Source organism: Gigantopelta aegis, chromosome 3, assembly GCF_016097555.1.
Source record: "Gigantopelta aegis isolate Gae_Host chromosome 3, Gae_host_genome, whole genome shotgun sequence".
Classification (NCBI taxonomy): Eukaryota; Metazoa; Mollusca; class Gastropoda; order Neomphalida; family Peltospiridae; genus Gigantopelta; species Gigantopelta aegis.
Window position 1 is genome coordinate 837,573 of NC_054701.1, and position 72,089 is coordinate 909,661.

General features: G+C 35.8%; 1 protein-coding gene across 1 annotated transcript; it reads left to right on the forward strand.

Annotated features, from left to right (window-relative positions):
* The first annotated feature begins 13,274 nt into the window (after positions 1–13,274).
* Positions 13,275–57,944, forward strand: LOC121367341. The gene is made up of 9 exons (XM_041491446.1): positions 13,275–14,607; positions 18,834–18,968; positions 28,044–28,088; positions 33,357–33,495; positions 34,152–34,252; positions 37,110–37,159; positions 55,147–55,288; positions 56,591–56,688; positions 57,200–57,944. The coding sequence occupies exons 1-9, from the start codon at positions 13,278–13,280 to the stop codon at positions 57,395–57,397; spliced, it is 2,238 nt and encodes a 745-aa protein (XP_041347380.1). The 5' UTR covers positions 13,275–13,277; the 3' UTR covers positions 57,398–57,944.
* The last annotated feature ends 14,145 nt before the right edge of the window (positions 57,945–72,089 follow it).

Consider the following 72,089-nt stretch of genomic DNA (forward strand, 5'->3'; position numbering starts at 1 on the left):
TTGCACACCACCACTAATTACTCCATGCAGTTCATTACCTTTGAATAGTATATTTGTAACTAGACTCCAGTTAGTTGCACACCACCACTAATTACTCCATGCAGTTCATTACCTTTGAACAGTATATTTGTAACTAGACCTCAGTTAGTTGCACACCACCACTAATCAATTTCTCTGTGAGAATATATTCTGTGAAAAATACATCATTTTCATTTCAACTTATGTTCGTACTTATGAGTCGTTAAAACTCGCTTTGGGTGGGAGCCGGTACCGGGCTGAGAACCCTATATCTACCAGTCTTATGTCCGATGGTTTAACCACGATACCACCGAGACTGGTACAAAATACTTCAATATTGAATCAACATCATGTCGTAGGGTTTTACATGCACATACAGAACAACATATTGTAGCGCACGCTTGTCCTGGGCGCAGATGCCGGCCTTGGCTGATTCTTCCGTCCAGGACAGGAAAAGGGTTGAGGTGGGTGGAAGAGGGGACCGAGGGAGTGCAAGGGAACGCCAGCAGCTCGACCAGAATCGGTAGCGGGCGGGATCATGTGACAGAGTAATCAATATAGGTCGACGACAAACATTTTCAGTTAGCCATCCTCGTGCCCGATTCGCCTGGCATATGACAGCCAGCGACCTTAATCGCTTAGTCAGCAGATCTTCCACAAACGTGAATGCTCAATTAACCGTTGTTAAGAATGTGTGCTGTCAAACACTCGGTTCAAAACTAATGTAAGTTTTGTATTAATATACAGCAACGTATTTTGACTAGTCTAATGTATATTATCTTTGAAACGAGACATAAGTTAATAATTTGGTGAGTCTAATGTAGGCCCTATATTATCTTTGTAACGAGACACAAGTTGATAATTTGACGAGTCTAATGTAGGCCCTATAGTATCTTTGTAACGAGACATAAGTTGATAATTTGACGAGTGTATTGTAGGCCCTATAGTATCTTTGTAACGAGACATAAGTTAATAATTTGGCGAGTGTATTGTAGGCCCTATAGTATCTTTGTAACGAGACATAAGTTAATAATTTGACGAGTGTAATGTAGGCCCTATATTATTTTTGTAAAGAGACATAAGTTGATAATTTGACGAGTGTAATGTAGGCCCTATGGTATCTTTGTAACGAGAAATAAGTTGATAATTTGACGAGTCTAATGTGGGCCCTATATTATCTTTGTAACGAGACACAAGTTGATAATTTGACGAATCTAATGTGGGCCCTATATTATCTTTGTAACGAGACATAAGTTGATAATTTGACGAGTCTAATGTAGACCCTATAGTATCTTTGTAACGAGACATAATTTGATAATTTGACGAGTCTAAAGCACATGTATCGACACACCTCACCTGGATCTAAATCATTGCAGCCATTAGATTTCCTTGCAAACAGAATACTGTTGGAACGTTTGCGGCTACTGTTCGACTTCCCGCGCCACGTGTGGCACCGGCTCTTACTATGCATCCACTCGACACCACAGCAGTCGTTGCACAACCTGCACACAAAGAGGTGGGGGGGGGGGGGGGGGGGGAGTGTAAATGCATTTTTCGTCTTTTAACTTCCTGGATGTAACCTATTCTGCGTTTTGACGAAACTGAACACTGCACAAAACCATACACCATAATATGTAGGCCGAACACTGTCGAGACAAAAAAAAGTATCCCAAAGTCGAAATGTTACCAATAACTAATAAACATTGAATAAGTATTACATGAGTTATGTTTTAAAATCTACTTTTTAAAAACAAAAAACAATCCATTTCTTTATGTGCCGAAAAATCAGCATGTTTTTCAGTTCACTTAAAGCCGAAAACATCTTCAAATATATCGGCAACAAGGTAATTAAATCAGGTAAACTTGTACCACTGGTCTGATGGTGACGTTCACAGACGAAGAAGAGTGAACTAATGTAGCCTACTCAAAAGTATTCGTTTCCCCAAAAGAAACACAACAAGGCTGGGAAGGGTTTGAGGGTTTATTCAAATGGTGACGCTCTATCACACCATACGCGTGGTTCTTCGTTGTGGGCGATGAACCGTATAGGATGATAACACTACTACCTGGACTTCGTCCTGTAAGTGCCAAAAGAAAGTGAAGATAACAAAAGGCTCAGGAAAAGGAAAAGGCAAGTTTTACCTTGTGTAAGTATGTAACGTGTACTGTGACTGTCTACACTCAGCGCTACACGGACCTGACTCACGATCACGTGACACTAAATACGCACAGCCATTGGATAGAACCAACCAATGGCTCGTCCCTAGCCAGTATGGCGGCAAACAACCATAAAAGGCTTTGTCTAATGCACCAATATGACATTTTCAACGCAGATTGAGAATATCCTATACTAAAATAAATAGAATCCTAAAATAAATATTAATAGTAATAGATAAAATATGTTATTTATATACAAACGGACAATATTTATTCCCCGTTACATACTCGCCCTAGTTGTAAAATGACGTCCTCGTCATTTAATGTCATATGACCCCAGTGAACTTGTAACAATCTGCAGTATTGCATTCACTGCTTCTATCGGCATCTGATCAAATAAGTTCATTGAAGCCATATCCGTGAGAATTGTTACTCTGTCCTTCCAGTCACATCCCAAAGACTTGATCATGGCAAAATCCCCATGTGTCATCCACTTTGGAGGCCGTGTCTCCCTAATGGATCGTCTTGGAATAGGAACAGGACTCCTAATATCTTCAGATTCAGAAAAAAATCTGCAACAGGCTCAACCTCTGCTATCTCATCCGCAACTGTCTCATGGTCTGAACTAGCTACTTCACCTACAAGTGATGTCTCATGAACATCCATTGACGAAGTGCTGTCTATTCCCATAACAGTCAGCAGCAGGTGCGGTGCTGGCATCTGTTGGTTCTGTGAGACATTAGGTTGCCTCTGTAACCAGCACAACAGAATCGACTTGAAGATCGTCTTCATCATCCGACGGGGTTGCTCCGTCGTCCATTTCCATTGGTGGTATCCTTTCAGCAATAATTTCAGTTGGCTTTTGTCGCTGTCGTTGGGTTGGTCGTCTTGGTTTTGGTGTTGGCACATCTGGAACATTGATAGCTGTGGGAAGAGATCCCATTGGTAACAGAAGGTTTCTGTGAAGTGTTCTACTTTTACCGTGTCCATTTTCCTTCTGCACCACAAAAACAGGGATATCCTTGTTTGGCTGATCTTGGATAAGGTAAGGTTCTTCTTCCCATCTGTCGGCAATCTTATGCTTACCATCGAATGCCAATATTCTAACCAAAACCAAATCCATAGTGTACAATAAAGTTATTAAATAACACTTCTGCAGTTGTTCTAGCAGTCTGATTCCTCGTAGGTATGGCTTGAGCGTATCGAGTGAAATGGTCTGTTATAACAAGGATATTTTGGAAGCCGCCCTTTGAAGTCTCCAATATAAGAAAGTCCAGGCAAACTATCTCAAGAGGCTGACTAGTTGTGATGTTGATAAGTGGTGCCCTGCTGTTGGTTGGACCTTTCCGGCGAAGACATCTGTCACAGCTCTTAATCCACTCATCGACTCTTGGACATGGCTGGCCAGTAAAATCTATCCTTTAACAGAGCAAGTGTCCTCTCACGGCCCAATGTCGTTGTGGAGCCCTTGCAATGCCATGGGTACTAACTGTATCTTCTCATCTCCATTAACCAGTGTAGATCAATATAAAACTCCCCTATACACTTTTAGATGATCAAACTTCCGGTACAACGCTAGTGCTTCTGCTGAGTGAGGCAGCCCTTGTAGAGATGGTTTTGTTCCTTGTGTCAAGCTTCTCAGGAATGGTTCTATGGTTATATATCCAGTTTGGTGATGTCTCCAACGTCTCAAAGTCATGTTATTGATTGAATGTCCATCTTCATCCTTGTCATCAATTACATCCGATGACATACAGAGACTTTCAATATAACTGGGAGTGTGACATGCTGCTGCGATCGCCTTGATGGATTCAGAGGTAGTACCTAGCCGCTCTTCTCCGCTGTAGTTATTACCTGTGAGGCGCGAGAGCGCGTCAGCATCTGTATTGCTTTTCCCTGTCCGGTACTGAATTGAAAAATCGTAAGACACTAGGGAGGCTAACCATCTATGGCCTGTGGCATCTAGTTTAGCCGTGGTTATCCGTAAACACAACAAACTTGTGGCCGTATAAATTATCACCGAATTTCTCAGTATTTGCCCATTTCAGTGCCAAAAATTCTAGTTAATGACACCTGCAAGAGAAACAAAATGTTTTCTTTTTCTACAACAATGCAAAGGTATCAGTGCTGAAATACAATCCAAACAATATGAAAATTATGAGCAAATAAATCACATTTAGGTAATATCAATACACATCACAGTACATACAACAAGAAACACAACATACATACAACAATGGGTTTATGCGAGTATCTATTCACTCTGCGCCACTTTCTGATAAAGAAAGTGTCGGCTCCAAACAGGAACAAGGTGTATCACTGGTGATCACCTCTTGGTCAATTACACAAACATCAAATATTCACACGTCAAACACCTTGAGTCAGGCAACACACCCTGGGTGCACTGACTACTATAAAACAGAACGCCTTAAAACTAGCACCTAGATCAAATGCCTTAAAAGTAAACAACACACAAACTATTTGGGCAACTAGAACTCTAAGGCCGGGGTGTCACTAACACAAACCTGAAATAACACATTCACATCTGCGCTGATGTGTATCAGTGTGTATGTATGTATGTATGTGCGTCAAGAAAGAAAAGCTGAAAAGAAACAGTATTCAGCAAGTCAGCAAAAGAAAACAAAAGTTAGAATTGTGCAATGCAATGTGTATTAAATGCAAAACAATTACTAAAATTAATATCAGGTGCAACCTAACAATAATATAGTTATAATTAAACTATTTTAGTTCCTAACTATTATTGCATTACATTATTTCCAGTTATGGAGTCCTATCTAATTTAATTTCTAGATTTGAACTACCTATTCAGTACGACAGGATTTAAAATGACACTAACCTAACATTCAAATAACCCACAGCAAGGATGAAGATCACAGAATGCTAAATTAAATAGCATGTCATCACATCAAGAAAGGGGAATAATATATATATATATATATATATATATATATATATATATATATATATATATATATATATATATATATATATATATATATATATATATATACACACACACAAAAACAAAAAAACTAAACAAATCAAGTTCAAAAATAATAAAAATTTCTCAAATAAACAAACATTACACCAAGTAAAGATGAAGAAGAAAAAAATCAGGAACAAACCACAAATTATATAAAAACAAAATTAAATTCAAAAACAAAATTCAAAACAAAAAAAACAAATAAACAAACAAGTCACATAAGAATATAAATAAATTCAAATTAAAGCAAACAATTATTCAGTGAAAAGGAGAAAAAATCAATATTAAACAATTGATATATTTACTTATTTACTAAACTTAGTATTATATAAATAAACCAGGTCACAGAAACCGATAAAAAAAAATATTCAACAAGGTTAAACTATGTCACAAGGTCGTTGAAATTATTCAACAACTTTGTAGCCAAAAAAATTTAAATAATAATAAATAAAATATAACGGTACAAAAGTATACCTAGAGTTACATTAGAATATTAAAAAAACAAATCCAAAAACAAACTAAATACAATTAAGAAACAAAAACTACTTGCAGGTTTGTTTACATACGAGTACACATATGCAATAATAATGGGCATGTACTCACATATACATCAAGAAAAGAATATATGAAGTTCAGCAAACACAAACTGAAACTTTCAAACACTTGTTACGAAGTCATTGTTCACACCGCTGCCACAAATACACAAAATTACTTCCGTTCCTCCACTGTCCGTGTGTCTGTGGAAACAGGATGTGACGTCCGATGGTCGGGCGATGTGTCCCATTCATTATTGTCTGAGAGACTCGGGTCCCTACGTCGGCTCCATTGTAGCCTACTCAAAAGTATTCGTTTCCCCAAAAGAAACACAACAGGGCTGGGAAGGGTTCGAAGGTTTATTCAAATGGTGACGCTCTATCACACCATACGCGTGGTTCTTCGCTGTGGGCGATGATCCGTATAGGATGATAACACTACTACCTGGACTTCGTCCTGTAAGTCACATCCCAAAGACTTGATCATGGCAAAATCCCCATGTGTCATCCACTTTGGAGGCCGTGTCTCCCTAATGGATCGTCTTGGAATAGGAACAGGACTCCTAATATCTTCAGATTCAGAAAAAAATCTGCAACAGGCTCAACCTCTGCTATCTCATCCGCAACTGTCTCATGGTCTGAACTAGCTACTTCACCTACAAGTGATGTCTCATGAACATCCATTGACGAAGTGCTGTCTATTCCCATAACAGTCAGCAGCAGGTGCGGTGCTGGCATCTGTTGGTTCTGTGAGACATTAGGTTGCCTCTGTAACCAGCACAACAGAATCGACTTGAAGATCGTCTTCATCATCCGACGGGGTTGCTCCGTCGTCCATTTCCATTGGTGGTATCCTTTCAGCAATAATTTCAGTTGGCTTTTGTCGCTGTCGTTGGGTTGGTCGTCTTGGTTTTGGTGTTGGCACATCTGGAACATTGATAGCTGTGGGAAGAGATCCCATTGGTAACAGAAGGTTTCTGTGAAGTGTTCTACTTTTACCGTGTCCATTTTCCTTCTGCACCACAAAAACAGGGATATCCTTGTTTGGCTGATCTTGGATAAGGTAAGGTTCTTCTTCCCATCTGTCGGCAATCTTATGCTTACCATCGAATGCCAATATTCTAACCAAAACCAAATCCATAGTGTACAATAAAGTTATTAAATAACACTTCTGCAGTTGTTCTAGCAGTCTGATTCCTCGTAGGTATGGCTTGAGCGTATCGAGTGAAATGGTCTGTTATAACAAGGATATTTTGGAAGCCGCCCTTTGAAGTCTCCAATATAAGAAAGTCCAGGCAAACTATCTCAAGAGGCTGACTAGTTGTGATGTTGATAAGTGGTGCCCTGCTGTTGGTTGGACCTTTCCGGCGAAGACATCTGTCACAGCTCTTAATCCACTCATCGACTCTTGGACATGGCTGGCCAGTAAAATCTATCCTTTAACAGAGCAAGTGTCCTCTCACGGCCCAATGTCGTTGTGGAGCCCTTGCAATGCCATGGGTACTAACTGTATCTTCTCATCTCCATTAACCAGTGTAGATCAATATAAAACTCCCCTATACACTTTTAGATGATCAAACTTCCGGTACAACGCTAGTGCTTCTGCTGAGTGAGGCAGCCCTTGTAGAGATGGTTTTGTTCCTTGTGTCAAGCTTCTCAGGAATGGTTCTATGGTTATATATCCAGTTTGGTGATGTCTCCAACGTCTCAAAGTCATGTTATTGATTGAATGTCCATCTTCATCCTTGTCATCAATTACATCCGATGACATACAGAGACTTTCAATATAACTGGGAGTGTGACATGCTGCTGCGATCGCCTTGATGGATTCAGAGGTAGTACCTAGCCGCTCTTCTCCGCTGTAGTTATTACCTGTGAGGCGCGAGAGCGCGTCAGCATCTGTATTGCTTTTCCCTGTCCGGTACTGAATTGAAAAATCGTAAGACACTAGGGAGGCTAACCATCTATGGCCTGTGGCATCTAGTTTAGCCGTGGTTATCCGTAAACACAACAAACTTGTGGCCGTATAAATTATCACCGAATTTCTCAGTATTTGCCCATTTCAGTGCCAAAAATTCTAGTTAATGACACCTGCAAGAGAAACAAAATGTTTTCTTTTTCTACAACAATGCAAAGGTATCAGTGCTGAAATACAATCCAAACAATATGAAAATTATGAGCAAATAAATCACATTTAGGTAATATCAATACACATCACAGTACATACAACAAGAAACACAACATACATACAACAATGGGTTTATGCGAGTATCTATTCACTCTGCGCCACTTTCTGATAAAGAAAGTGTCGGCTCCAAACAGGAACAAGGTGTATCACTGGTGATCACCTCTTGGTCAATTACACAAACATCAAATATTCACACGTCAAACACCTTGAGTCAGGCAACACACCCTGGGTGCACTGACTACTATAAAACAGAACGCCTTAAAACTAGCACCTAGATCAAATGCCTTAAAAGTAAACAACACACAAACTATTTGGGCAACTAGAACTCTAAGGCCGGGGTGTCACTAACACAAACCTGAAATAACACATTCACATCTGCGCTGATGTGTATCAGTGTGTATGTATGTATGTATGTGCGTCAAGAAAGAAAAGCTGAAAAGAAACAGTATTCAGCAAGTCAGCAAAAGAAAACAAAAGTTAGAATTGTGCAATGCAATGTGTATTAAATGCAAAACAATTACTAAAATTAATATCAGGTGCAACCTAACAATAATATAGTTATAATTAAACTATTTTAGTTCCTAACTATTATTGCATTACATTATTTCCAGTTATGGAGTCCTATCTAATTTAATTTCTAGATTTGAACTACCTATTCAGTACGACAGGATTTAAAATGACACTAACCTAACATTCAAATAACCCACAGCAAGGATGAAGATCACAGAATGCTAAATTAAATAGCATGTCATCACATCAAGAAAGGGGAATAATATATATATATATATATATATATATATATATATATATATATATATATATATATATACACACACACAAAAACAAAAAAACTAAACAAATCAAGTTCAAAAATAATAAAAATTCTCAAATAAACAAACATTACACCAAGTAAAGATGAAGAAGAAAAAAATCAGGAACAAACCACAAATTATATAAAAACAAAATTAAATTCAAAAACAAAATTCAAAACAAAAAAAACAAATAAACAAACAAGTCACATAAGAATATAAATAAATTCAAATTAAAGCAAACAATTATTCAGTGAAAAGGAGAAAAAATCAATATTAAACAATTGATATATTTACTTATTTACTAAACTTAGTATTATATAAATAAACCAGGTCACAGAAACCGATAAAAAAAAATATTCAACACGGTTAAACTATGTCACAAGGTCGTTGAAATTATTCAACAACTTTGTAGCCAAAAAAATTTAAATAATAATAAATAAAATATAACGGTACAAAAGTATACCTAGAGTTACATTAGAATATTAAAAAAACAAATCCAAAAACAAACTAAATACAATTAAGAAACAAAAACTACTTGCAGGTTTGTTTACATACGAGTACACATATGCAATAATAATGGGCATGTACTCACATATACATCAAGAAAAGAATATATGAAGTTCAGCAAACACAAACTGAAACTTTCAAACACTTGTTACGAAGTCATTGTTCACACCGCTGCCACAAATACACAAAATTACTTCCGTTCCTCCACTGTCCGTGTGTCTGTGGAAACAGGATGTGACGTCCGATGGTCGGGCGATGTGTCCCATTCATTATTGTCTGAGAGACTCGGGTCCCTACGTCGGCTCCATTGTAGCCTACTCAAAAGTATTCGTTTCCCCAAAAGAAACACAACAGGGCTGGGAAGGGTTCGAAGGTTTATTCAAATGGTGACGCTCTATCACACCATACGCGTGGTTCTTCGCTGTGGGCGATGATCCGTATAGGATGATAACACTACTACCTGGACTTCGTCCTGTAAGTGCCAAAAGAAAGTCTGAAGATAATGAAAGGCTCAGGAAAAGGAAAAGGCAAGTCGTTGTACCCTGTGTACGTATGTGACGTGTATTGTGACTGTCTACACTCAGCGCTGCACGAACCTAACTCACGATCACGTGACACCAAATACACATAGCCATTGGATAGAACCAACCAATGGCTCGTCCCTAGCCAGTATGGCGGGAAACAACCATAAAAGGTTTTGTCTAATGCACCAATATGATATTTTCAACGCAGATTGAGAATATCCTATAATAAAATAAATAGAATCCTAAAATAAATAGTAATAGTAATAGATAAAATATGTTATTTATATACAAACGGCCAAATATTTATTCCCCGTTACAATAACGCCTTTAATAATGACATTCATTCATTCTTTCTTTATTGACTTTAAGCTATAAAGCTCATAAGTTACAATCAAGAACATATATAAATACACAAATACACAGGTGAACAATAGTGACACATAATGAGGGTCATTCTCCATTAAGTGCACTTTTTTATTTTCTCAATAGTATCATTTCAAAAATTATTTTGATATAGACATTATAAGTATATTTTTAATATAAAAATGCTTAAATGTTTTATCTTAATTAGAAAAAGATATCTCAACTACTTGCATGTCAGAACATTTTGTCATTGGTGTTACGGACGATAGAACAAGTATGCAAGTATGACAAATGCATCAGATTTAAAAAGAAACTTACATATACTGAAGTTCAGATGTCACATACATATGCCCAAGGGTTTTCATCCAATATGAAAGCTGAATATGTGCAATTAAATGACTCAAAAGATGATCATATATTTATATTGATATTTATGACATGGCATTTTTATTGTAGTTTATGTTTCTGTGGTATTTATATTATTTTTAACACAATGTGGGTGTTTTGGGGTTTTTTTTGCAATATATATATGCATATTACACATTGCTTTTAACACAAATTCAACACGAGGTTCCAGTCTTGAAATTAGAGTAACTAGATGCATATTGTTTATTGTTTTATTGTTTGTATTTCATTCAATACCAGTTTCTCCACAATGGCATTAAAACTAATGATTCAAACATTATTTAAAGAACTTTCATGTAAAAGTTTATATTGTGCATTGACCATAACTGTAAATTTGCATGTGTTTTGCATTGACAAGTTTCTCTATCTGGTTCAGTAGGTGACCGGACCCAAAACGGCCTCATCTTGCAGAAGAATGAATATGATATCGCTATTGGTGATTCTGCCAGGAACTTGATGTGTAGGTTTTGCAAACTCTCACACAATAGTCGACGTTGTTTCTTAACTTTATGAAGAGTAACAGTATTCGTTTTACCTGTAATGATCCTGCTGACATCATCACGAAGATAAAGTTACATATTTTCTTCTGCAGGTCAACCTTTGCTCTAATGCTTCTGATACCATCTACATATCCTTTCTTGTGTCTTCCATTTGAAAATCCTATTGCCCGTCTTGCTAATGTCATTACTCTGTACTTTCTCAGAATCCTTCCTGAAAATATTTGTCGAAAGTTTTGCTTTGCTCGATCAGTTTTGGTATGAGAATACTTGCTTCTTAGCTGCTGCAGTAAAGCATAGTGGAATGTATTCCGTACTTTTGAAGGTTTCATATGCCATATGCGCATGAGGTGTTTGGTTTTTGATCTTGGTGTACGTTGCCGATATGTATTTGATGCCATTTTTCTTTTAAGGCGATGGTACCTCGTTTTGTATTTGTTAAGATTTCGCTTTTCCTTTTCTAACTGTTGTCTTAACTTCACATTCTCTGTGTGTACTTTAGCTCTCTCTCTCTCTCTCTCTCTCTCTCTCTCTCTCTCTCTCTCTCTCTCTCTCTCTCTCTCTCTCTCTCTCTCTCTCTCTCTCTCTCTCTCTGTGTGTGTGTGTGTGTGTTAACTAATCGTCTACCTTGCCTACGTTGTCTGGGATAAATTATCACAGACCCAAATGGAGATGCAGGTGGAGTTATGAACGCTGCTTGATTCCTATGATGCCTGCTTCTTTGTTGTTGGTGTCGCCAGATCTTTCTCTGATGCCTATGTTCTTTTGGTGTAAGATCAGAAACCAAGCGCTTCTGTCCTGATGCTAGATCTGCCTGATATTTCTCTCTGTTCTTCTGAAGGTATTGTGCACGACATTCTGATATTTCTCTCTGTTCTTCTGAAGGTATTGTGCACGACATTCTGATATTTCTCTCTGTTCTTCTGAAGGTATTGTGCACGACATTCTGATATTTCTCTCTGTTCTTCTGAAGGTATTGTGCACGACATTCTGATATTTCTCTCTGTTCTTCTGAAGGTATTGTGCACGACATTCTGATATTTCTCTGTTCTTCTGAAGGTATTGTGCACGACATTCTGGGTTGGCATAACGCTTAGCTCTGTAGCGTCTTTGTTTCTCAGCATTAGTGCCATAACTGCAATAATAAGAAACAAGAAATCAACAGAATGATAAATAAGTTTGAAAAAAAGTCCATATAACACCAAATAATTAAAATGGACAAAATAATGGATAGGTCTATTTGTTAACGGTAACTCAGCACATTTGAAACTTCAGTTGTTTGGTGTCTGACTTGGTCTAGTGTGAGGCAATATGCTACTGTCATAAAGGCTACTCGTACCATAAAGCAGCAAGGAATCTGTCATATGCACTTTCACAAATACAGGACAGTACATACCATGTCCTTTGCTGCACCTGGTTATGATAGGACAAAAAAGCTAGAGTCCTGTATCGGTCGTACAAACCATTACTTTTCAGTTGAGCACTACGCTTGATCTACATACTACCCCTGGATAGAACAACTGTGTGTGTGTGTGTGTGTGTGTTTTCTCTGTGTGTGGGGGGCGTGGGTATGTGTAGGTGGGTGGGTGGGTGTGACAGGTGTGTTTGTCTTTGTGTGCATGGGGGGGGGGGGGTATTGTGTGTATGTGCTATGTGTGTGTGTGTGTGTGTGTGTGTGTGTGTGTGTGTGTGTTTAAGTACGGATATTAATTTAATAACACCCATTCATCCACAGAGAAAACCCTCAGACAGCCAGTGAGACTGACAGGCAACATTCATACACACAATCAAGCAGACAAAAAGAGGGAGAAAATTGTATATATTGGTGCTAAATGTACATATAATAGTTGTCAGTAGTGTTACTTGGTTGTCAGTGGTGTAACCAATTGCTTGGTTACACCACTGACAGTTACACCACTGACAAAATAAGACTAAACAACGAATTATCCCCAAACCATGAGATTAACCAAAACGTTTCCATGTGCTCAGGATTTGAAATCACATGTTTCACATCCTACAGTGTGTTTTTCTTATTAAATTTTGTTTATTTTTATTTATTTATTTCTAAACCAATTTTTTGTTAATAGCACTAAAAAAATTGTCATTTGTTGTTATTTGCAAAACACTTTTACTTTTCTTCTAACATCAAACCAAAACGAATATATTTACATTTTTATAGGAGGATGGGACGAACTATATTCTGATACTAAGAATGGATCTCAGAAATATAAAAGGAATTAACCAAAAAAGAAGAAGAATGGCTGCGTCCATGAATTGTTTGAGTGGACGAACACTGAAACTGTTCCTGCAAATTTATGACACATCTGCATGGTGTAATTGGTTGAGACTGGTAAAGCGTATGAGCGATCATTCAGTATCGCAGAAACTGCCATTAAGCCCAACAGAGAAACTACGTGAAAACGAGAACACTGATGACTTCCTGGGAATAGGGCGCGATCACGATCTTGACGATGACCGAGCACACTCGCGGTTGACCGACTCGTCTGACGTAACGTCCAACACCCGGTTTGCTAATGCCGCCTCCTATGTCGAGTCTACCGATCGTTCACTTAGTAGGAGGTCAAGTGTCAAACAAACGAAACCTAAACAATTTCAAAACCTAAAGAAAACAAAGTTTGGTTTTGTTCGTTTTGACGAAAATAATAGAGGATTGGAAAACAGTGTTGTAAATGAAAACGAGAAACTTGGTCGTATTAAAATTTCGGAAAATAAAATGAAATCCAAATGTGATAGAATATCATCTTCATTTCCGACATTTGACAAAACTGTTGCTGCCCCATTTGAAAGATCAAGTGATAATTCTAGCATATTTGACAGCCAGTACTTTAACTATGAAAAGAAAGCTTTTGCAGATTTGAATTCTGAAGAGGAACATTTGAATATGGCGAATCTGTGGCAAGAGCAAAACTCTGATGAACAATTATTAGATCAGAAAGATATTTGGAGACAAAGTATGTCTGAAAATGATGCATCCACAGCATTCAATTTCATTGATGGACAGTATTTTGAGAACACTAGCACACCAAATGATGACATGGAGAATTATAAAAACAATGGTGTGCATATAGATACTAGTACACGTAATGTACAGACATCGCGTGACATGAATTATGTCGACGACCAGTATTTCGGTAACCCAGGGTTACCAGACATGAGTACCGTTCTCTCTCAGTTGCCAAGTACTAGCTCACTTTCAGACAAGCACACAGATAGTTTTTTCAATTCTCAGGTGATTTCTACAGATGTTGACAAAGACACTGCTAGTTCTAGTGAACAGACATTTTTACAGTATGGCACTTTGTCTCAAAAGAATCTTAAGAAATTGAAGCATAAAGATCCACTACCAGTAGGTGATTCAGAAACACATGTACAGAACAGTAAGAAAAGACAAACTAAAGAGAGCTTGAGAGTACATGTTTCGGAAACCAAGTCTAATAACTCAAAACATGCCACTGATGGTCGTACACAGGAAACCGATCCCGAGTCAGCGTATTATTTAGCTATGAAGATCAGGAGAGAGATGAAATCGAAGGGTCAACATGTCAGCAAGGAAAACGTGGTCGAGACGAATGAGTTGGGTATGATGATTTCTCTGTTGTCAAACTATACAAACTTCAGTGTGTTATTACGGACGAATGCGTTGGATATGATATATCTGTTGTCAAACTTTACAAACTTCAGTGTGTGTTATCAGGGACAATGAGTTGGGTATGATGATGTGTCTGTTGTTAAACTATACAAACTTCAGTGTGTGTTATCAGGGACAATGAGTTGGGTATGATGATGTGTCTGTTGTTAAACTATACAAACTTCAGTGTGTGTTATCAGGCACAATGAGTTGGGTATGATGATGTGTCTGTTGTTAAACTATACAAACTTCAGTGTGTGTTATCAGGGACAATGAGTTGGGTATGATGATGTCTGTTGTCAAACTATAGATACAAACTTCAGTGTGTGTTATCAGGGACAATGAGTTGGGTATGATAATGTGTCTGTTGTTAAACTATACAAACTTCAGTGTGTGTTATCAGGGACAATGAGTTGGGTATGATGATGTCTGTTGTCAAACTATACAAACTTCAGTGTGTGTTATCAGGGACAATGAGTTGGGGTATGATAATGTGTCTGTTGTCAAACTATACAAACTTCAGTGTGTGTTATCAGGGACAATGAGTTTGGTATGATGATGTGTCTGTTGTTAAACTATACAAACTTCAGTGTGTGTTATCAGGGACAATTAGTTGGGTATGATGATGTGTCTGTTGTTAAACTATACAAACTTCAGTGTGTGTTATCAGGCACAATGAGTTGGGTATGATGATGTGTCTGTTGTTAAACTATACAAACTTCAGTGTGTGTTATCAGGGACAATGAGTTGGGTATGATGATGTCTGTTGTCAAACTATAGATACAAACTTCAGTGTGTGTTATCAGGGACAATGAGTTGGGTATGATAATGTGTCTGTTGTTAAACTATACAAACTTCAGTGTGTGTTATCAGGGACAATGAGTTGGGTATGATGATGTCTGTTGTCAAACTATACAAACTTCAGTGTGTGTTATCAGGGACAATGAGTTGGGGTATGATAATGTGTCTGTTGTCAAACTATACAAACTTCAGTGTGTGTTATCAGGGACAATGAGTTTGGTATGATGATGTGTCTGTTGTTAAACTATACAAACTTCAGTGTGTGTTATCAGGGACAATTAGTTGGGTATGATGATGTCTGTTGTTAAACTATACAAACTTCAGTGTGTGTTATCAGGGACAATGAGTTGGGGTATGATAATGTGTCTGTTGTCAAACTATACAAACTTCAGTGTGTGTTATCAGGGACAATGAGTTGGGTATGATGATGTGTCTGTTGTTAAACTATACAAACTTCAGTGTGTGTTATCAGGGACAATGAGTTGGGTATGATGATGTGTCTGTTGTTAAACTATACAAACTTCAGTGTGTGTTATCAGGCACAATGAGTTGGGTATGATGATGTGTCTGTTGTTAAACTATACAAACTTCAGTGTGTGTTATCAGGGACAATGAGTTGGGTATGATGATGTCTGTTGTCAAACTATAGATACAAACTTCAGTGTGTGTTATCAGGGACAATGAGTTGTGTATGATAATGTGTCTGTTGTTAAACTATACAAACTTCAGTGTGTGTTATCAGGGACAATGAGTTGGGTATGGTGATGTCTGTTGTCAAACTATAGATACAAACTTCAGTGTGTGTTATCAGGGACAATGAGTTGGGTATGATAATGTGTCTGTTGTTAAACTATACAAACTTCAGTGTGTGTTATCAGGGACAATGAGTTGGGTATGATGATGTCTGTTGTCAAACTATAGATACAAACTTCAGTGTGTGTTATCAGGGACAATGAGTTGGGTATGATGATGTGTCTGTTGTTAAACTATACAAACTTCAGTGTGTGTTATCAGGGACAATTAGTTGGGTATGATGATGTCTGTCTGCTAATGGTTTCTTTGTTCTTGCTGATTGTTAAAATGATAGGTAGTACAGTCAAAGAGTAATCATATTAGTTTAATCTGTGGAGCATTAAAAGGATACATGTACTTTTAGTATCCAGAATACATTGTCACCTAGTTAATATTAATAAGCGAGGTAAGGCGCTGATTGGTTGTTTTCATACTGCAATCAGTCAAGTGACCCACAAGCCTGTATACATTCCAATTGCAGTGTCATGCTAATTAAATACATTTATAAAGAAATACACTGACTATACAAATTATGTAACATCTTAAGAAGAACATCACTGTAAATGCTTTTAATGCCCGGCCCAGAACGTTGATTACTCTGAAGTTGCCTCCACACGTGTATATTATTGTTTAGTTGAAGATACACATTCGCCGACATTCCAACGAGACAGGGTGGACCCGGCCCAGAACGTTGATTACTCTGAAGTTGCCTCCACACGTGTATATTATTGTTTAGTTGAAGATACACATTCGCCGACATTCCAACGAGACAGGGTGGACCCGGCCCAGAACGTTGATTACTCTGAAGTTGCCTCCACACGTGTATATTATTGTTTAGTTGAAGATACACATTCGCCAACATTCCAACGAGACAGGGTGGACCCGGCCCAGAACCTCCACACGTGTGATTGAAGATACACATTCGCCAACATTCCACTCTGAAGTTGCCTCCACACGTGTATATTATTGTTTAGTTGAAGATACACATTCGCTGACATTCCAACGAGACAGGGTGGACCCGGCCCAGAACGTTGATTACTCTGAAGTTGCCTCCACACGTGTATATTATTGTTTAGTTGAAGATACACATTCGCCGACATTCCAACGAGATAGGGTGGACCCGGCCCAGAACGTTGATTACTCTGAAGTTGCCTCCACACGTGTATATTATTGTTTAGTTGAAGATACACATTCGCCGACATTCCAATGAGACAGGGTGGACCCAGGGCAGATCCAATTGTTAAGTGGAATATCACCCCATCAAGGTGACCGACTAATCCAATAGGTAACAAAACAAGTTACTTAGACAGCCCACATTGACAAAGTGAGCTTGTGTATTTTGAGCGAGTTGTGTCAAAACGCTGAAAATAAAACATGAATTTGTAGTCGTACTATCACTATTTCGATATACTTTGTTATTCATATAATTCGACTAATATTCAGTATTTATAAATTCCTATTAACATTAGTTCTTAATTCTATTTTAGTGATCACTGTAAATAATTCAAATAAATGATATTTGCAATCTATTTCTTATATAATTTGGAGTAAACTTAAAAATATAGTAACTCACTAATAAGACCAGCCCACTGATAAGGCCATATTTATTAAGTCCCATGGGTGCGGGTTTCTCTGTGTTATCATCTGCTGTAAATATCATGTATTCTACACTTAAGATAATTGTCGTAATTGCTTTGGTTTATTTTAAATAGCATCATACATCTTAAAGTGGCTACATCATTAGCCAATACAGTTTGTTAAATAAATCATTTTTGAATAGTTTTAAAGGAAATACTGTACATGTGAAAATTGGGTAAAACAACTTTCCCGTTTGAGGCCTGAACATCAACAAATTATGTTCAATAAATTAATTACGTTAAATTTGTAGAACTTTACTGTCTGGGCTATCTCTTTCATTTGCCAATTGGACATTTTAAAAACAATTAAAAAAATTATTTTAATTTGGCAATATATTTTCATGTGGTAATTGATTTTTTTGCTAGAAAATAACTGGATTTCTGCTATTTTTGTCTTGTGTTTTTGAATATCACCGACAGCATTAACTTTTGCTTTTAGTTCAATGTTAAAATTTTACTTTTAACTCCATGTCTTACAACTAGAAGTCCTAAATCAATAAAACTTGGTTTATAAAACTTTGTACCTATGGATTTTCATCACAATACAATCATGTCAAACAAAATTTATAACTTCATTTAATTGAAATTTTAATATATTTGTTTTTAAACCTGCATTGAGATGAACATCTTGTGGTACTGAATACACTGATGGTAGGTGAGACCTTTCATTCTGCAGAATTCTTGTTGAAGTGTCATACATCATTTGGCACATTTTTCTCGCTTTGACGAGTCTGAGTTAACCCTGTAACTTGAATTGAACATATAAACTGTTGTTGTTGGGGTTTTTTTTTAATTTCAAAAGTATTTGAACTTCAGAATTATTTGGTATGCTGTTATAATATGATATATGATATCATATTTAAACTGAAATTGACTGCGATTTTGTTGTGGGTTTTTCAGTCTATATTTATAATATTTCTGTTTTAATTTTATTTATTTATTTCAGACCATGAAAGACGTTATGCAGGTCCTGTTGACAGTAAAGGTTTTCGTATTCTGAAGAACCAGGTTCCTGATTTCGGAAACACGCCATCGGTTATGATAGCTAACGAACTGAAGAAAAGCATCATCTACAATAAAGGTTTTAAAACTACACTTGTACATTCTGACAACCACTGCTAATCATTTATCAGTACTAGTTTTAGTAGTATGTACTAATATCACATGTACACTGACAACCACTGCTAATCATTTATCAGTACTAGTTTTAGTATTATGTACTAATATCACATATACACACTGACAACCACTGCTAATCATTTATCAGTACTAGTTTTAGTATTATGTACTAATATCACATGTACACATGTACAACCAACCACTGCTAATCATTTATCAGTACTAGTTTTAGTATTATGTACTAATATCACATGTACACTCTGACAACCACTGCTAATCATTTATCAGTACTAGTTTTAGTAGTATGTACTAATATCACATGTACACTCTGACAACCACTGCTAATCATTTATCAGTACTAGTTTTAGTAGTATGTACTAATATCACATGTACACTCTGACAACCACTGCTAATCATTTATCAGTACTAGTTTTAGTAGTATGTACTAATATCACATATATACATGTACACTCTGACAACCACTGCTAATCATTTATCAGTACTAGTTTTAGTAGTATGTACTAATATCACATGTACACTCTGACAACCACTGCTAATCATTTATCAGTACTAGTTTTAGTAGTATGTACTAATATCACATGTACACTCTGACAACCACTGCTAATCATTTATCAGTACTAGTTTTAGTAGTATGTACTAATATCACATGTACACTCTGACAACCACTGCTAATCATTTATCAGTACTAGTTTTAGTAGTATGTACTAATATCACATGTACACTCTGACAACCACTGCTAATCATTTATCAGTACTAGTTTTAGTAGTATGTACTAATATCACATATATACATGTACACTCTGACAACCACTGCTAATCATTTATCAGTACTAGTTTTAGTAGTATGTACTAATATCACATATATACATGTACACTCTGACAACCACTGCTAATCATTTATCAGTACTAGTTTTAGTAGTATGTACTAATATCACATGTACACTCTGACAACCACTGCTAATCATTTATCAGTACTAGTTTTAGTAGTATGTACTAATATCACATGTACACTCTGACAACCACTGCTAATCATTTATCAGTACTAGTTTTAGTAGTATGTACTAATATCACATGTACACTCTGACAACCACTGCTAATCATTTATCAGTACTAGTTTTAGTAGTATGTACTAATATCACATATATACATGTACACTCTGACAACCACTGCTAATCATTTATCAGTACTAGTTTTAGTAGTATGTACTAATATCACATGTACACTGACAACCACTGCTAATCATTTATCAGTACTAGTTTTAGTAGTATGTACTAATATCACATGTACACTCTGACAACCACTGCTAATCATTTATCAGTACTAGTTTTAGTAGTATGTACTAATATCACATGTACACTCTGACAACCACTGCTAATCATTTATCAGTACTAGTTTTAGTAGTATGTACTAATATCACATGTACACTGACAACCACTGCTAATCATTTATCAGTACTAGTTTTAGTAGTATGTACTAATATCACATATATACATGTACACTCTGACAACCACTGTTAATCATTTATCAGTACTAGTTTTAGTAGTATGTACTAATATCACATGTACACTCTGACAACCACTGTTAATCATTTATCAGTACTAGTTTTAGTAGTATGTACTAATATCACATGTACACTGACAACCACTGTTAATCATTTATCAGTACTAGTTTTAGTAGTATGTACTAATATCACATGTACACTGACAACCACTGCTAATCATTTATCAGTACTAGTTTTAGTAGTATGTACTAATATCACATATATACATGTACACTCTGACAACCACTGTTAATCATTTATCAGTACTAGTTTTAGTAGTATGTACTAATATCACATGTACACTCTGACAACCACTGCTAATCATTTATCAGTACTAGTTTTAGTAGTATGTACTAATATCACATGTACACTCTGACAACCACTGCTAATCATTTATCAGTACTAGTTTTAGTAGTATGTACTAATATCACATGTACACTCTGACAACCACTGCTAATCATTTATCAGTACTAGTTTTAGTAGTATGTACTAATATCACATGTACACTCTGACAACCACTGCTAATCATTTATCAGTACTAGTTTTAGTAGTATGTACTAATATCACATGTACACTCTGACAACCACTGCTAATCATTTATCAGTACTAGTTTTAGTAGTATGTACTAATATCACATGTACACTCTGACAACCACTGCTAATCATTTATCAGTACTAGTTTTAGTAGTATGTACTAATATCACATGTACACTCTGACAACCACTGCTAATCATTTATCAGTACTAGTTTTAGTAGTATGTACTAATATCACATGTATACATGTACACTCTGACAACCACTGCTAATCATTTATCAGTACTAGTTTTAGTAGTATGTACTAATATCACATGTACACTCTGACAACCACTGTTAATCATTTATCAGTACTAGTTTTAGTAGTATGTACTAACACTATGCTAATCATTTATCAGTACTAGTTTTAGTAGTATGTACTAATATCACATGTACACTGACAACCACTGCTAATCATTTATCAGTACTAGTTTTAGTAGTATGTACTAATATCACATTATGTACACTCTGACAACCACTGCTAATCATTTATCAGTACTAGTTTTAGTAGTATGTACTAATATCACATGTACACTCTGACAACCACTGCTAATCATTTATCAGTACTAGTTTTAGTAGTATGTACTAATATCACATATATACATGTACACTCTGACAACCACTGTTAATCATTTATCAGTACTAGTTTTAGTAGTATGTACTAATATCACATGTACACTCTGACAACCACTGCTAATCATTTATCAGTACTAGTTTTAGTAGTATGTACTAATATCACATGTACACTCTGACAACCACTGCTAATCATTTATCAGTACTAGTTTTAGTAGTATGTACTAATATCACATGTACACTCTGACAACCACTGCTAATCATTTATCAGTACTAGTTTTAGTAGTATGTACTAATATCACATGTACACTCTGACAACCACTGCTAATCATTTATCAGTACTAGTTTTAGTAGTATGTACTAATATCACATGTACACTCTGACAACCACTGCTAATCATTTATCAGTACTAGTTTTAGTAGTATGTACTAATATCACATATATACATGTACACTCTGACAACCACTGCTAATCATTTATCAGTACTAGTTTTAGTAGTATGTACTAATATCACATGTACACTCTGACAACCACTGCTAATCATTTATCAGTACTAGTTTTAGTAGTATGTACTAATATCACATGTACACACTCTGACAACCACTGCTAATCATTTATCAGTACTAGTTTTAGTAGTATGTACTAATATCACATGTACACTCTGACAACCACTGCTAATCATTTATCAGTACTAGTTTTAGTAGTATGTACTAATATCACATGTACACTCTGACAACCACTGCTAATCATTTATCAGTACTAGTTTTAGTATTATGTACTAATATCACATGTACACTCTGACAACCACTGCTAATCATTTATCAGTACTAGTTTTAGTAGTATGTACTAATATCACATGTACACTCTGACAACCACTGTTAATCATTTATCAGTACTAGTTTTAGTATTATGTACTAATATCACATGTACACTCTGACAACCACTGCTAATCATTTATCAGTACTAGTTTTAGTAGTATGTACTAATATCACATGTATACATGTACACTCTGACAACTACTGCTAATCATTTATCAGTACTAGTTTTAGTAGTATGTACTAATATCACATGTACACTGACAACCACTGCTAATCATTTATCAGTACTAGTTTTAGTAGTATGTACTAATATTTATCAGTACTAGTTTTAGTAGTATGTACTAATATCACATGTACACTGACAACCACTGCTAATCATTTATCAGTACTAGTTTTAGTAGTATGTACTAATATCACATATATACATGTACACTCTGACAACCACTGCTAATCATTTATCAGTACTAGTTTTAGTAGTATGTACTAATATCACATATATACATGTACACTCTGACAACCACTGCTAATCATTTATCAGTACTAGTTTTAGTAGTATGTACTAATATCACATGTACACTCTGACAACCACTGCTAATCATTTATCAGTACTAGTTTTAGTAGTATGTACTAATATCACATGTACACTCTGACAACCACTGCTAATCATTTATCAGTACTAGTTTTAGTATTATGTACTAATATCACATGTATACATGTACACTCTGACAACCACTGCTAATCATTTATCAGTACTAGTTTTAGTAGTATGTACTAATATCACATGTACACTCTGACAACCACTGCTAATCATTTATCAGTACTAGTTTTAGTAGTATGTACTAATATCACATGTACACTCTGACAACCACTGCTAATCATTTATCAGTACTAGTTTTAGTAGTATGTACTAATATCACATGTACACTCTGACAACCACTGCTAATCATTTATCAGTACTAGTTTTAGTATTATGTACTAATATCACATGTACACTGACAACCACTGCTAATCATTTATCAGTACTAGTTTTAGTAGTATGTACTAATATCACATGTACACTCTGACAACCACTGCTAATCATTTATCAGTACTAGTTTTAGTATTATGTACTAATATCACATGTACACTGACAACCACTGTTAATCATTTATCAGTACTAGTTTTAGTAGTATGTACTAATATCACATGTACACTCTGACAACCACTGCTAATCATTTATCAGTACTAGTTTTAGTAGTATGTACTAATATCACATGTACACTCTGACAACCACTGCTAATCATTTATCAGTACTAGTTTTAGTAGTATGTACTAATATCACATGTACACTCTGACAACCACTGCTAATCATTTATCAGTACTAGTTTTAGTAGTATGTACTAATATCACATGTACACTGACAACCACTGCTAATCATTTATCAGTACTAGTTTTAGTAGTATGTACTAATATCACATGTACACTGACAACCACTGCTAATCATTTATCAGTACTAGTTTTAGTATTATGTACTAATATCACATGTACACTCTGACAACCACTGCTAATCATTTATCAGTACTAGTTTTAGTAGTATGTACTAATATCACATGTACACTCTGACAACCACTGTTAATCATTTATCAGTACTAGTTTTAGTATTATGTACTAATATCACATGTACACTCTGACAACTACTGCTAATCATTTATCAGTACTAGTTTTAGTAGTATGTACTAATATCACATGTATACATGTACACTCTGACAACCACTGCTAATCATTTATCAGTACTAGTTTTAGTAGTATGTACTAATATCACATGTACACTCTGACAACCACTGTTAATCATTTATCAGTACTAGTTTTAGTAGTATGTACTAATATCACATGTACACTCTGACAACTACTGCTAATCATTTATCAGTACTAGTTTTAGTAGTATGTACTAATATCACATGTATACATGTACACTCTGACAACCACTGCTAATCATTTATCAGTACTAGTTTTAGTAGTATGTACTAATATCACATGTACACTCTGACAACCACTGTTAATCATTTATCAGTACTAGTTTTAGTAGTATGTACTAATATCTATCAGTACTAGTTTTAGTAGTATGTACTAATATCACATGTACACTGACAACCACTGCTAATCATTTATCAGTACTAGTTTTAGTAGTATGTACTAATATTTATCAGTACTAGTTTTAGTAGTATGTACTAATATCACATGTACACTGACAACCACTGCTAATCATTTATCAGTACTAGTTTTAGTAGTATGTACTAATATCACATGTACACTCTGACAACCACTGTTAATCATTTATCAGTACTAGTTTTAGTAGTATGTACTAATATCTATCAGTACTAGTTTTAGTAGTATGTACTAATATCACATGTACACTGACAACCACTGCTAATCATTTATCAGTACTAGTTTTAGTAGTATGTACTAATATTTATCAGTACTAGTTTTAGTAGTATGTACTAATATCACATGTACACTCTGACAACCACTGCTAATCATTTATCAGTACTAGTTTTAGTAGTATGTACTAATATCACATGTACACTCTGACAACCACTGCTAATCATTTATCAGTACTAGTTTTAGTAGTATGTACTAATATCACATGTACACTCTGACAACCACTGCTAATCATTTATCAGTACTAGTTTTAGTATTATGTACTAATATCACATGTACACTGACAACCACTGCTAATCATTTATCAGTACTAGTTTTAGTAGTATGTACTAATATCACATGTACACTCTGACAACCACTGCTAATCATTTATCAGTACTAGTTTTAGTAGTATGTACTAATATCACATATATACATGTACACTCTGACAACCACTGCTAATCATTTATCAGTACTAGTTTTAGTAGTATGTACTAATATCACATGTACACTCTGACAACCACTGCTAATCATTTATCAGTACTAGTTTTAGTAGTATGTACTAATATCACATGTACACTGACAACCACTGCTAATCATTTATCAGTACTAGTTTTAGTATTATGTACTAATATCACATGTACACTCTGACAACCACTGCTAATCATTTATCAGTACTAGTTTTAGTAGTATGTACTAATATCACATGTACACTCTGACAACCACTGTTAATCATTTATCAGTACTAGTTTTAGTATTATGTACTAATATCACATGTACACTCTGACAACTACTGCTAATCATTTATCAGTACTAGTTTTAGTAGTATGTACTAATATCACATGTATACATGTACACTCTGACAACCACTGCTAATCATTTATCAGTACTAGTTTTAGTAGTATGTACTAATATCACATATATACATGTACACTCTGACAACCACTGCTAATCATTTATCAGTACTAGTTTTAGTAGTATGTACTAATATCACATGTACACTCTGACAACCACTGCTAATCATTTATCAGTACTAGTTTTAGTAGTATGTACTAATATCACATGTACACTCTGACAACCACTGCTAATCATTTATCAGTACTAGTTTTAGTATTATGTACTAATATCACATGTATACATGTACACTCTGACAACCACTGCTAATCATTTATCAGTACTAGTTTTAGTAGTATGTACTAATATCACATGTACACTCTGACAACCACTGCTAATCATTTATCAGTACTAGTTTTAGTAGTATGTACTAATATCACATGTACACTCTGACAACCACTGCTAATCATTTATCAGTACTAGTTTTAGTATTATGTACTAATATCACATGTACACTGACAACCACTGCTAATCATTTATCAGTACTAGTTTTAGTAGTATGTACTAATATCACATGTACACTCTGACAACCACTGCTAATCATTTATCAGTACTAGTTTTAGTATTATGTACTAATATCACATGTACACTGACAACCACTGTTAATCATTTATCAGTACTAGTTTTAGTAGTATGTACTAATATCACATGTACACTGACAACCACTGTTAATCATTTATCAGTACTAGTTTTAGTAGTATGTACTAATATCTATCAGTACTAGTTTTAGTAGTATGTACTAATATCACATATAGACACGTACTGCACAGGGTTCACATTTTACCACAGCAGTGACAATAACAGCCATGGTTGCCCTTCTTTCTTGTCATTCTGTCCCGAAAATTGAATGTTGTTGATGACGAGAAAAATGCTGTTTACCCTACTTGGTTTGCCACAGTGGCCTTCCCATGCACTCCATGTGTATGTAAGAAGTAGTAAAATTATCATTGGTACGATGGTAAAAGTCATCCATACAATAAACTGCATTGGCTAGAGGCCAAGGCATGATAGTGAAGTTATCATTGGTACGATGGTAAAAGGCATCCATACAATAAACTGCATTGGCTAGAGGCCAAGGCATGATAGTTAAATTATTTTTGTGAGAAAACTTGATAAAAAGTAAGTTGGCTTTGTTCTCGTCACACTTTCCTTGGTGCCTTTATTTTTGTTATTAAACTGAAGGCAACACTAGTCATGCCTCCCCCCCCCCCCCCCAACAATTAGCAGGGGGTTGCAGTATATAGAAGAATAACTTAGGGATGTGGATGCAGTATAAAAGAGTAGTTTAAAGCAAGGGGTGTACTACATGTACACAGTGGATAGAGCAATGGTAATGGAGGGCTTTTTCCAAGTAGAAAATGGTGGACCTGTCAAGACTTTTCTCCTCTCCCAGCTAGTGCAATTGGTATTATCTATAATCAAAGATCATGGTATGTGTTGTCCCGTTTATGAGAATTAGCATATAAAAAGATGTTGCTGATATTTGACAAAGAAGTCGCATGATGACGCCCTCCCTCAGTCCCACCCGCAACTCAACAGATGTGATATTTGACAAAGAAGTCGCATGATGACGCCCTCCCTCAGTCCCACCCGCAACTCAACAGATGTCATATTTGACAAAGAAGTCGCATGATGACACCCTCCCTCAGTCCCACCCACAACACAACAGATGTGATATTTGACAAAGAAGTCGCATGATGACGCCCTCCCTCAGTCCCACCCACAACTCAACAGATGTGATATTTGACAAAGAAGTCGCATGATGACGCCCTCCCTCAGTCCCACCCGCAACTCAACAGATGTGATATTTGACAAAGAAGTCGCATGATGACACCCTCCCTCAGTCCCACCCACAACACAACAGATGTGATATTTGACAAAGAAGTCGCATGATGACGCCCTCCCTCAGTCCCACCCACAACTCAACAGATGTCATATTTGACAAAGAAATCGCATGATGACGCCCATCCTCAGTCCCACCCACAACTCAACAGATGTCATATTTGACAAAGAAATCGCATGATGACGCCCATCCTCAGTCCCACCCACAACTCAACAGATGTGATATTTGACAAAGAAGTCGCATGATGACGCCCTCCCTCAGTCCCACCCACAACTCAACAGATGTGATATTTGACAAAGAAGTCGCATGATGACGCCCTCCCTCAGTCCCACCCACAACTCAACAGATGTGAGTTAAGTTTGCCTTTCATTTTATTTTAGGTGATGTAATTGCCATCTACAAACCTTATGGTCTTCCTTCTCATGGTGAGTTTAACAATTAATTATATTGTCATTACAATGCCTTTGATCTAACCGTAACAACGCAAGTTTGATGTAATTGCCATCTACAAACCTTATGGTCTTCCTTCTCATGGTGAATTTAACAATTAATAATTACATTGTCATGACAATGCCTTTGATCTAGCCATAACAACACAAGTTTGTTAATTTTTTTATGACTGTAAAAATAGCGTCATATCTGATGATGTAACTTGATCTTGGTACTTTGTCTTATTGAGCTTTATTGTTTGGAACCAAAACATTTATTAAAACTAAAATATGAACTTTTAGTGTTATTATTAGTAAGTATGTCTCAAATTTAACTATAAGGATTGTGTTATTTATGTGTTTGCAGATGATTTTCTTTGTTCATACCCAGATGAACGTCAAACAGAAATAAGAGACAGTCCTTAACTGCTTGTACAAATTAATTTGTACACCGTTAGCTAATAGCTGCTCAGAACTGATATGTTAGTGTGTGGTATGTGCTGTCCTGTCCACAGGACAGTGTATATCACAGATCCCTTGCTGCTTTATCGTTAGGAATAGTCTATGTGGCACAGCAGGTTTCCTCTCTCTTTAACTTGACCATGTGCCAAAATAACCATATGATCCCAAATAGTTTTCATTCAAATAAACATTGTTTTGCTTTCATAAAGTTTGATGCTCTCAACTGGTGTGGGTAACTACCAACACCGAAGGTTTCCCTGTGCTAAGTTTGATGCTCTCAACTGGTGTGGGTAACTACCAACACTGCAGGTTTCCCTGTGCTAAGTTTGATGCTCTCAGCTGGTGTGGGTAACTACCAACACTGCAGGTTTCCCTGTGCTAAGTTTGATGCTCTCAACTGGTGTGGGTAACTACCAACACCGAAGGTTTCCCTGTGCTAAGTTTGATGTTCTCAACTGGTGTGGGTAACTACCAACACTGCAGGTTTCCCTGTGCTAAGTTTGATGTTCTCAACTGGTGTGGGTAACTACCAACACCGAAGGTTTCCCTGTGCTAAGTTTGATGCTCTCAACTGGTGTGGGTAACTACCAACACCGAAGGTTTCCCTGTGCTAAGTTTGATGCTCTCAACTGGTATGGGTAACTACCAACACTGCAGGTTTCCCTGTGCTAAGTTTGATGCTCTCAACTGGTGTGGGTAACTACCAACACTGCAGGTTTCCCTGTGCTAAGTTTGATGCTCTCAACTGGTGTGGGTAACTACCAACACTGCAGGTTTCCCTGTGCTAAGTTTGATGTTCTCAACTGGTATGGGTAACTACCAACACCGAAGGTTTCCCTGTGCTAAGTTTCTTATTTAAAATAACATAAGAAAGGGAGTAATTCACTTTAAAATATTGTAATACTGTTAAAGATGATGATCGCAAAAAAATCCTTGATAACAAACACATATTTTAAAAAAATCGCACTCATCAAAATGCTAAGGAGAGTGAAAACCAAGCATTATTAATTTATGAAGTAATTGGTACATGTAAATGCAGAGACATTTGTTGCAAAAATGAACCAATTAACCAATAATGTTTTCTTCTAATTTTGTGTTTGGTTCATTAATGTAGTCTGACTTCTTTTCCCTTTCAAGAATGGAGTTATAATTTATTAAAAAGTTTCAGGAGTAGTACTATCAAATATAATTATGACATGTATACACTGATGCAGACAATTTGATTTTTTAATTACAATATCTCTATTCAGATAATTTGATGCACACAATTATATATATATATATATATACCTTTTCTGTGTTAGATGGTTTTGATGAGCGTGCAGCTAAACATATATATAGGAATTAACTTGTCTTGAATTTCATTATTATGTACAACGAACATGATTAGGATAGATGGGATAGCTCTGATTGGTTAATATGCCACAGAGTACTGCACATCAAATTATGTTCCAGTCACATGATCTAGCTGTGACTTTCTAACAAACGAAACACAAATTAAAGGGACATTCCTGAGTTTGCTGCAAGATGTTTCCGACTAATAAAATATTTCTGCGGTTAAACTTATGTGATAAATATATTTTCTTTTTTAGAATATCAGTGTCTACATATTCAATGTGTTTCTGGTCGTCTTAATATTTGTAAGAAGCCCAAACTGGATTTTGTCTTCAAATAACGTTGTACGTATGAAAGAAAAATATTTTTGAGGAAATAAAATGAAATTTAAAGCAGTACAAATATTAGAACGACCAGAAACACGTTTAATATACAGACACTTAATATTTTATGAAGAAAAATATATTATATATTAGATCGTCAAAAAGTGTCTGTTAGTCGATCACATCTTAAAAATTGCAGCAAACTCAGGAATGTCCCTTTAAATAGTGGGCAATGATCATTGATTACTGTTACTATAGTGTGAACATATAACATGCACATTCATTGGTAAAAAAAATACCTAGCCTTATTCCTACATACCTATTACCATTTCTTTTCCTTCTTTTTTATTATTCCGTCTAAATTTAATTTTTTATTGTTGTGTTTTTTAAAAAGAAAGTATAAAATTACACGATTGCCATTTTCAGGACCTTGCGTACGCTTTGTACTCTTAACAGTTATGAACTAATCGAGACAATTGTACCGACTTTGCTGATTTCCGTAGCGAGTTCACTTGTGTAGGCTACATAAGGCACTATTTAATTCAATCCCTTTTCTCTTTTTGTCAGAACTATATGAACAGTATAAATGAGTTATCCTTATCAGACGTTGTGATCAATTACCTTACGAAAATGGATTGTTTCTAATTAATAATAAATTAAATAGGCAAAGACGTTTTGATTGGGTTGGTATGTCTTCAAAGATGTCTATTAAACCTGTGTTTTCAGATTTGTATAGCAAAGATAAGTACCAGTCATACATTAAAATCTTGCATGGATGCTACCGTTCTTGTAACATTTTTTTCTTGTATTATTAAACGGATCTTCCTATCAGCTGCATATGGTAAATAGTGGTAATCAATATACAAAATTATTTTACGTGCGCTCTTTGTTAAGTGTAACGTGTGTTATTTTTCACACTCGCAAGATTGAAATTATGGGCGCTGTGCGAGTGCGATCGCACCCGCGCACCTTAAAAGGCAAGGTCTGATGTATTATCATAATGATTATGTGTAAATGTTTCAGAAATATTTTAATGTTGATCGTTTGTTACTCATTCAGTTTCTTTCTTTGAATATTTTGTTATTCTTCCCAGACAGTCACGTGGGTCAGCTGTGACACGTTGTGTTTTGTTCTTACAGGTGGTTCCAGGGTGTCAGTGTTTTTGCCAGAAAGACATTTTTGGGTATGTCGCTATGGAATTGAATGCAACCACAGTCATACAGTAATGATAAGAGTAATTAATTTTGTCCCCAAAAAATTAAAATCTGCCAAACATTTGGGTATGGCGCCTTACCCATTTTACCCTCTGGCAGAAACCCTGATTGTGTTTTGATTCTACAGGTGGTCTGTGACATGTTGTGTTTTGATTCTACAGGTGGTCTGTGACATGTTGTGTTTTGATTCTACAGGTGGTCTGTGACATGTTGTGTTTTGATTCTACAGGTGGTCTGTGACATGTTGTGTTTTGATTCTACAGGTGGTCTGTGACATGTTGTGTTTTGATTCTACAGGTGGTCTGTGACATGTTGTGTTTTGATTCTACAGGTGGTCTGTGACATGTTGTGTTTTGATTCTACAGGTGGTCTGTGACATGATTCTACAGGTGGTCTGTGACATGTTGTGTTTTGATTCTACAGGTGGTCTGTGACATGTTGTGTTTTGATTCTACAGGTGGTCTGTGACATGTTGTGTTTTGATTCTACAGGTGGTCTGTGACATGTGTTTTGTTCTTACAGGTGGTCCTGGGGTGTGAGTCAGTGTGGGTCAACTCTGTGACATGTTGTGTTTTGTTCTCACAGGTGGCCTGTAACATGTTGTTTTTTGTTCTTACAGGTGGTCTGTGACATGATGTGTTTGGTTCTTACAGGTGATCCCGGGGTGTGAATCAGTGTGTGTCAACTCTGTGACATGTTGTGTTTTGTTCTTACAGGTGGTCTGTGACATGTTGTGTTTTCTTCTTACAGGTGGTCTGTGACATGTTGTGTTTGGTTCTTACAGGTGGTCCCGGGGTGAGAGTCAGTGTGGGTCAACTCTGTGACATGTTGTGTTTTGTTCTTACAGGTGGTCTGTGACATGTTGTGTTTTGTTCTCACAGGTGGTCTGTAACATGTTGTGTTTTGTTCTTACAGGTGGTCTGTGACATGTTGTGTTTTGTTCTTACAGGTGGTCTGTGACGTGTGTTTTGTTTCTACATGTGTTCTGTGACATGTTGTGTTTTATTCTTACAGGTGGTCTGTGACATGTGTTTTGTTCTTACAGGTGGTCTGTGACATGTGTTTTGTTCTCACAGGTGGTCTGTAACATGTTGTGTTTTGTTCTTACAGGTGGTCTGTGACATGTTGTGTTTTCTTCTTACGGGTGGTCTGTGACATGTTGTGGTGTTTTGTTCTCACAGGTGGTCTGTAACATGTTGTGTTTTGTTCTCACAGGTGGTCTGTGACATGTGTTTTGTTCTCACAGGTGGTCTGTGACATGTGTGTTTTGTTCTCACAGGTGGTCTGTGACATGTGTTTTGTTCTCACAGGTGGTCTGTAACATGTTGTGTTTTGTTCTCACAGGTGGTCTGTGACATGTTTTGTTTTGTTCTTACAGGTGGTCCCAGGGTGTGAGTCAGTGTGGGTCAACTCTGTAACATGTTTTGTTTTGTTCTTACAGGTGGTCTGTGACATGTTGTGTTTTGTTCTTACAGGTGGTCCCAGGGTGTGAGTCAGTGTGTGTCAACTCTGTGACATGTTTTGTTTTGTTCTTACAGGTGGTCCCAGGGTGTGAGTCAGTGTGTGTCAACTCTGTGACATGTTGTGTTTTGTTCTCACAGGTGGTCAGTAACATGTTGTGTTTTGTTCTTACAGGTGGTCTGTGACATGTTGTGTTTTGTTCTTACAGGTGGTCTGTAACGTGTTTTATTCTTACAGGTGGTCTGTGACATGATGTGTTTTGTTTTTACAGGTGGTCTGTGACATGTTGTGTTTTGTTTTTACAGGTGGTCTGTGACATGTTGTGTTTTGTTCTTACCTCAGCTCTGTGACATGTTGTGTTTTGTTCTTACAGGTGGTCTGTAACGTGTTTTATTCTTACAGGTGGTCTGTGACATGATGTGTTTTATTCTTACAGGTGGTCTGTGACATGATGTGTTTTGTTTTTACAGGTGGTCCCGGGGTGCGAGTCAGTGTGGGTCAACTCTTACCTCAGCTCTGTGACATGTTGTCTGGTAAAGAAAACATCAACATGCTGCATCTTGTGCACAGACTGGACAAAGAAACCACCGGCGTGATGCTCCTAGCAAAGTGAGTCCTGGTGCTGGGGCAACTCTTACATTCTGCACATCATTAGGGCAGCTATAAAGGGTTTACCCGGCCCATTGCAAAATTAGTCAATTGATAATTTTTATCGAAAGTGTCTACAGTGTTTCTATTTGGCTAATAAAACATTGTTTAAACTGTCCACTTTTTATTAATTTTCAAACAATACTCTACATATACTGAAAATTGGCTAATATAAAATTATTTCTAGTGTGACATCTGCTAGTCCTCTTAAAACATTGTACTGTAGTTCTCTAAAAACACTGTACTGTAGTTCTCGGAAACATTGTATTGTAGTTCTCGAAAACATTGTACTGCAGTTCTCTTTAAAACATTGTACTGTAGTTCTCGAAAACATTGAACTGTAGTTCTCGAAAACATTGAACTGTAGTTCTCGAAAACATTGTACTGTAGTTCTCTCGAAAACATTGTACTGCAGTTCTCGAAAACTTTGTACTGCAGTTCTCTTTAAAACATAGTACAGTGGTTCTCTAAAAACATTGTACTGCAGTTTTCTAAAAACACTCTACTGTAGTTCTCTTAAAAACATTGTACCATAATTATATATATTTATTTGATATTATTATATTTTATTTTGTGCTATATTTGAATTGTCTTATAATAGCTGGTTTTATTTTAAGAACTCCAGAAATGGCATGGAGGTTGAAAAATGCTTTTCGAAAGCAGGAAGTAATGAAAATGTACTGGGTGATTGTAAAAGGAATTCCAAAGCCATCTGAAGGTCAGTCTGTCAAAAAGTTATTTCTTGAAATCCATATGTATAAAAAAAAAAATTGCAGAAAAGTAAAGCAATAATTGATATTCCCAAATGGGACAACTATGTGTGTGAAATAATTATATAAAGAACTTTGTAAATTAATGTTGTGTAGGGAATGCTATTTTTATAGTCACATGACACGCAGTCACATGCTTATTGTCAGGTATATTGTCACAGACCACTGACCTATTTAATGGTCTAACAAAGTATTACCTGAACACAAATAATTTCATTTGTCCCTAAATGTACTTTATTCAACCAGCTTCATAACCACCATACTCTCAAAATAATTGAATTATGGCAATGGTTCATAATTCTAAAACAAAAATTGCCAAGAGGGTTGACATGGATTTCACTCCATCATGGTTCAGTTAAGGTGATGCAGTAGCTAGATTTGGTTTCCAACAATTAATGTAATTTTTATTTATTATCCATTTTTAGAGAAACAAGGTCCTTAAAGGAAACATGTCATGAGACCATATTATAGCTCATTTTAAAAGCAAAATGATATAAAAATAATATACAAATAAGTATATAACAATAAAATACGCGTAGTTAACTTAAAATGAAGAAATTACGCCAATCAGTATCAAAGTACGATTTATGCATATTTATTCGTGAGCGTTCGGAAAAAAAGGGAAGTGACGTCAGAGCCGCTGTACTCTTCCATTGTTGTTAACTGTTTATATATGGAGTAAGGGCCTTACGATCTTTTCAGTCCAGCACTGCCGTACTGCGCGGCCTTTGGGTGTAAAAATAAACAGTTTAAACGATCGGGATTGTCTTTTTACGGTTTTCCAAAGGATTGTATCCGAAGAAAGACGCGTATATTTTATCGTAAAACAAAAGATTGGACACCAACACCGCATAGTACTTTGGTGTCAGCCTATTTTAGTATTTACAGCCCGGAACCCGAACGTTACCCAGAGACAAAAACAGTACTCTGTTGCGAATGCCGAGGTGTACATTCTACATATTTGGCACAAAGATACACCTCAGCATGATGTATTTATATATGTTAAAACAAAAATGTAGATTTTTTTGTTTTTTTAAAGAAGAGATTTTTCATGTTAGGCCTACATAACAAAATCTGTATTCACCGTCCGAAGAAGGAAATGTCAATAATTAATTAAATATGGCATATACAAACATAGGATTTGGCATGAAGATACATCTCAGTACGATGTATTTAAATATGTTTTAAAAAAAACACAAATAATTTTAAATAATGATTTTAATCTTCGGGCAGAGTACATCACAAAAACGTTCCTCATCGCCCGAAGCCCACAAGTAACACGAAGTTCAATACAAAATAAACCACTACTGTCGGTGTCGAAATAACTATTATGTTTCATCCATGGGCTGACTTGAGAATCGGAGTGTTGTTTTAGTTAATTGGTCCTTTCTTTCCGTGGCCTGCACATGTGATTCCTGACTGGCAGGTGTATGTTGCAGGGTATCGACCAGGTAAGTGATTACCACTGTCTAGACATACGTACAAAATACTTGCCAGTTTTTTAAGATCACAGGGTATTGTGGCGTAACCTGTTGCCACCCTGATTCATTACTGTAAATAATGCTGTAAAACCCTTGATTAAGTAAACTTTCCCAACTAAAATTACAAAATTATCAATTACGTAGTACCAAAGAAAAGAAAATTATCACATGGGTATCGTGAGTGGTCGTTTTTAATCTAACACACCCTACCAATAGGCCTAATAATATGCTGCTTTTTTTTAAGAGAGAAAAATACTATAACCTCATTTCATTCTATTGATGCAAATTGAAATATATTTAGTTAAAAAGTTGATTATACTCTCAAGTCATTTATGTTGTTTTACAAGTCAGTTTATAATGAAAGTGAAGCGCCTTGTAAATTAGAGCGTTTGTTTACACTGTGCATACAGATTTCATTATGTACAGCCTGAACATGAAAAATGCGATATTTTCTATAAAGAAAAAAAAAAAATGTTTGTCGTACATTTATATTTTTTACATATTTAAATACATCATATCGAGGTGTATCTTTATGCTAAATATGAACAGTATACACCTCGGCATTAGCATCCGAGTTTTGGTTTTGTTTCCGGGTTACTTTCGGGCTCCGGGCTGTAAATTGGTCGACCGGTCTGGTCTGGCACCATCGGTTTCTCCACCCTCCGACTCGCTATCCGTTTTTTCTTCAGTATCACTGTTGTAAGTAAATGTGTGTCTTTCTTCATTTACTAACAGCTCAAATTGATACGGCAAAATGTTTTGCGAACGAACACTCATTGTTTTGGTAAGCTGTGCAAGTCTTAGATTCTTTATGTGTGGTACGGACTAATGCTTTTAAGTGTAAGGCTTCAGATCAAGCGACGCGTCTCTGACGTCACGGACCTCGTGATTGCCCTGCTCATTAAAGATCGGCAATTTCTGCTAAGAGCTCGTATCTGGGGGTGTTTTTATGGAGATATTTTAAGTAATTAATTTTTTTTTTTTTTTTTAGGTGATTCAATTTATCATTAACTGTACATGGTTGGTGCCAAATATAGGTCACGTGACATGTTTCCTTTAAATCTGTGACAGTAGGCCTTTAAAAGTAGTTCCAACGATCTTCCTTGTACCACTCCCATTCCACACATATATTGATGTAATAATTTTTTAATTACATTTGTAGATAAATTATGTATGTGTTGCGTATATATAAAAAATTGAATATTTCATCAGACAATTTGTACATTTTACTTGCCTTGTGTCAGTGAAACAAAAATCATTTTAATGTTCACTTGACTGATTAATTATATTATTTTATTTTGTAATTTTTAAAATTTTGTTTTAGGTATTATTGATATTCCCATGTCAGAAGGAAAAGTGGAAGGGATACACAGGGTATGTTACTTAATAAAGATGTTCAATAATATTAACACATTTCCACCAAAGCATTGAGTGTGCAGTACAGTTACCTCCCTTTTAATTGTTATCCACCTGGGGCTGTATGCATGAGGGGCGGATAAGTCCACTATCTGGGAATAGTGCCTATCCGCCAGATAAGTGGGGTAATTTGGTATGCATGACGGCAGGATAGAGCTCACCGAATAGCCTATACGCGAATAACGCTATTCGCTACATTTTCTGCGTATAAAGGCCAATCCGCCGGATAAGTCTGAAAGGAAAATGGCCGCGCTGCTGTGTTGCGATTCACAAACAGGCAAATATGTCAACAAAATTGGTTATTTCTTGATCGAACAAAGCAATTTGTCATTTTTTATAATGTGGAAAAACATGAAGAATTTAAATTTGAACAACAAGATATTCTGAAGATCACAGATGAAATATCGGGAAACATCGAAGTGTCCAGTCGGTTGGGCATGTTAACATCGCTGTCAAAAATCTACTACAAGTTTGCAACACTTTGAATATGTCTACAGTAACTGATCGGTGAGAAACTTGTTTTTATGTAATAATTATCACATATTTATTTCAGTCTGTTTGTATTTGCCACCTCGCCATGCATTGTCTTCATTCTTTTAATGTAACCTATCGAAAACCATCCCCCATCAAAAACTTTCCCATTGGCATTGTACTTCCTATTTCTTTTTAACTTCAAATAACATAAGCACGAACTTTGATTATGTCATACATGTATGTTCACGAAAACACGTCGACAACTTATCCAAAAATGGGAAGGTTATTTGGGGAACATAATATACAAAAATTGAAATATAGAAATTAATCTGTATGTTTTTATTGGGGGTGGGTATGCTTGGGAACATAGACAACGGCTTGTCAAACAACTAGCCTAAGGTAAGCAAATAATTTTTTTAGATTTTCACAAAATTGTCAGCGTCATTAATATTAAACCACCGGATGACTGAAATGGCCATGCACAGTACTGTAGTGTAGGCTACCCTTTTAGCGGAACATAGTTTTCGTAACTGAAACAAGTAGTTTAATTTTATTTTTATTGAAAACATGTGCAAGATATATAATAATTATATAAGCTATTTTCATTGATTCGTTGACTCACTTATTTATGTATGTGTTCATTTTATGTTATAGACATCAGTCAACAATTTGGTGAGGACTGACAATGCTTTCCAGCAGGTGCCAAACCACAAAACAAATATGGATGTATCAAATGTCATTCGGTCAATGTGCAGGTACTGCAGACAGTGTGTGTGTGTGTGTGTGAGAGAGAGAGAGAGAGAGAGAGAGAGAGAGAGAGAGAGAGAGAGAGAGAGAGAGAGAGAGAGAGAGAGAGAGAGAGAGAGATAGATATATATATATGTGCTCTATAAATATATATTGTGAAATGCTGTCAAATTCTTTTATATATATATATGTATGTATGTATGTGTGTATATATATATATATATGTGTATATATATATATATATATATATATATATATATATATATATTGTGAAATGCTGTCAAATTCTTTTCTTTCTTCTTTTACCTTATTGAAGCAGATGATTTGTTCTTTTTCTTAACAAAAACAAAAACAAAACAAAACCAAAAAAACCCCACCTGTTATTACCCAGATCATCTTATTATCATAAATGTCATATTTGTAACATTTTGTTCCAGGTACATGGCACATAAGTTGCTGTTTACTCTGGTTGTGAACCCAATTACATCTAAATTGAAGATATACAGCTGAACAAAGTTCAAGCAAGTTGCATGTGTGCCTTTTGGAACCTTCTAAGACAGTTTGTGTAATGCTGTATAACTGTGCTAAAAAGCTCCATCTGATTCAGAGAAATTCAATGACAGTGATCCAGGTTTTGTTTTGTTACAAGATGATAACTTTGATAGGAAAGAGATTTCAACCCAAGTGGTTCATGATGTTGATAGCAGAGCTGTTATATACTAATATACATTTACTCTTAAAGATAGCTGTAGATGATGACAAAGTAATAAGTAAATGTGAACATTCTGATTTACATGCTCTGTTAATACAAAATGACATTCATATTTGACATTTTTCATACATCTTCATTTTGAATTTTAAAATTAAATCAATATGCAACAGGAAAATAATGTTACAGTTAGATGATTATAATTGAGAAGTACAGTGCAAAACAATTCATAAAATAACGACAAATTAACAAAATAATTATGAAAAATACATGAAATTTTTTTTTAATCTGATAAAGAATAAAAAATAATTTTAAGTAATAATGTACATTGAGTAAGTATTTAATTACATTTTCCCTCTGACATGTCATCCAATTTAATTATCAATTTAAAATGGGTTATCTTAAGTTATCTACACTTGGTTTATTTACTTCTACACTATACTTCACTCTTCACAATTTGTAAGGTGAAATAAACTATAAATATTACTTTGAATTGTTGTTTGTTGTGTATTACAGGGCGTTTGGCAATATGTACTGATTGAAAGAAATAAGGGATCACCCGAACACTTACAGGAGATAGTGACTGCAACAAAAACACTCATCTATTGTGTCAGGAAGTTAACTGTGTTACTGTCATCCAGTCTCACATTACTGTCATTCAGTGACTCCCACATTACATCTTCGTACTTTATACAGACATTAGGACGATAATAGTATTTAATACTAAGTGTTCCTTTATTTATTTCTCTGTATATTTTGTATATGTACAAAACGTCATTTATTTTTATGGTATTTTAAGTTTCAACATGGAATAGAGTATATATACGTATAACATGGAATTAAGTCCCTATGTATTAAAAGTGTAAATACTAGTAGTTAACATTACTAGTTGTTTAAGATTAGCCTTCAATGTCTTGGATATGCCTCTAAAAGTTGTTTATGTGTGTTAAATAATACTAATGACATTTTAAAACTTTTATTCCAGATTATAAATTGTATACATGTATTTGCATTTAGATTTTAAAAATATTATTTCGTTTTTTAATATTATTACTTTTATATGGCTATTAAATAATAACGAAACATTGCCCCTGTATTAAAAACAGTTCCCCTTTCTCTTTTGGGGGTTGTGCCAACATATTTTAGACTACGACTGTGTGTCCCATAATTCATTTAAGAAAACCTCAAGTGAGTTTCACTGGGTGTTTATTTCCATAAATGTTCAGTCCATTTCGTATACTGAACCAAAAGAAGACTGTTGCGGTGGTGGTAGGGTTGGGGTGTGGGTAGGTGTGGGGCTCATAATCCACATGAAAAAACAATTCTTTATTAGTATAAATTCTGACAAAAAGTACATTATCGTCGTCAAGTGCAGGTAATCGGGTTGAGTAAAGGATTTACCTGTAGCGTATTTCTTTGTTATTTCTCTCTCCCTCTACCCCTCCCCCTCCTTCCCTATCCCCCTCTAGGACTGGATCGCTGTCTCTCTCTCTCTCTCTCTCTCTCAGCCAGTACACCACAACTGGTACACATGTATATCAAAGGCTGTAATATGTGCTATCCTCTATGGAATGGTGCATATAAAATAATCTCAGCTGCTAATCGAAAAGAGTAGCCCGTGAAGTGGCGACAGCGGGTTTCCTCCCTAAATATCTTTGTGGTATTTCACCGTATGTCCGACGCCATAGAACCGTAAATAAAATGTGTTGAGTGCGTCGTTAATAAAACAGTTCCTTCCTTTTACATGGGTTACGTTAAAAATAATACTGTCAGTAGAATGATAGAAATACATAGAGAAAAGTTTTAAGGCCAGCTCATTTTGCCCGAATGTTTATTAGTTTTTACCCGAATTTGAAGATTTCCTACCCCACCCCCGGTCGCTTTATGGTTGGTGTTTGACCTATTTTCCAGTTATCTCCCTCTATATCTGCATTTCTATATTTTGTTAGCATGCTGGATGTTATATCTCGGTCCCCCATTATTTATTTATTTATTCATTTGGCAAGACTATTGGCCTCTATTTTATTAGTATTTGTTTTTAATTTGCACCTCTTCCTAAATATATACTGCACTTTTAATGACTGTTAATAACTGGATTGCTATATATATTTTTGTTTTTCTTCTTATAACTATGTATTTAATTTTATTTATTTTCATTATTATTTTTGTATTAGGCCTATTATTTTATTTTATTATAAATAAATGTATTTATATATTTTATTTATTTATAAATATTAAACGATACACTTTTCTTTTTGTTTACAAAAGTACATTGTAAGCGCAATGTTCGGTTCCAGAATGCCATGCGTGGCGAGGAGTTCCCCCAATCTAAAAATAACGCTGCCGGATAGCTATTCGTGACATCATTTACGTTTATGCATACCAAAAAGCGAATAACTTTAAACGCGATTAGCAATCCGCGTTTAGTTTTATCCACTCCTCATGCATACGGCCCCTGATGAACAGCAGTTTTTAAATAATTCAGAATGTATTTACATTTTATATTTGCTACAATAACAAAACAAAAATGCTGAAAGATAAAAACAGGGAATTTTATTAATATTTAGTAGAACAGTACACAGCAGTTATTGGGTGTTATACAAGGGAAAGTATATGAATAGGATTAGTGTTTATATAATGTGAGGTACTAGAATACATCAAGTGATGAATATGATACTTTCACAAGATAGGATAAGTGTTTATATACTGTGAGGTACTAGAATACATCAAATGGTGAATATGATACCGATCACAAATATCATTACAGTTGGCAGTACTAATCCTAAAACTCTTTTATTGACTTAAAAGGGAACTGAAGTCAAATATGAGCCTTATCTATTGCAAATATGCATTCCTGGACCACCAACATATATTAAAGGAGCTCAATCACGGATTTAGTGGGCCTTGTTTTTCTAAATATGCATTATAAATGAAACTTACATTCATTTGGAATACCAAACCTAGTTATTGTATGATCCAAAATATTTTAATTAACTACAATCGAGGGAATTCCATGATACACTTATTTTTTAAAATTTGGAACTCGTAGTGATGAGGCTATATATACGACAACCGTATAATGTATTTTTGGATTTTATATAAACAATCGCCGTGTATAGAGACTTGGCAAATGAGGGCCGGCTATATACATGGCAAATAATAAAAATATATATTATTTCAGGACGAAAATAACCGCGAATACACTGAAATAAAATAATGAACAGTCAGAACATGAACTCACCATTTATTATTATTATTAGGCGTGTGTGCAAATTATTTTGACTGGTTTGCAAAGTGGTATTTTGGTTTTAATGTATAGCGTAAAAAACCCAGTGTATTGTTGCATGTTTCGTCGTCCAAAGGTTGGCTAATTATTACTTAACCCAGTTGAATCCAATTCTGCGTGCAGGGACAAGTTCAGCCTGCCATTTGTGCGTGTGTGCATGCACGTTAATCTTGCATTTTTATAGCCAAAACGCCTCCAGATACAACACTGCCCCTCCACCCCAAAAATGTATTTTGAGTTTTATTGCCCCTTGCAATTTTGAGCATTTGAAATGTGACTAAATACAGCAAAATAACCTTTTAGTCATATTTATTTACGGTAAAATTAACTTTTTTACAAAATTTACGTAAGCAGCCTTAAAATTGCAATCAGTGAAAAATTATTAAGTTCAAGCCCTGTTGTTAGTTTGTGTACTGTCCATTGTTAGTGTCTCTTTGAGTTAATCTACCTCAGCCGCTGATAACTTGTAATTGTTATTTTTATTTATTCATTATTATTATTATTATTATTATTATTTATTTATTATAATTAATTTTTTGTTAGTACTGTAGGGACAATATGACGCTATTCATATATCTATGGAAAACATACACAAAAGGGTCCGCAAAATTCATATACTCCTCCACCCCCTCCCCTGTTCAGAAAATGCACTGTTCGTACAGTACTTAGTATGTATTCCTCCTGTTCCAGATGGTTCGGTAATATGGATCAATCAAATACATGTACTTATTTACCGCCTATATACATTTTTGCTGTGAATATAGCCAGTCCTCATTAGTAGCCTTCGTATATATATATATATATATATATATATATATATATAGTCACATTGTATATAAACACCGTGTAGTTCAGAGTATGCTTTAAAAATGTAACAATTCCTATCCCAAGTCAACTGTTATGGCATATTTTATATAATAATGAATTTGACAAGGTGGAAAATGACGGTGTTTGTGATCCAGATGTTTAGAGTTTTTCGCGTACAACTAACGATAAATTTACGTATAGATGCAAAGGCCTAACTAGTCGGGATTGTCGACGTTTAACATGCTTCTGTTACTAAAATAAATTAATGTATAAGCTTATTATCATTCAGTTTTTATTATTTTTTAATAACTTATTTTCATTGTTTTTTGTTTTTTTCTATTTACCCTACATCGCAGAGGACGGTCAAGCGTTCTCGTTACACGAGCTTGGTAAATCGTTTTGGCACTGCGGTTATTCGGGGAATGCCTGTCACGTGACTCAAAATAAATACTTCACACCTCTCCTCTCCAAATAGCCATTATTTTTCTCAGAATTATGGACCGTACCCATAATTCAATTATTTTTATAAAATATCAATAATAAGTGTGATATGGTGGTTATGTAGATGGTTCAGTAAAGTACTTTTAGGTACAAATCAAATGTATATATTGTCATATAATACCCTGTTGGGTCAATAATTAGGTCAACCATCTGTGAGAGAGCGTGTTTAAGAAATGAAAAATGTGTAATTTTAGAATTAATAAAAAAACTATTATTCCTGCTAACTGGGGGCAGCAATTTTGTTTCGTTTTCATCACGTCCAGTGCTTTGTAACATTTTGTTTTAAAAAATTTTATTAGCGACAGTTGCTAATCAAAATGAAAATTGATTAGTGATTATTAATTTTGTATAGCAATTTTTTTTTAAGCATATAGTATGATAAATTAAATATGAACAGATGATTTTTTTTTATATCATTTATTTACATGTAGTAGCCACAAAGAACAAATAAATTCAGGTACAGTCATGTTTGATTTCCAATAAATCATATACAATAGCTGATGACTGATATAATTTTAATAAAATATCCCAGTAGACACAATACGTTTTCACTTCATGAATAGGATTTTTACACAGCCCCTAAATAAACATAACCATTTGCAAACAGGGCTGTCACGTTTATATGGTATCGTTTCATTTAGGCCATCTAAACGTTTATTAATAATGTTTAAACAAAAATATCACATGTTATATATGACTGGTCATTAATATTTTTTCTTAGTTTTCTTAATAAGTAAACTATATATTGTTTACTTATTAAGAAAACTAAGAAAAAATATTAATGACAATAGTGAATGAATGTTTGCATTCTTACACAGCATAAGTATCAATGAAGTTTACACAAGCAATACTACAGCCATATTTACACAAACAATACTACAGGCATATTTACACAAACAATACTACAGCCATATTTACACAAACAATACTACAGCCATATTTACACAAACAATACTACAGCCATATTTACACAAACAATACTACAGGCATATTTAAAGCTAAACAAAATAAATTCAGTTATGTATTGTTAAAGTATGCATATAAATTTAATTATAAGATTTGATCGCAATTATTTTTTGGTTCATGCAAGTATGAACCGAAAAAACGATGTGCACACTTTTGTATGCCCCGCTATGCGGAGTCACACAGTGTACACATTGGTTTTTGGTTCATGCAAGTATGAACCGAAAAAACGACGTGCACACTTTTGTATGCCCCGCTATGCGGAGTCACACAGTGTACACATTGGTTTTTGGTTCATGCAAGTATGAACCGAAAAAACGTCGTGCACACTTTTGTATGCCCCGCTATGCGCATCTTCATAAATCAAGGCTAATATTCGTACCTCGTATTCAGCCTTGATACATGTAGTCAAGATTACTGATATCCACTACTAGCGCCCTCTATTGGAAGAAAATTTGTAACACCGATTATGTCCCTTACACAATGACATCGCTGACCAATCACAGCATCGGTAACATGTGACAATCTTAAAAGCAATATCAAAAATTAACCGCCGGACGCTGATGCTGCCATCTTTGTTTACAATAACAAGGGAATCTATAAGGAGCGTTGCGATTCGTTGCAATCAGATCTCATCGCATCCAATGAAATTTAAGCATTTTGTGGCACGATTTCTTGACGACATGTATAAAGGCTGAATACGAGGAACGAATATTAGCCTTGATTTATGAAGATGCGCTATGCGGAGTCACACAGTGTGCACATTGGTTTTGGTTCATGCAAGTATGAACCGAAAAAACGATGTGCACACTTTTGTATGCCCTGCTATGCGGAGTCACGCAGTGTACACATTGGTTTTGGTTCATGCTTGCATTTCTTTGTTTTTAAAGGTTGCCTTGATTTTTCTTTTTCAAGCAACGCTGTTTTTTAAACATAAAATTTGTTGCATATAGTATTATGATAACCAAATGATTGTTACGGTTCACGAATACGGTGACAACCAGTATTATAGTTTATTATATTTTTCATCCTGTTACTGTTTGTATTTGCACATGGTGTTCACAGATTAAAACAGACTGATAAACTTGCACTAGTCACATGATGCATGCCCTGCATATCAATAGTTAATTTATTTTGCTTAATCGTATAATATACTTGAGTTAAAAAATAATAAAATAGTATTTTCGCCCTCAGTTTTAGATGCATTATAGGATAACGGTGACAACCAGTTAAGAATGTAGAATATCGGAAATTCTCCATTCTTGTCTCCACAGGATAAAACTGATATCCTACTAGGATAAAGGTGACAACCAGTTGAAAATGTAGAATATTGGAAATTCTCCATTCTTGTCTCCACAGGATAAAACTGATATCCTACATTATTAACTATTTTTCAAGTATCAATGTCATATCGTGAAAATATGCTTTTGAGGTGACCACAGGTTCATTAATTGTTATCCAGGAAATACTCCAAAGTATTGGATAGTCATAGTACCATATTTAGTAGTATTTGCGACTCATGATTGACAATTGTATAATGAACTATGATGTATTCAGTTTAATTGGCGATAAAATTAGCCTAGTCCAAAAACAAAACCAAAAAGGAAGAAAGCTTGTTAAAGGAATATTTCAAGTGGAAAGTTAATATACTTCACCATTGAACTGTATTCAATTTGTGTAAAGTTGAAGTATGGTATACAACATATTTAAGAAACAGTTATGGTATAGACCTACAGCATTATTCCTAGTAATTGTGTTATGGTTATTTTTCATCAAGTGTTGTATCTACAATGATCACACATACTTATTAGATACGTTAAATATTTGGCTGTTTACATGGTAGCGTTTCATTTAATAGGTTATCTTTAAACATTTACACAATTTTGTAAACGTGATAGCCTATCTGCAAACAGCCGTTATGTCATTATCATTATATATGTACGGCGGGTGGTTATCGGAACAGGCCTGGGCCCCGTTTCATGAAAGAATTGTAGCTAAGGTTAATCATAGTGAGTAGGTTAATTGTAGCTAAGGTTAATCATAGTGACTTACAGTGAATTTTACAACTGGCACCGTAAACTTTACAGCTGTTATGTCATTATCATTATATATCTACGGCGGGTGGTTATCGGAACAGGCCTGGGCCCCGTTTCATGAAAGAATTGTAGCTAAGGTTAATTGTAGTGACTTACAGTGAATTTTACAACTGGCACCGTAAACTTTACAGCCGTTCCACAAAGCAACCTTATGGTAGTCGTAAGTACCCCTTTAATGATTAAAATATTCTTTACGAAGAAGTACGAATTAGTTAAACAATGAATTGGTTACCGACTTTTAGGAACATCTTACATGTATTCATTGGTATCGGACATCCATGAAGTAACTTTGTCAGTTTATTTTCTAAGCGATAATTGTCACATGCATAAGACATGTGAGTTATCTCCCGTATTTTTGTGTCAAAGTCGTATGGCCTAGAATGTTTTTTCATCGAATGCCGAGTTTTATAAAAGGTATTTGGTATATATTAGATCCATTTTTATACAAAACGTTGGTATCCTTCTTAGAAAATGACCAAATCATCATTTAACTGCCATTTGACAACTACGTTAGTGGCTTACAACTGCCTCATACCTATTGTAAATTTTCACAGTAATTTATGATGATAGTAAGCTATGCTGCGTTGTGGAATGGGCTGGTGATTGTAGAATAAAATTAAGGAGGCGATAGTAGGTATTTCTTGCGATAGTAGGTATTCATGGCGATATTAGGTATTCATGGCGATAGTAGGTATTCATGGCGATAGTAGGTATTCATGGCGATAGTAGTGCTAAGATCGCTTCGTGGAACAGGGCCCTGATTGTTATAAAACTTTTAGAGTCTAGACTCGAGGCTGTAATAGAGTGAGACGTGATGTCATGGCAACACCATACAAATTGTATGCATGTGACATCATTAAAGATCAAGTCTGGACTCTTAAAAGTTTTATAAGCACGGGCCCAGCTATATGACAACTATAAGTGGTGGTCCTAATTGGAGGAGGAACGTAGCAAGAAAGAACAATGCCGGACAACACCTAGAAAAAGGAACTTTGGCGGTACGGGGATATTTATTCCCATATATATTTAACATGGTCTTGCTTGATAAGGACGACCTTCAAAATTTAATAATGTCAAAAATATGGATTGCGAAATTACGCAATATGTTTTAGAATTGTGTTGCTATCTTTGAACAAAATGTTCCCTGCTCTAGCTTGGAAGGAAGTGATGTCAGCTCCTACTAACTCCTGTATGCACAGTGTAAACAAAAGCAGTAATTTCAGACAGGTGCTTCGCATTGATCAACCTGACCATTCTCAGTCTGGAGCTCCATGCGGTAACACATGATTTTATCGCTGTGCTCAACTTGGGAATCCTCTGTTTTGTTTTGTTTTTTGTCAACAAAATGGAATATTCTACTGGGATGTATGCAGTCATCGGGAGATAGTGAGATTCCTGCCTCCACATCATTTTCCAACTGACTTTTATCAACATTTTTCCATGACTGGTATGACGATCATTCTGCAGAACGCCATGGTTGTTCACTACATGTCCGAGCCTGTCCTAGCAGCACTGGAAGATTGACCGCCCCACTCTAAGAAAAAATAAGAAGTGTGGTTTGCCCTACTACTCTTTTTCTAGACTTTACTTTGGTTTATATTGATACTAGACTTTACTTTGGTTTCTTCTTCCTCTTATTTATATTGATACCATTTCGTATCCTCTGGAGTCTGGCCTGTCCTGTTTTAAATATTATTAAATAGTCTGATCCTCTCTTCTTCCTCTTATTTATTTTTAGGACTGTCTTTCTAAAATCCCCGAACCCCCCGGGGATGGGGGGGGGGGGGTGTCCGAACCCCCCTAGCCTACGCTCCTGCTACCCCATCGGTTCTGTTACAGGGGAGTACTTGTTGGCGCCAAACAATAGTCTGAACGGAAAGACCCAAAGATCTGCGAATCCTCGATCGATCCAATCAATGCTGCAACTCGGTGTTTCATCATGTTCTAATTTCCAGGTGTCGAAAAGTAAATAAATATACAGAACTTCACATACGTTATTTTCCAGGTGTCAAAAAGTAAATAAATATACAGAACTTCACATACGTTATTTTCGCTTCCTATTTATTGCACACGTTTATTGTGCGCAAGAATATTTACCACGAGACCGCATAGTGGTCGAGAGGTATGTTCTTGCTCACAATAAACGTGTGCAATAAATAGGAAGCGAAAATAACGTATGTGATGTTCTGTATTTATTACATACCTTTAAAATATATATATATATATATATCAACAATGTATCTTAAACTGCTGTTCAATTTCATGAACTCCGTTTTAGCATAACGTACCAAAGTGCCAGACATTATGAATACAGCTCTTAATAAGTCATGACGTCATTTGTAAATCAAAAGCCAATATGATATAAAAAAAAAAAAACTGAAAAGGGGATTCCCCAAATAAACGTTCCGGGCCAGATTGCACATGTGCGATACAAAATATTTTATTGCACTGTTTTGATGTCTGTATGTTGTGGAATGCCAAGTTATATTAGCCAAAACATGTCAGTTTACATTTTTTGACGAGTGATTATAGTTTTGCACGAACGATCCGTCGTTCATGTCGATATTGGTTTTGCATAACAGACAGATGAACGACAAAATCGTTTGTGCCAAATTTTATGCCCTGTAATTCTTTTATTTGTGGCTTGTTAACTTTTTTTCTTTTCATTTTTAACTCAGGGTTCTTACACATCCTGGAAATTCTGGAATGTCCTTGAATTTTGTGATTTTAAAATCCAGGCCTGAAATGTCCTAAAAAAAAAGCATTAAATTTTATTATGTCCTAAAAATTTAGGCCAAACATTTGGTAGAGGGTTTTTTTTCTGCATCTTTACATTTATTGTGGTCATAACTTGTATAAATTCAGACAATTTGTTATAAAAACATTCATTCATTGAGCATTTTATGTCCTGGAAATGTTGTGTTTTTTCAAGTGTAAGAACCCTGTAATTGCTATAACGAGACTTTAATTCTCTTTGCCATTTTCTGTTGCCTTTGACCATGTTCAGGTTTTTTATTACATATAGGTATGTTTCTTTAAAAAAAAAATTTTTATTAAACATTTTTTTAATTGCTTATTGCCCCAAAATACATTGGTAGTGTTAGGATTGGAGACTCCTAATTCACCACCTTACAAAATAAGTGATCAAAAGCTATATTTGTATATTTAACTAATAAAGACATGTTGGAAACAATAATTGTTAGTATAAAAACACACATTCATGTACAGTTACGTCATTAAATGTTAAGCTTAACTTTTGTAAATATATTGTGAGATGTATATTGGGAGCAAGTAAAACTGTAGGATTTATAATATACCATTGGAATTCCAGAAAACAAAAAGAAGAAGAGTAGAAAAGACAAAATTATTTTCAACAGAATAAATAAATAAATATAGGTCAAATAAAATAAATAGTATATAAGTAGATACTTGCATAAGAATTAGACAAAAGGAGGGGCAGAGACAGAGAGAGAGAGAGAGAGAGAGAGAGAGAGAGAGAGAGAGAGAGAGAGAGAGAGAGAGAGAGATTTGTAAATAATCAAAGCATTTCCTCTGTATTAATGCAAGTTGATTCTTGTTTGATATATTAAAAAATATGAACCCAGTCTCGTCTTTTTAACCCAAAGCACAAACTATTTAATGAAATGTTTGTAGATCGACCACCATTGATCAAATTTGGTCCAGTCACAATTGCAAAATGCAAGAAACTTTTCAGTACTGTAATTAAAAGTTTTTTTTTTTTTAAACGATTGTACATTTGGTACTTTGCAAGTAATATAATTAAATTTAATATACCATCTGCCCTATGATTATCATGTATTTGAAATATTATATCTGTAACAGTAAAATGGAGATGTGTAATATGAGTACATTCTGTTTTTTAGCAATCCCTGTAGGTTTTGCCAACATGTTTGTATTAATGGACAGAACCAAAATAAATGAATAAGAATTTCTGGAACAGATTTACAGAATGAACATTTGTCATCTTGTTGAATTTTTATTTTCCAGAGAAATGTGTTTGTAGATAGTATTCAGTGTTCTAATCTACACTGCAACCACTTCAAATTCGTGTCCTTAGTTATTTTATGGTAAAGACTATATGCTTTTTTCCAATGAAACGAATTTGTAAGAAAAGTTCATTAATCCATTTCTTTTGTGAGATTGGTTTGCAGTTGTTTTTTGAAAGAATGTTATAAATTCTCTGACAACCTTTCTTGTCTTTGTAACAGAATTTTTGTCGGGATAGGTATTGGTGGTCTTTGTATATTACAGTTATACTTATTGAAAACATATTTATTTATTTAAGTCCCTGACTGCATTTAAAAGTCCTTGTATTTCTATAACATTTGTGTCCTGTAATATATTGTGTATGTAGTCTACCTTCTGTATCTTACCTTCATTATCAATTAGATCATATATGAAGACAATTCCTTTTTCAAACCTTTTTTTTATACAATGTGTTAAAATATTTACCTCCAACCTTCACACCTTCGTTATACCATATAGGTTGATGTAAAATATCTATCCATGACGTTATTTGTATTGTATAGGTTAATGTAAAATATCTATCCATGACGTTATTTGTATTGTATAGGTTAATGTAAAATATCTATCCATGACGTTATTTGTAGTGTATAGGTTGGTGTAAAATATCTATCCATGACGTTATTTGTAGTGTATAGGTTAATGTAAAATATCTATCCATGACGTTATTTGTAGTGTATAGGTTGGTGTAAAATATCTATCCATGACGTTATTTGTATTGTATAGGTTAATGTAAAATATCTATCCATGACGTTATTTGTAGTGTATAGGTTGGTGTAAAATATCTATCCATGACGTTATTTGTAGTGTATAGGTTGGTGTAAAATATCTATCCATGACGTTATTTGTATTGTATAGGTTGATGTAAATATCTATCCATGACGTTATTTGTATTGTATAGGTTGATGTAAAATATCTATCCATGACGTTATTTGTATTTTATTTACAAAGATAGCCCATGCCTGAAATGTGTCATGCCAATTTTTTTTATCTAATATTCTTAATTTTTGTTTTACAAATTCCGTTCCAAAATTAACGAAGTTATGCACATTTGGATATGTCAGTTTTAAAAGATATGTCCATTTTGATTCTTTATGTATATGTCTCCGAAACCATGACACTTTTAATGCATTTATAAAATAATGTATTTTAAACATCTTGAGTCCTCCTCCTTCATATTGTTTAGTTATTATGTTACGCTTTATTCTATCAATAGAACCATTCCAAATAAACTTAAAAAATAAATTGTTTAGTTCGTTGAGATCTGTCGGGTTAGCCAATGTTAAAATTAAATGGTTAATTTTGGCCATTGCTAAATTTTTTACAACTACAATTCTACCAAATGGAGTTAATAGTTTTAGACCCCTGCACAAATAAGTCTTTTTTATTGCTCTTGTATTCTTGTTGTAATTAACATTTACCATATCTGTAAGATTAGTAGAAAAAATCAACTCCTAGTAAGGTAAACATTCCTTTATCCCAAGTCAATTTTAGATCTGGACAGAGTATTTCGTTGCTATTTTTCCGACTACCAAACCATATAATCTTAGTTTTATCTATGTTTGCATAAAGGCCGGAGGCATTTGTATAGAATTTTAAAATTTGAAGGCAATATAGTAAAGACTGTTCTGTTGCATCTAGGGTAATTGTTGTGTCATCTGCGTATTGTGATATAAGAAACTCTTGATTTCCAATTGAAATCCCTTTAATATGATTATTTGTTCTTATTAACAAAGCTAAAATTTCTGCACTGAGTACGAAAATATATGGTGACAATGGGTCTCCTTGTCTACATCCTCTAGATATTTTGAACCATTCAGTTGTTTGTCCATTTACAATTACACAGGATTTAATATTAAAATAAAATGTTTCTATCCATTTTTTAATAGAATCTCCGAAATTAAAAAAATCGAAAGTCTTTCGAATGAAAGGCCAGGCAACAGAATCAAATGCTTTCTCAAAATCAATTAATAAAAGAAGGCCTGGAATTTTATTCTTTTCTGTGTAATGAAATAAGTCATAGAGATTTCTAATATTTTCACCGATGTATCTTCCAGATATAAAGCCTGTTTGGTCTTCATTTATTAAGCAAGGTAAAACAGTTTTAATTCTGTTGGCTATGCAACCTGATGCTATTTTATATGAGACATTTAGCAAAGATATAGGTCTCCAATTTTTTAAATAGTGTTTTTGTCCTTTTTGGGAATACATGATATAACGCCTTCTTTTTGGGTTGATGAGAGTTTTATAATTTATTGCTTTAGTAAGATATCTGTCCAAAATATTTAAAGAATTCTGCTTTATTGATAATTCACACAAACATTACAAACAGTTCTTATAATTAGGCCCACCAACAATACAACTGTTTACAATTAAACTACACATAAGCTGGTTTCTAACATCCTTTCCGTGACCTCTTTTACATAGTGATGTCCCATTTGAAGTAATGACATCATTTTCTCAGTCTAACAAAGGATAACATTCTGGTTTTTAACAACTTTGTTCAATCAGAATAGTTGAAGTTTGTTTTGTTTAACAACAACACTAGAGCACATTGGATGTCAAACCTTTGTTAATTCTAATATATAGTATTAGACAGGAAACACGCTATATTTTGTCATTAGTAGCAAGGGATGTTTTATGTGCACTTTTCAACAGACAGGATAGCACATAACACAGCCTTTGATGTACCAGTCGTGGTGCACTGGCTGGAACAAGAAATGGGCCCACCGACGGGGATCGATCCTAGACTGACCATATATCAGGCGAGCACTTTACCAAATGGCTTCATCCTTCCCCTCCAATTTGAATATAGTAATAATTTGAATACAGTAGTTTGCAGAATGTTTGTAATTATAATTATGTGACTGTCACTTCACTCTCAGTCACTGGTACATTTATGGATAGTTTGCGGAATGTTTGTAATTATAATTATGCGACTGTCACTTCACTCTGTCACTGGTACATTTATGGATAGTTTGCGGAATGTTTGTAATTATAATTATGCGACTGTCACTTCACTCTCAGTCACTGGTACATTTATGGATAGTTTGCGGAATGTTTGTAATTATAATTATGCGACTGTCACTTCACTCTGTCACTGGTACCTTTATGGATAGTTTGCGGAATGTTTGTAATTATAATTATGCGACTGTCACTTCACTCTCAGTCACTGGTACATTTATGGATAGCTTGCGGAATGTTTGTAATTATAATTATGCGACTGTCACTTCACTCTCAGTCACTGGTACATTTATGGATAGTTTGTGATTATAATTGTTACATTCCATATACCTGTACTTACCTTGTTTGACACCCAATAGCCAATGTGTATTTTTGTACTGGGCTGTTATTAAACATTTATTCATTCAGTATTGTTACATAATGTTACATGTAATATGGCATTAATAAATTGATAAGTTAGTGGGGGGGGGGGGGGGGGGTCTAAATTTTAGATTATCTCTCTCTGTCTTTGTCTTCATATGTTTCATTGCTGGCCATGAATTTAATTACTGTGATGTGTTTGTTAGTAATGTAATTACTGGCCATGAAGTTAATTACTGTTATGTGTTTGTTAGTAATGTTATGTTACGTTACATGACGCTACATGTTGTTACATGAAGTATAGTAGATATTTTTATCTGTCTCCATGTAGATGGTCTTGTCACATGAAGTATAGTAGATATTTCTCTCTGTCTCCATGTAGATGGTCTTGTCACATGAAGTATAGTAGATATTTCTCTCTGTCTCCATGTAGATGGTCTTGTCACATGAAGTATAGTAGATATTTCTCTCTGTATCCATGTAGATGGTCTTGTCACATGAAGTATAGTAGATATTTCTCTCTGTATCCATGTAGATGGTCTTGTCACATGAAGTATAGTAGATATTTTTCTCTGTCTGCATGTAGATGGTCTTGTCACATGAAGTATAGTAGATATCTTTCTCTGTCTGCATGTAGATGGTCTTGTTACATGAAGTATAGTAGATATGTCTCTCTGTCTCCATGTAGATGGTCTTGTTACATGAAGTATACTAGATATTTCTCTCTGTCTCCATGTAGATGGTCTTGTCACATGAAGTATAGTAGATATTTCTCTCTGTCTGCATGTAGATGGTCTTGTCACATGAAGTATAGTGGATATTTCTCTCTGTCTGCATATAGATGGTTTTGTCACATGAAGTATAGTAGATATTTCTTTCTGTCTGCATATAGATGGTCTTGATACATGAAGTGTAGTAGATATTTTTTTCTGTCTGCATATAGATGGTCTTGATACATGAAGTGTAGTAGATATTTTTTTCTGTCTGCATATAGATGGTGTTGCGTCCCGATTACACGGAATACACCAAACTGACGGAGAAGAAACGCAGTATCAAGTCCTACCGCGCCATCACACGGTATCGCGTGTTGGAGTCAGCCAGTGATGCAGCCCTAGTCGAGTGTCAGCCACACACAGGTCAGACTAGTTCTAGTTTTATTAGTCAGCCACACACAGGTCAGACTAGGTCGAGTTTCATTAGTCAGCCACACACAGGTCAGACTAGTTCTAGTTTTATTAGTCAGCCACACACAGGTCAGACTAGTTCTAGTTTTATTAGTCAGCCACACACAGGTCAGACTAGTTCTAGTTTTATTAGTCAGCCACACAGGTCAGACTAGGTCGAGTTTTATTAGTCAGCCACACACAGGTCAGACTAGTAGTTCTAGTTTTATTAGTCAGCCACAAACAGGTCAGACTAGTTCTAGTTTTATTAGTCAGCCACACACAGGCCAGACTAGGTCGAGTTTTATTAGTCAGCCACACACAGGTCAGACTAGTAGTTCTAGTTTTATTAGTCAGCCACAAACAGGTCAGACTAGTTCTAGTTTTATTAGTCAGCCACACACAGGTCAGACTAGTTCTAGTTTTATTAGTCAGCCACACACAGGCCAGACTAGGTCGAGTTTTATTAGTCAGCCACATACAGATCAGACTAGGTCGAGTTTCATTAGGCAGCCACACAGGTCAGACTAGGTCGAGTTTCATTAGTCAGCTATACACAGGTCAGACTAGGTCTAGTTTTATCAGTCAGCTACACACAGGTCAGACTAGTTCTAGTTTTATCAGTCAGCCATTCACAGGTCAGACTAGTTCTAGTTTTATTAGTCAGCCAGTTAGCCAGCTTTTGCACGGTGCTAGATCAATGGTTATTGTGATACAAGTGATTGGCAGACGACGCACAGATGGTTATTGTGATACAAGTGATTGTCAGACGACGCATAGATGGTTATTGTGATACAAGTGATTGTCAGACGACGCATAGATGGTTATTGTGATACAAGTGATTGCCAGATGACGCACTTATGGTATTGTGATATAAGTGATTGCCAGATGATGCACAGATGGTTATTGTGATACAAGTGATTGTCAGACGACGCATAGATGGTTATTGTGATACAAGTGATTGTCAGACGACGCATAGATGGTTATTGTGATACAAGTGATTGCCAGATGACGCACTTATGGTATTGTGATATAAGTGATTGCCAGATGATGCACAGATGGTTATTGTAATACAAGTGATTGTCAGACGACGCATAGATGGTTATTGTGATACAAGTGATTGTCAGACGACGCATAGATGGTTATTGTGATATAAGTGATTGCCAGATGATGCACAGATGGTTATTGTGATATTAGTGATTGTCAGATGACACACAGATGGTTATTAGTGATTGCCAGATGATGCACAGATGGTTATTGTAATATTTGTTGCAGGAGTTAAACACCAGATCCGTGTCCACCTGGCGTACGGCTTGAACACACCGATACTTGGAGATCACAAGTATTCTCACTTCACAAAACTAGCTCCTCAGGTAATATATATATATCTCTCCTCTCTCTCTCTCTCTCTCTCTCTCTCTCCTCCCTCCCTCCGTCCCTCTCTCTCTCTCTCTCTCTCTCTCTCTCTCTCTCTCTCTCTCTCTCTCTCTCTCTCTCTCTCTCTCTCTCTCTCTCTCTCTCTCTCTCTCACACACACACATGCACACACATTCTAAATGAAAAACTTTCCATGATTACCAAAAAACAGTTTCTAATAGACTTTGATCATCACAGAAGTGTTTCCCATAAAGTTTAAAATCCTGAAGCTTTTAGTTTTGTTTATTTTTGTTCTGTGCTGGCTACATTTTATAGTTTACATTATAGATTGTTAAGAAGGTGCCTATCATAAGTATCTCGTTTTAATAAGCAGCTGCCTGCATTACAACAAAAACACTGTGTTATTATTAATAAAATAAACTTTGTATTTTGTGTTCTGTAGTTAACGCACTTTCTGTTGACATTTAGTGGATCACATAGATTGTTCATTAGTTTATTGTTATTCAGAGACTATTTCCGGACATGCTTCAGCAACTGGGGATTCGCCAGAGCAAGGTGCGCCATGTGCCGATGCACTTGCATGCGAAGAGCATCGTCATTCCCGAGATACTGGATGGACAGAACCTGGCCGTGTCCTGCCGACTTCCGCGCCACTTCGTTACCAACATGTCGCGACTCCGACTGAAACCAGCGACAAACTCTTGAGTCAGAGTCCAAGGGATGAAACTCAACTGAGAGGTCATTAGTGGTGCCAATGAGAAGGAGCAGCCTATCAAAGTGAATGACCATCAGTGCCTGTATTCCACACATCTCCGCTTTTTATCTCACCTCCAACATTAGTTTGTTTTGTTTAACAATAACACTAGAGCACATCAGTTTATTAATCATCAGCTATTGGATGTCAAACATTGGGTAATTTTGACATAGTCTTAGAGAGGAAATCCACTACATTTTTCTGTTAATAGCAAAGGATCTTTTATATGAAATATCCTCTAAGAAATGAGAAAACAAGGAATGCGTATTACTTTTCCAAAAGTGGTGATGTCAACTTTTGTGTTTATTCCTAAGCTACATTTTCATGTTTAGGTAAATTATTCACCAAATTAGTTTATGACAGGGGAGACAGTTTGACAGGCGAGACAGTATGACAGGCGAGACATTTAATTCTTCAAAAATGTTGTTGCTTTTAGGAATGCATTTATGTAATCAGCTGTATGTAATTTAAATCTAAAATAAAAGTGTAACCTTGCTATTTAAGTTTTTAGTCTAGTTAAAATTGCAACGTGTGATATGAATTCAGGTTTCACTACTCTTTCTATAAATGTCTTTCTGTTTATAGCACTACAGTGAAATAAATCCCTGTAAGCTGGGCACCCACGGAACTGAGTTTTAAAAAGTTTGCTTTAAAGGGGTGTCCTGTTATAGAGTTCCGTTCTGTATCAATATTTTAAAAAGTCCTGTAAGAAATGTCTGCTTTTGAAGGAATTCCGGTTTACTGAGGGTCCAGTTTTTAGGGGTATAATTGTATTATACGGGTAAACTAAAAACAAAACATGGTTCTGTTTTTTATTGATTATGAATGAGACTAAATTACTAGTCCTCTGCACATAAACATTTTCAACACTACAATATTGTTTATTACCATTTTCTGCTATGTTGAATGCTCGCTTGCATCACAGGATTGAATTACCTCGGTGGATCCATTTAACTGATTGTTTTTTTCTCATTCCAACCAGTGCACCACAACTGGTCAAATGCAATGGTATGTGCTTTCCTGTCTGTGGGATTGTGTGTGTATATACTATATCTCTTGCTGCTAATGGAAAACATGTAGCAGGTTTCCTCTGATGACTACGTGTCAGAATGACCAAATGTTTGACATCCAATAGCCAATGATTAATTAATCAATGTGCTCTAGTGGTGTCGTTAACCAAAACAAACTTTTAACTTTATTACCATAATGCCTTCTGATAGATTGTAAGACTTCATCATATGTGGTCATGTGGGATAGAAAAAGTACACCTGATGTTGTGTAAATTTCGACCTGGGACGAGGCTTGTAGAGTCCCAGTGTCAAAATGTTCACCAACATTCAGTAAATAAACTATTATTGTACATGAACAGACGAAGATGGCTCAAAAAGTAACTTTTATTTGACCATTTTATCATAAATAAACTACATTATCATATTTGTGTTTTTGTTTCATGTGTTAAATATAAAGAAGGTTTTAATAACAAAATATTGATTTAAAATTATTGTCTGATGACCGCACATCACCATCTGGGGCGGGATGTAACCCAGTGGTAAATCATTCACTTAATGCGCGGTCAGTCTGGGATCGATCTCCGTCGGTGGGCTCATTCGACTATTTCTCGCTCCAGCCAGTGCACCACGACTGGTATATCAGAGGCTGTGGTATGTGTTATCCTGTCTGCATATAAAAGATCCCTTGCTGCTAATCGAAAAGAATAGCCCATGATGTGGCGACAACAGGTTTCCTCTCTCAATATCTGTGTGGGCCTTAACCATATGTCCGACGCCATATAACCGTAAATAAAATGTGTGCATCGTTAAATAAAACATTTCTTTCCTTCACATCACCATCTCGCATTAATATAACGTCATATTAAGAACAACGTCATATTAAGCACAAGCACGTGATATCCCATGTGGTATTTATAGGATATTAAATGAGCTTCCATTTCGTATCATGTTTATGTCCCGAGTGAAATAATTTTCAGTTGTCACGAGCTTTAGCAAGTGACAATGAAAATTATTTCATGAGGGACATAAACATGATACGAAATGGTAGCGAGTTTAATATCCTATTTATTATCCATAATCGATCTTAATTTGTATCACTCAACTCGTTTCGTTCATGTTCCTGTAAGGTTGTGCACCAATTGATGACATCAAAAGTATTACGTCCCACTTGGCGTTCTAGTGGGACGTATCACTTTGATATGTACCAAGTTATTTTTAAACATATGGGTAAAAAAGAAATTTCTTACATAGCTTTCTTGGGATAGCTCTGTCCAATATACCTGAGGATGAGAGAAACAATATTTCACTGTGACCTTCAGTAAGATCTCGGTAATGTTACAACATCCTGAACAGATACAGGCGTCTGTACAAAACAGCATCTGTTCTGATGTGTATAGTGAAGGTTTGTTCAAGAATCCATTGATTGCCATCTGCTGTGTAGTCTACTTAACTCTCATGTCCACCATCCAGCATGTCCAAGATTCCAGTGACTGCCATCTGCTGTGTAGTCTACTGAACTCTCATGTCCATAATTCCAGTGAGTGCCATCTGCTCTGTAGTCTACTGAACTCTCATGTCCACCATCCAGCATGTCCAAGATTCCAGTGACTGTCATCTGCTGTGTAGTCTACTGAACTCTCATGTCCACCAACCAGCATGTCCAAGAGTCCATTGATTGCCATCTGCAGTGTAGTCTACTGAACTCTCATGTCCACCAACCAGCATGTCCAAGAGTCCAGTGATTGCCATCTGCAGTGTAGTCTACTGAACTCTCATGTCCACCAACCAGCATGTCCAAGAGTCCAGTGATTGCCATCTGCAGTGTAGTCTACTGAACTCATGTCCACCAACCAGCATGTCCAAGATTCCAGTGATTGCCATCTGCTGTGTAGTCTACTGAACTCTCATGTCCACCAACCAGCATGTCCAAGAGTCCAGTGACTGCCATCTGCTCTGTAGTCTACTGAACTCTCATGTCCACCATCCAGCATGTCCAAGATTCCAAGATTCCAGTGACTGTCATCTGCTGTGTAGTCTACTGAACTCTCATGTCCACCATCCAGCATATCCAAGATTCCAGTGAGTGTCATCTGCTGTGTAGTCTACTGAACTCTCATGTCCACCATCCAGCATGTCCAAGATTCCAGTGACTGCCATCTGCTGTGTAGTCTACTGAACTCTCATGTCCACCATCCAGCATGTCCAAGATTCCAGTGACTGCCATCTGCTGTGTAGTCTACTGAACTCTCATGTCCACCAACCAGCATGTCCAAGATTCCAGTGATTGCCATCTGCAGTGCAGTCTACTGAACTCCCATGTCCACCAACCAGCATGTCCAAGAGTCCAGTGACTGTCATCTGCAGTGTAGTCTACTGAACTCTCACGTCCACCAACCAGCATGTCCAAGAGTCCAGTGACTGTCATCTGCAGTGTAGTCTACTGAACTCTCATGTCCACCAACCAGCATGTCCAAGATTCCAGTGACTGTCATTCTCAAGAACATTTGCAGCTTAAGACGTCAGTGTACACACTAGTGTTATTAATTTCATTTTATCTTGGCCTACCATGTTTAACTACTTCAGAATACGGGTACTTTAGAATACATTTGGCAAATTTCTTCTTGTCGACTTGGTGATAACGTGTAAGTTTAATGTCATGAATGACCTCACACATGCTCAACTTGAAGAATTATTCATTAGTATTTTTATCAATATGATGAGAGTTGTGCTGGCGGACTTAGATGCCGCTCGTAATATGAACGTCAAGGCATGAGAGTACCCTCAACTCCTAGACAGCTATTCCACATCCATACTATTTCAAATATACTTCCTACGAACTGCTTTGTTAACTTATCCCATTTCAAATCATAAATTGTCAGTTCTTTAGATCTCTAGTTATGTGTAGCGTATCTAATAATTAAAAGTGAAAGGTTGTATTATGACTTTGCACAGTACTTGTAGTGGAGGTTTGCAGTCTCCTGCATAGAGCATTCACGTTCAGACGTGGCGTCTCCCGGCGTCTTCTAATGTTTGTAGAATCAGACTTGATGCGGCAGTGTGGAGGTTTGCAGTCTCCTGCATAGAGCATTCACGTTCAGACGTGGCGTCTCCCGGCGTCTTCTAATGTTTGTAGAATCAGACTTGATGCGGCAGTGTGGAGGTTTGCAGTCTCCTGCATAGAGCATTCACGTTCAGACGTGGCGTCTCCCGGCGTCTTCTAATGTTTGTAGAATCAGACTTGATGCGGCAGTGTGGAGGTTTGCAGTCTCCTGCATAGAGCATTCACGTTCAGACGTGGCGTCTCCCGGCGTCTTCTAATGTCTGTAGAATCAGACTTGATGCGGCAGTGTGGAGGTTTGCAGTCTCCTGCATAGAGCATTCACGTTCAGACGTGGCGTCTCCCGGCGTCTTCTAATGTCTGTAGAATCAGACTTGATGCGGCAGTGTGGAGGTTTGCAGTCTCCTGCATAGAGCATTCACGTTCAGACGTGGCGTCTCCCGGCGTCTTCTAATGTCTGTAGAATCAGACTTGATGCGGCAGTTTGGAGCGCTACATGGAACCTATTGGAAAGACATCCCATTAAATCATCACATCACAAACAGCATATACCCGTCTACACTGAACCTATTAGAAAGACATCCCATTAAATCGTCACATCACAAACAGCATATATCTGTCTTGAACCTATTGGAAAGACATCCCATTAAATCGTCGCATCACAAACAGCATATATGTGTCTTGAACCTATTGGAAAGACATCCCATTAAATTGTCACACATCACAAACCGCATATACCCGTCTACATTGAACCTATTGGAAAGACATCCCATTAAATCGTCGCATCACAAACAGCATATACCCGTCTACAATGAACCTATTGGCAAGACATCCCATTAAATCAATACATCACAAACAGCATATATCTGTCTTGAACCTATTGGAAAGACATCAAATCGTCACATCACAAACAGCATATACCCGTCTACATTGAACCTATTGGAAAGACATCCCATTAAATCGTCACATCACAAACAGCATCTACACTGAACCTATTGTAGAGACGTCCCATTAAATTGTCACATCACAAACAGCATATACCCGTCTACATTGAACCTATTGGAAAGACATCCCATTAAATCGTCACATCGCAAACAGCATATATCTGTCTTGAACCTATTGGAAAGACATCCCATTAAATCGTCACATCACAAACAGCATATACCCGTCTACATTGAACCTATTGGAAAGACATCCCATTAAATCGTCACATCACAAGCAGCATATATCTGTCTTGAACCTATTGGAAAGACATCCCATTAAATCGTCACATCACAAACAGCATATACCCGTCTACATTGAACCTATTGGAAAGACATCACATTAAATCGTCACATCACAAACAGCATATATCTGTCTTGAACCTATTGGAAAGACATCCCATTAAATCGTCACATCACAAACAGCATATATCTGTCTTGAACCTATTGGAAAGACATCCCATTAAATCGTCACATCACAAACAGCATATACCCGTCAGCATATACCCGTCTACATTGAACCTATTGGAAAGACATCCCATTAAATCGTCACATCACAAACAGCATATATCTGTCTTGAACCTATTGGAAAGACATCCCATTAAGTCATCACATCACAAACAGCATATATCTGTCTACATTGAACCTATTGGAAAGATGTAACCGGATGTTTTAACTTGCATATCACATACACTACAATTTTAAAACAGTTTACATATATTTTATTCTTTCTAACTCTAATAGTGCAAAGCTGTCTCTTATTTTGTTTCTATTGTTTTCCTGTGTCTTTGGTATTGTCAGCTTGGGTTGTGTTCACCCTCAACTCCGTGTTCAGACCAGGTAATCATTCAGTAGTATAAGCTCATCTATTGTTTCTTTTATTACCTGGTGTTCAAGCAAGGCAGGAGTGGTTTTCTGCATTGCAAGTTTTCCATTTGATCAAGTTCTGCACGGCACAGTTATTAACAACACAAGTAAATGCAAACATATATTTTAAGATATAACCATGTGTTTTAAGTAGTAAAATAGATTAGTGTATGCATATTTTATGATAAGCCTTAAATTAGAACTTAGCATGTGTAAGCAGTTGATTAAACCTATTCTATAGCGAACGACTTAAAGTAGTGTTTAATAATGTTTATAATTATATAGGGATATTTGTCTTCTAAGACGAATATTTGATTAGGTTGATAATACAAATAAGTAAATAACTAAATCAGTTATTAACCTTATTAAGTGTATATATGAATATATTCTATGTGTATATTTTATGTGCTCCTATTTATAAGTGGTATTTTGTTGACAGGTTATCAATGATGTAGCACAACCAGCATCATTATTCAAACGACCTGACCCACAGTCGGTAGGTTAAATATTTACTTACATGTGATGTGATTATGTGTGTTATAGTATATACAGACAGGTATTTATATAGTTTTATGACGTGCTTAGCACATGCTTATAGCAATGATGTGATAATTAAATTAACCTTTGAAATATAATTATATTTGATTTGAGTCTTTGAATTGAAATGTTGGTGTTAAATGTACATTAGTAATATACTAGTAATATTGTAGTAATTTGTACTTGGTAAATAGCGTTATGTATGGTAAAATAATATATGTTGTAACCTGGAAAAGACATTCTTTAGTTTGTCGAAGATATTGTTATAAGAATACTATCAATGACAGACAGGTACTGATTAGTTTGTCGAAGATATTGTTATAAGAATACTATCAATGACAGACAGATACTGACTAGTTTGTTGAAGATATTGTTATAATGTTGGACACCTGCAGTGGTGCGGTTAAACACAATACAAACACGTTGTTTGTGATTCTAATAAATTAAAATTGTGTATACGTGTACATTAAAATTGTGTATACGTGTACATTAAAATGTTCGCATTATTCACTAAAACGTTTTTTCAGGGGAGGGGGGGATTGAAATGTGACTGTGTTTCAAAATAATTATCCTCGGCTGTTCATGCTATATTAGTAGTCTGATCTGAAAATACAACTGGAACGGGTCAACCAGTGGATTAATAGTCTGCCAACTCGACCGCGTGTTTCTTAGAAGTGTCATCTAACAAACTTCCTGATTTGTAAGACCTTATTAACCTGATTCTGTGTCAGGATTGTATGGGGGTGGTTTAAAGCTGTCATACCCAGAATAGTTTTATTATTTTAGCATTTAAAATAGACAATCAAATTCTGTTTGGATGCTTAAACATAGGCGTACGGGCTCCCATTTCTGTAGAGGGGCAGGCTGGCTTTTGCCCGAATTAAACGGAAATGCCTGAATTTGGATAACACCATTTATTCATATTAGCATTACTGCCAAACAGCTATATAGGGTTGTAAATCGATTACAACTAATTTTGAGGGTAGAATAATGGAAATACACGGTAAACATGTCTCAGGTTAGTACATTTTGCACGAATATCTATATAATTTGTGCCCGAATTTGAGGTTTTGCTTCAGCACTAGGGGCAGTTGTCCCCCCCCCCCCCCCCACACACACACACACACATACACACACTATCCCCAGTGTCGTATGTTTATGTTATGCTTTAATAATAAAATATTCTGTGGACGGCTGTTTTAAAACTATAATTATTTACTATAAAAAGATCTGGTTTTTTGTTGCCCATCTCTGAAAGAGACTGCTGTTTTAAAGTGACCCATTTAGTAACTGGTGTATCTGATAATGTGATCTGACTAACGCGTGATCGATACAACTGGTGTATTTGATAATGTGATCTGACTAACGCGTGATCGATACAACTGGTGTATTTGATAATGTGATCTAACTAACGCGTGATCGATACAACTGGTGCGAATGAAGCAGGGTTGCCAACTGGGCCGCGTGTTTCTTGGAAATGAGATATAAACGTCCTCCCTGTGGGTCGTCTTCAGAAACCTGATCCTGTGCCGAGACTGTATGGGGGTGTTTTATAGTACTACAAATGTAAATTCGGTTTATTATTGTTTATTTTAATTTAGAGATTTTTATGTCCCGAATGCTACAGAAGTATAATATTTTACTTTATCTTGCTGTCACTATTTTATATATATAAATATATATACACACAACACACAATGGCGTAGCCAGCATGAGGCAGATGAGGCGCTTGCCTCGTCTGGAATTTCCCCAGATTTATTTTATATTCACCATGGCACTGATATTTATTTTACAGGTCTGGGTTTTCCTCGGCGTTTTTTCCTCTCTGGCTCAGATATACCGAGTCAAATTAAGAACTTCACAACTGTTTCATCTTGGCTAATTAGCAAATATGACAGAAGAACGTGTTAAATAGCATTCGTCAAAACCACAAACGGTCAAAATGGTAATTCACAAGCAGGGTCGTCTGATGAAATCATACGACCCTGCTTGCGCGGCGAATGTGATATGACTGCAAACTTCACGAAATGAGATATAAATCATATTTGACACAAAAAATGCAATTTTCTGTTTAATATATAACTTTTAGCAATTTACCTTTATTTTTAAAATACCACCAGCAAAATAGTTCCGGCTTTCTTACAGTGAAGATAACACTTTCTATAGTGACGATAACACATTTTAGTGTGACAGCTAGTAAAATATTCACTCTAAAATGTGTTATCGTCACTGAGTGACTGATAACACTTTTATTTCACTGATATTTTAAGATATTTCACTAAATGTTTTATAATGAACTGGTATATCAAAGGCCGTGATGTATGATATACTGTCTGTGGGATGGTGCATATAAAATATCACTTACTACTAATGGAAAAATGTTATATAATAAACTGGTATATAATAAACTGGTATATCAAAGGCCGTGATGTATGATATACTGTCTGTGGGATGGTGCATATAAAATATCACTTACTACTAATGGAAAAATGTTATATAATAAACTGGTATATAATAAACTGGTATATCAAAGGCCGTGATGTATGATATACTGTCTGTGGGATGGTGCATATAAAATATCACTTACTACTAATGGAAAAATGTAGCGGGTTTCCTCTAAGATTATATAAAACATTACCAAATGTTTGACATCCAATAGCTGATGATTAATAATCAATGTGCTCTAGTGGTGTCGTTAAACAAACCAAACTTTAACCAATAATGAAGCACTGGATGGAAGGAGATAATTATTTTAAATGATTTACAGTAGTAAATATATAACACTTCTGACATATTCTAACTTTTTAAACATTTATTACAGAATGAGTATTTTTTTATTATAAAATGGGTCGAGTGATTTATTTTACTTGGCCGTATTATGCAAACGGGGGTAGTAGGGGCACTGACACCGCCCCAAGGGCGTCAGAGCTGGGGGAGACATTTTAGAACATCAAGAGTGGACCCCCTCCCCCCCCCCCCTTCCCGCTCGCAATCAGTGTCAATGTTTTCTCACGTCCCTGCACCCTTGCCAACTCTGAAGATTGTGCTTTACCCCCATCCTACTACCCACTTGAAAAACAAAGTTTGTTTTGTTTAATGACACAACTAGATCACATTGATTTATTAAACATTCGGTAATTCTGACATATAGTCTTAGAGTGGAAACCCGCTACATTTTTCCATTAATAGCAAGGGCTCTTTTATATGCACCATCCCAAAGACATGATAGCACATACCATGGCCTTTGATATATCAGTCGTGGTGCAATGGCTGGAACGAGAAATAGCCCAATGGGCCCCTGACGGGGATCGATCCTACACCGACTGCGCATCAAACGATGCACGTTAGATGGGTGTGTTTTCATAGACCTCATTTATACCAAGTGTGTAAGATATGTGGTTTTTTATGGAGCTCACATTATACCAAGTGTGTGAGATACGTGTGTTTTTATGGACCTCATTTTATACCAAGTGTGTGAGATACGCGGTTTTTTATGGACCTCATTTTATACCAAGTGTGTAAGATACGTGGTTTTTTATGGAGCTCACATTATACCAAGTGTGTAAGATACGTGGTTTTTTATGTAGCTCACATTATACCAAGTGTGTGAGATACCCGGTTTTTTATGGACCTCATTTTATACCAAGTGTGTGAGATACCCGGTTTTTTATGGACCTCATTTTATACCAAGTGTGTGAGATACCCGGTTTTTCATGGACCTCATTTTATACCAAGTGGGTGAAATACCCGGTTTTTCATGGACCTCATTTTATACCAAGTGTGTGAGATACCCGGTTTTTCATGGACCTCATTTTATACCAAGTGTGTGAGATACGTGCAACTCGCCTTGGTGTACTTTTCTGTGTGGAAATTTTGAAATTCATGTTTTCGTGGGGTTTTAATTTCGAGTGTTTTGAAAGCACGCTATGTTTTAATACAGCATTGGAAATAGTTTAACGACACCACTAGATCACTTAATCGTCAGATATTGGATGTCAAACATTTGGTAATTTTTACATATAGTCTTAGGGGGGAAGCCCGCTACATGTTTTTTCCATTAGTAGCAAGGGATCTGGTCTGACGACTGTTTGCGCACGTTATTATGTGTTTTGTGGTAAACTCACACATACGATTACAATGATAACAACTGAAAACCGGGTGGTGCGTTTTCACTGGAGTTCAGTATATAAGATCACATTTCCATACTGCACGTTGACCATGTTATCAGTCATTCCGCCGTGACTGTCAGTAAACTAGCAGCTTAATGACTCGGGCTATTTGTCTTATCTTGTGAAGGTAAGAAATGGGGATTCCCCTCATTCGTCCTAAACAGGATAAAGCATATAACCTTACATTCCCATTTAGTTTGGGTGAAGCTATTTTATTATTATATTGGTTACACTACCCCACCTCTACAAATAACATAAACAAAAACCACATTAAATAATCTTTAACTGTTCTCTACGTTTTGTATGTTATTAAGGATATTATTTAAAGTTCCAAAATTCAAAAAAAAAATAATAATGTTTTGGGGTTTTTTTAATTAAAAATTAAAATGGTTCAAATTTAAAAAAAAAAAACAACAACACAAAAACAAACAAAAAAAAACACTTATGTTAGAATATGTTTTGGGCGTAGGTTCTTTTTAATATGTTGACTGGTCTACCTACCTCCTCCCACCCAACAAAACAAACCAACACTTATGTTAGAATATGTTTTAGGCTTAAGAACCTATCTACCTCCTCCCACCCAACAAAATAAAAGCTAAAAATAAATAAATAATAATGAAAATACTACTTCTAATAATAATAATAAGCCTGTGCCTTTTTTTTTTCTTTTTTTTTTTGGGGGGGGGGGGGTATTGAACTATATTACACAATTTTCAATCCTCTTATTGGATTAAGCTACCTTTTCCACTTATTGACCGGGCAATATTATAGTGTGTGACATCCGACTTACTAAATAACCAACAACAAACAAACAATGGAGTATCGTTGCCATTAGGGACCGTTAATCGTGCCAATCAGTAAACAAAGGCTAAGTCCTGTACTTAAAAGCACATAAAGTTTTTTCTGGTACTATGCATGACGTTACACCAGGATACTTAAACACGTATATAAATTCGGAATGACTTAGATAATACGGTCAGTGCGTGACTAACAGAATTATCCACCAGTTTCCCATACAAGATGGCGTTAGTGTTTGGAGAACGTCGTGTGAATCTTACCCGAACTGGCACCACAGCGACCGTCCCAGACTCCCCTAAAGCTAGACTGATGTACTACTTCAACTGTGTCTGTACCGTCCTGCAGATGGACAATAATGCCGAAACACGTCGTCTGCGGGATTATGATAATTACTATTTATTGACAGAGAGTGAAACTGATAAATTGTTAGTGTTATGCCTTCTCCTGTCGCCCGACGAACTTATAGGAAAGTGTTTTTCCCCAGGAGATGCTCTATGTGGATATTCGTCCAACGAGTTCTACAACCTGAGCGCGGTACAGAGTCGATTCGTTGTAACAGAGCATGTATTAGTTGGAGGCCAAACTCGTCAGGTGAACAAGATCATGGTCTTCAAGATGTCCTGGATGGAACAAAATTATATCAAACCCATTAAGTCTTTTTCTCAGAGGCTGAACAGAATCGGAAGACAACTCCGGGGGGAACCCGCACCAAGGGCGATAACCTACCCATCTAGCCCGACCTACAGATCTTACAACAGACAGTACAGCAGTGACAGCTGTTGTTGCACGATCCTGTGATCCTCCGTCGAGAGTTGACAATAACTCAATTACAGTTCTACTGGTGTGATGATTTGACAATAACTCAATTACCGTTCTACTGGTGTGATGATTTGACAATAACTCAATTACAGTTCTACTGGTGGGAGGGTTTGACAATAACTCAATTACAGTTCTACTGGTGATAATTTGACAATAACTCAATTACAGTTCTACTGGTGGGAGGGTTTGACAATAACTCAATTACAGTTCTACTGGTGTGATGATTTGACAATAACTCAATTACAGTTCTACTGGTGGGATGGTTTGACAATAACTCAATTACAGTTCTACTGGTGTGGCGATTTGACAATAACTCAATTACAGTGCTACTGGTGTGATGATTTGACAATAACTCGATGATTTGACAATAACTCAATTACAGTTCTACCGGTGTGATGATTTGACAATAACTCAATTACAGTTCTACCGGTGTGATGATTTGACAATAACTCAATTACAGTTCTACTGGTGGGAGGGTTTGATAATAACTCAATTACAGTTCTACTGGTGTGACGATTTCACAGTAAATCAATTACATTTCTACTGGTGCGATGATTCGACAATAACTCGATTACATTTCTACTGGTGTGAGGATTTGACAATAACCCAATTACATTTCTACTGGTGCGACGATTTGACAATAACTCAATTACATTTCTACTGGTGTGAGGATTTGACAATAACCCAATTACAACGATTTTTGGTACTGCGGTTTGCTTATTTTTCATGCCGAGTTTTCACATTTTGTACTGATTAGAGTCAAACTGAAGACAGGGTGCGGAGAAGAAGACCAAAAATAAAATTGAGAGAAAAAAGCTAAAACTCATATTAACAATGAAGCCTAAAAACAAGCAAATGCAATACACTTAAAACAATTAACAGAGTCTTAAGACGAAGAGTGCATTAATTGTATTTATTAATACAAGTGAGGTTTTCTGACTAATATTAGTTTAAGATATTTAACGGAATGCTAATGTATATATTGTATTTCGAAGTAGATGCCGCAATTATTTTATTCCTCGAGCGAGAACGAGAAGAGAGGAACGAGAACGAGAGGAATAAACCAATTCCCAAAGGAATTCCATAAATTGTATGTGACACTTATACAAATGTGATTATTGAGAATAATATATGAGTGGCGGTTAGATACCATTTATCTCACAATGAGTTGTTTTAAAATGTATCTAACGGACACGAATGTATTATTCTATTTTACATATCCTCAAAACCCAGGTTTTAAGCACATTTTAACATCTTTTTTATTAAAAGTTATTTACAGCCGTTGCACTTGTAGCTGACTTACGCGTCACAGACACATGATTGTCAGGTTAACTATACATCACAGTCTAATCTATTTCCACCGTGTTGTTTTTCATTGGCTGCATGGCACTGGTGACCTGATCATCACCTAGGATCAGCCAGTCGTATGTCTTGAAATTGTTAACACACGTACGTGTATGTTTTAACAACCTATGCGTTATAAAAAATAATGCATGGTATTCTCACCAACGGGTGTGTAAGAAATGTATTGATTACCTACAAACTGTAATGTATAACAAACGTTCCGTGCATGTATATGATTATTATCGATACATAAATGATGTTAATATCATCCAGGTTATAAAGACGCTGATTTACACTCACAGTAAAGAGATCCCATCTACATTATATATGAGAGAAAAAACCCATTAATTCCAGGTACCATTCATTTATTGGTTTATTCAATTTAAAAGTTATAGTTTCGTTAATGCAAGTCAGTGTCAAAGATACACCGATGAAGTAAATTTCAATAACTGTAACTGTAGCAAGCTTGCAGTTGCTACGCAGAATACGTCACAAGTGTACAATATCAATGCCAGAGCAGGTTTAAGGATCCGCGGGGCCTGTAGCACAAATAACAGCGGTCCCCCTTCTCAGGATATATATTTTGCAACAGCCTCAGGGAGAGGGGAAAAATGACCATGGAAAAATAAATGTACACATCACCGAGGGTTCCTCTGAAGCACGGGGACCGTAGCATATGCTATATGTGCTATTGGGATAAACCGGCTCTCGTCAATACTGTTATGGTTTAATAAATAATAAATATTATTTAAGAACCCAAATCGACTGTGGTAATTTATTGGCTCGTCTGGTTACCTGTCAAATATACACCTGCCAATCAGGAATTACTGGTAGAGCCAACTAACAGACCAATTAACTAAGAAAACACTACGTGTATCCTTTCAGTACGTAGGTTAATGCATGGACAAAACATGGTACATGTATAATTATTTCGACTTGTGGTGTAGCCACTTTAACAATGGTGATTTATTTTTTATTGAAAAATAATATATACTTATTGCTGGTTTACTGGGATGTATATTATTACAGAACATTGCACTGCATACCTATTTTATCATTCC

What these genes read in the sequence shown, in the direction of transcription:
- LOC121367341 (XM_041491446.1), top strand. Translation starts at nt 13,278, where the DNA reads ATGAATTGTTTGAGTGGACGAACACTGAAACTGTTCCTGCAAATTTAT. An exon ending in AAGCATCATCTACAATAAAG is followed by an intron (nt 18,969 to 28,043) that starts GTTTTAAAACTA and finishes ATTTTATTTTAG; the next exon opens with GTGATGTAATTGCCATCTAC. An exon ending in GGCGTGATGCTCCTAGCAAA is followed by an intron (nt 33,496 to 34,151) that starts GTGAGTCCTGGT and finishes TTTTATTTTAAG; the next exon opens with AACTCCAGAAATGGCATGGA.